The 72089-nt window shown below is 36.8% G+C and overlaps 1 protein-coding gene, 1 non-coding gene and 1 pseudogene across 2 annotated transcripts; 1 reads left to right on the top strand and 2 right to left on the bottom strand.

The window, feature by feature from the left end:
- Positions 1-1238: 1238 nt before the first annotated feature.
- LOC147790200 (uncharacterized) lies at positions 1239-2342 on the bottom strand. Its single transcript, XM_087128624.1, has one exon. It carries the CDS (start codon positions 2292-2294, stop codon positions 1239-1241), a length of 1056 nt encoding a protein of 351 aa, XP_086984750.1. The 5' UTR covers positions 2295-2342.
- A 44346-nt stretch (positions 2343-46688) lies between these two features.
- On the bottom strand, positions 46689-49084 carry LOC147790199 (uncharacterized; annotated as a pseudogene).
- A 1149-nt stretch (positions 49085-50233) lies between these two features.
- On the top strand, positions 50234-50339 carry LOC111784761 (small nucleolar RNA R71). The gene has a single exon (XR_002813584.2). It is a non-coding gene; the product is annotated as a small nucleolar RNA R71 (small nucleolar RNA).
- Positions 50340-72089: the final 21750 nt, after the last annotated feature.

The raw sequence follows: 72089 nt of genomic DNA, 5'->3' as shown, positions 1-72089 counted from the left end.
TAAGTGATCCGCTACATGGTTATTAGCTCCTTTCGTGTCCACGATTTCTATCTCGAACTCTTGTAACAGTAGAATCCATCTAATAATCTTGGCTTGGCATTCGGTTTCATCATTAGGTGCTTGATTGCTGCGTGGTCAGTGTACACTTTCACCTTCGCTCCAAATAAATAAGCTCTGAACTTTTCAACAGTGAATACTATGGCCAACAATTCTTTTTTAGTGGTTGTATAATTCACTTGAGCCTAATTCAACGTTTTGCTTGCATAATAGATAGGATGAAGTACCTTCCTCTTTTTCTGTCCTAATATTGCCCCCACAGCATGGCCACTAGCATCACACATCAACTCAAATGGTGAATTCCAATCGGGTGTTGACATTATAGGAGTTGTGGTCAGCGCTGTCTTTAATGCTTGGAAGGAAGTCATGCATTGTTTGTCAAAAACGAATTTTCTATTTGACTCCAACAAACTACACAATGGTTTTGCAATCTTGGAGAAATCTTTAATAAACCTCCTATAAAACCATGCATGGCCGAAAAAGCTTCTTATACCTTTAACTGACGTAGGTGGATTCAATCTTTCAATAGCTTCTATCTTGGCTCTATCAACTTCTATTCCTCTTCTTGAGATCTTGTGGCCTAACAGTATTCCCTCATTGACCGTAAAATGACATTTTTCCCAATTCAGTACAAGATTCTTCTCTTCACATCTTTGTAGAACCTTCCCTAAATTGCACAAACAAGTCACAAAAGATTCTCCATAAACCGAAAAAGCATCCATGAATATCTCCATAAATGTTTCTACCATATCTGTACAAATGGCCATCATGCAACGTTGAAATGTCGCTGGAGCATTACATAGTCCAAAGGGCATTCGTCTAAAGGAAAAAATTCCATATGGGCATGTGAATGTAGTTTTCTCTTGATATTCTAGACTGATTGTAATTTTATTGTATCCCGAATAACCATCCAAGAAGCAATAATGTGACTTTCCAGCAAGCCTATCAAGCATTTGATCAATGAATGGTAAGGGAACATGACCCTTACATGTCGTTTTGTTTAGCCTTCTATAATCCATGCAAATTCTCCATCCATTCACTATTCTAGTGGGGATCAACTCATTGTTCTCATTTGCCATTACTGTTATCCCTTCTTTCTTCGAAACACATTGAGTAGAACTGAACCAGCTGCAGTTTGCATTTGAGAATCTCCTTTCTAACAACCTCCTTCATCATGGGATTTAATCCTCTTTGTTGCTTAATGGACTTAACTTTTCCTTCCTCCAATTGTATTTTGTGCATGCATAGTAATGGCTAATTTCTTTTATATCCGCCAATGTCCAACCTATCGCCCCCTTGTGCTTCTTCAATGTTTCTAGGAGCATATCCTCTTGAGTCGAGGATAGTGTCGCTGATATGATGATGGGTAGTGTCTTCTTGTCACCTAAATAAGCATACTTAAGGTTAGGTGGTAGTGGTTTCAAGTCCAGTTGCGGCGCTTCCTCAATAGATGGTCTCATCGGTGAACTCTTTCTTCCCTCACATTCTAGTGACTCAAAAGTTCTGCTGAATTGACCTAAAACTGCTAACTGTTCTGTTCTGTCGTTCCAGCTGCTGTCTTCTTCCTGCCCGCTTTCCCCATCATCCCATTCCTCGGTCGCTGGTTGTTCTGTTAATTCATACACTGCTGAGCATTCTTTTGTCACTGCTGGATATTTCATGCTGCCATTGATGTTAAATTCAACTTTTTGGTCACCCATTCTTAACGTGATGGTTCCTTTGTAGACATCGACTAATGTTCTTCCGGTCTTTAAAAATGGCCTCCCCAAAATAATTGGAACATCATGATCGGCTTCATAATCTAAAATGATAAAATCTGCAAGAAATATGAATTTGTCAACTTGAATTAAGATGTCCTCAATCTTTCCTTCGGGATAAGTGAAAGATCGATCTGCTAGTTGAAGAGTGACTATAGTTGGTCTAGCTTCACCAATACCTAACTTTTTGTAAATAGACAGCGGCATTAGATTAATGCTTGATCCCAAATCACATAATGCTCGACCTAGCTTCTTCCCTCCTATTGATATTGGAATTGTGAACGAACCGGGGTCTTTCTCCTTTAGCGGGATCTTGTTTTTCAATATTGCACTACACTCTTCATTCAATGGTACCACCTTGAATTCTTCAAACTTTCTTCTATTGGTGAGCACATCCTTCAAGAATTTCACATAATTTGGCATTTGCTTCAAAGCTTCAACTAATGGTATATTTATGTGAATTTCCTTAACTATGTCCATGAACTTCTCAAAGTGGGCTTCTTCCTTCTTTCTTTTTATTCTTTGTGGAAAAGGAGGTGTTGGTGTGTATATTCTACTTTCTTGTCCACTGTTGACTGATGTTTGTGTTTTAGGAGGCTTCACAATTTCTGCATAATTTCTGCTGTGTTCTTTCTGTACAGCAGCTTCTGCATCATTTTGTTGTTCTCTTCTTGCACAATGACTTTCTCCTTTCTCTGTTGTGTATCAGCAGTTTCTTGAGTGCGACTCTCACTGTGTTCTTTAATTTTTTCTCCTCTGCTAGGTATTTCTTTCCCACTTCTAAACTTTATTGCTTGACATTGTTTCATTCCCTCTCTTTTTGGCATTTCGGTGTCTGCTGGCAGCTTACCAAGAGGTCTATTTCGTAACTCATTTGCTAATTGACCTACTTGAACTTCCAAATTTCGCAATGATGCTTATTGACTTTGTATCACAACATCATTTTTAGCCATATATTCCTTTATTAGGCTCTCAAGCGATGTTCCCAGTATGTGTTGGGCTTGGCTAGTTCCTTCCCCTTGGGTGGTGGCTTGTTGAGAACCATATGTCAATTGATTTTGTAATCCAAAATTCGGAGGGTAATTTGCTTTAGGGGGCATTTGTTGGTTGTACGAGCCTTGTTCCTTCCATGAGAAATTTGGATGATTTCTCCACCCCGGATTATAAGTATTTGAGAAGGGGTTATTTTTCGGGTTGCCTTGACTAACTTGATTCCCGACATAGAAAATTGAGGCCGGATTGCTTGGACATTGATCAAAGGTGTGTTCCTCTCCACAATATACACAAGATTCGGATGTTGTCTGGTTAATTACAGCAGCTGTATGGACTGGTGCTTTGATCATGGAGTTTTGCCCCAACGCTAGATTTTGTAAAATATTAGTTACCAAAGCTAGTTGAGCATTGATAGAGGACAAAGCATCAACTTCAAGTACTCCTCGAGTCTTCCTTCCTGAGTTGCTTCTCACATCGGCCCATTGACAATTGTTAGATGCTATTCTCTCTAAAACTCACATGCTTTCCATACAAACTGAATTAAACAAAGGAATCCGCATCTTCATCATGTAAAATTGATGGAATAAGTAAAGAGAATAAGGAAATAGAGAGTTATCCCGATTTGTTGCCGTTCGTCAATGAAAGTTCCCTTCTCTTGAGCTCTCACGTCCACCTCTTTGCCCTAATCAATCCTTGTTGGTCTCCTTTTCCTTCTGCTGTCAACCGCTGCTGGATTAGGTTTTTCTTCTTCTTCTCTAGTTTCACAGCAGTTCACTGTAGCAGAAGCTGCTGCTATGTAATTCGATTTTCTCCTCAAAATGTGGCTCTTCTCCTCTTGGTCTTCCTTTTCCTTTTATATTGAGCATGGGTTCCCCTTTAGGGCTGAAAAAAAATAAGTAGTACACATAGGATGTTCCTCATTGGGTAGTCAATGACCCACTTGGACTGTTGACGTGGATTTATCATTTCCATGTCATCCCCCATTTGTTTCCAAATTCGCTACTCCCACATGGTTTAGCATAAATGTCTGAAATTTTACCACATAACTCAATTAGATATACAATTAAGATCGATTTATGCAAAATCATATTTTTTTTCACATTGGACCGCAATAAACGATTTCATGCTCACTAAGTAGAATAAATGGGGCTATAAATGAGAAAATGGTGAATAAGAGTGCAATATTAACTCCAAAAAGACTTGATATGACTCTACTTTTAGATAGTTATCACTTTGTCCTCATTCACATGTATCCTAGTAAAATTTCTAAAAGGTCTCCCAACATATAATTGCTCCGAGTAAAGCATGCTTAACCATGTGGTCATATGATTGAGCTACCATAAAGGAAGGTGCTCCTTGGTTGTATAGGTAGCGACTTTCAAGTCATTTAAACAATTCTTAGTCATCTTATCCTCACGGTTGCTCTTATAAGGATGTGATCTTAGGTGATTCATGTACCCATAATTTACTCAGAAGTCACACTTATTCACATAGAATTTTTTTTTTTTCATAAATTACTTTTTAAACCAAATTTAATAAATTCAAAGTAAAAAAGAAAAAAAATAAAAAATAAAATGGAATTTGAGATAAATTGACAAGAATATTACTTTAAAATCTTTTTTAATTATTATATGGATAAATATATTTTTGTTCTAATAATTGTAATATTATATATATTACATAAATTTAGTAGTTACTCAATTGATTTTTTGTCTAAGTTTTTATTTTTTATTTTATTTTAATCAAACTAATATGTTTTTCTTGACAAAATCCATCGAATCTCGACTCTCAGCCTATTGGAGCAAAGATCTTAAACAAGGTAAGGGGTTTGACCCATATCGAATCTCGACTCTCAACAGTGACCATCTCGACTCTCATTACTTGTGGATTCATAGACTAGTCGGAGCAAAGAATCCAAGCCCTATATTCTCCACCTTCAAATATCTTAAACATGGTAAGGGTTTGACCCATTTGTCGAATGACATCTCTTTCATCATCATGAGGACCTCCAATAAGATGGAATACATACTTTATGATGAAGTTTTAAAATCATGTAAGATTAAAGCGTATTGGACATTCAAAGTTATCTATATTATACGTTTAGTCCACGACAAACTTTCAACTTTATATCTATTTGGTCTGTAAACCTAAGACTATGTCCAATAGGTCTCTAAATTTTCATTTTTTTAAGTTCAACATTTTAGGAGTAAGAAATTGAACTACCGAACTTTGTGATCTTAATTCATACCGTATCTACTAAATTATGCTTAGGGTAGTTCATACCTTATTTGCAAACGGTCAAAATGTATGGGTCAAACTACTATAATACGCCAGTTTCTCATTAGTGGAAGCATTTGCGGGTCAAACTAAACTGAGTTTATTATGCGAGTGTCGCCCATCGGACCACTTGAGAGTCGTAATAAACAAATTCCATTATGCGATTGCTGTAAGACCGTGACACTAATCATGTCAATTTGAACAAGCTTATAAAATGAATTATTTTGATTGGGTGGCTATAAATTCAATTGATAATTCCATAGTAAATAGATTAGAAAATAAAAATAATGATATTCTTCGAGACTGCGCCCACATTGAAATCGGACCCATTTTCATCGAAATAATATAGACAAGTAACGTAACATTAAAAGCTAATGAGATGCTTAAATTTTATAACCAATAAAAAAAGAAAGAAAGTTAATTTGGTTTTGTATTCTTGTCATATTTGAGTTTGATTTAAGTTCGAAAAAATGATGGGAGATTTCGATAAATGAGGGCAAATAATTCCGATCAAAGTGGAAGAAATTAATAAATAAGCATTTTATGCATTGAAATACCTTAACAAATCTTAATAATATAATTCATTAAAACTAATACACCGTATCAAATTTCTATCGATTTATTATAATATCATAATCAAAATCCTCCAATTCATGGATATATCGATTTTTTATATTCATTTAGCCGGCCATGCGTAGCAAATATCATAAAATTTGGTTTTATAGTTGAACATACAAATACCATGTTCAACCACTAACCACAAACATAGAGTATCGTTGCATTTGGTTCTATCTCTATCATCCTTGTATATATCAAAGTAATGCGACCAGCCAGACCACTGGAAGGTGTAGTAAAACTGTGTTGAGCCCCAAAAGTTTGGACGAAAACTAAAAGCGTAACCGCTCAAAGGTGGGAGATGGTGGACTCCCAAGTCATCATCACTAGATTTGCAGTGAATAGTGAGCTGATCATGACTTCTTAGAACATTTGTTATGTTTACTGCAACTAAGGTGGGTTTCGGAAGATTTTTCCATCGATGTTAGTAAATAGGGTAGCAAAGAACAATGACAATAGGAGAGACAATGAAAGTGTTGAAAATAAATTCATTTTGTAATATGAGAATATTTGTGCTGGATTTGTTCCACTTTTATATCAGTATAATTAGGTTCCATGGTCAATTACACCCACTAAAACTAAAGAAACATATTATTGTTATATTGGAAATGGGTAACCACCACCATGTTAAGCTTGTATATTTTTTTTATTTATTATTAGTAATATTTTAGTTATTTTCAAAACCACCAATGGGAGCTATTGTTAATCATCTGTTGTTAGCAGTAACACCGGTTCTAAAGTGTAATGCAATGGTCCTTTAAATTTAAAGTTGATGAACAAGGATGACGTTTCAATATTTTATATTCTTGTTGTGAATGAAGGCACTTATGGACATGTTTGGTAACGAGTTCTCCTTCATTGTTTACAATAAAAATAGAACCATGTTTGATAACGGGGTTTTTAATTGAAAAATATACATTTCCAACTCGTTAGGGGTCTTATGGAAACTCCACGAGAGAGTAGCATGAATGAGTTAAACAATACTAAGTAAGTAATCAATTCATGGGCGTTTAAAAAACTCAATTAATTTTTTTATTAATTATTCTATAATCTCTTAAAATAATTTTTTGAAGTATTTAGAGGGTGATTTTTCAAAATATATATTGAGATTGAATTAAAAAAAATGTAATTCAATGTTTTAAAATAAATAAATAGATTTTTTTAATAAATTAACATTTTATTTTTATTGAAAATAAAATTTAAACAAATGACCGGATCTTACCAACCTAACACAAATATTCATTTGTGTGGGTTGATTCCATTATTTAATAAGGGTTGCTTAGGTTAAAAAATTTACAGTCAATAATGGAACTGGATCTAAAAAATGTCCCAACAAAACCTGATGCAAGTCATGAACACTCCATAGTGTGCAATTACGATATCATACTATGAGAGTTACACTCATCACAATAATGTCAAAAAATATTAACCCCGATTTAGTTTTTTTTATCGTGTGGTTCTTATTAAGATTTCAACTTTAAGCATAGAATGACGATGATTCGATACAATTAGCAGAAGACATTGGGGATGCTCTAATCCTCAGCGTGGATAGTCCGATTGAATCTCTGATTTTGGATTCAGGTGCGTCTTTTCATTCGTCTCAAAATAAAGAGTTGTTTCGAAATTTTAAGTCTGGAAGTTTCGAGATCTGTATCTTGCCAACAACAAAGATTTGAAGATCAAAGTAAAAGGGGATGTCTGCATAAAAACTCCGACAGGAAATTAGTGTTCATTAAAGGATGTTAGATATATTCCTAGTCTCAAGAAGAACTTGATCTCTATTGGTCAGTTGGATAGCACAGGTTATGCAACAAAGTTTGGTAAGAGTTCGTGGAAGATTGTGAAGGGTGCTATGATGGTAGCACGTGGCACAATAGACTTGAAAATAGCCAGAAGGAGTTTTTGGAAAATCTGAAATCTGTTGATATGAGTCCTTGTGAGAACTGCGTTATGAGCAAACAAAAACGAGTTAGCTTCACAAAGACTGCCAGAGAATGAAGAAAAGCACCTGGACAACGAAGCCAGTGGGAGTTGAGGTTGAGTTACAGAACAATTCACAGAGTGATGTTGCTATAGATACTCAAGAAACTCCTGAGACTGTTGCTGAGAAATTAGAGGTGAAGCAAGTGGAAGCTGAGGTTGAGTTGCTGAAAGATTCACATAGTGATGTTGTAGCGGATACTCAAGAAAATTTTGAGACTCTTGCTGAGGAACCAGTGGTGAAGCAAGTTGGAGTTGAGGGTTTAGTGACTTGAGCCCTTACAATTTATATGAGATATGAGAGGAAATATGTTTCATCCTGACATATTTCACCTGCGATTTATTTTTTATTTTTTACAAATAGTTTAACGACTATTCAGTCATTGATGATGATATTTACAGAGGTGGTTGAGTATCCAAAGAATGGATCATTAAGATCATAAATCGTGTCTTCCTCTTCTTCTTCTACAATAGAAGGAGAAGATGTCGAACCGACTGATGCGGCCTCTTGAAGATGCTTTTGAAAATCAGCTTCCGAAGTTGTCTGAGCTAATGCAACGAGTAGCTTTGACTTTGAATTAAGGAATTCGGAGGTCCTCTTCTTGTATAAATCCTGAAGGTGGCCATTCTCTGATAGCCAGACCTTTACCGCTTTGATATCTGCATGGGTATAAGTATATTTATCCCACCATTTGATTTTAATAGTTTTGAAGACCTGTTTTATTTGGTCTTCCGTTTCTTTTATATTTGGTTAATGGAAATGGGGTTTTGAATATATTTTGAATAAAGTAGTGGAAGTATTCCTCTATTGGAACGGGGAATATATCTTTGGCTGATCCAAAGATTTTCCACCCTTTGATGAACCAAAATGGATAATGAATTTTATAAGCATTCTGGCAAAATTAGATAAACCAAGAGTGCTCATAATTTTGATACCAAATGACATTGAACCATGCCATCTGATAGTCTATGTATGAGTAGGAGTGAGGAACAAACGGTTTTGAAAAAGTCTTTTCCGTGTACGGATATTGATTCCAGTACGTCGGATTCATGACTTTGAAAATTTTTAATTTTGAGTATGCGATTTTTGAAGGATCATCGCGACTCGAAATATGAGTAATTTCGACAAATTTTGTGTCGACTAAAATGAATTCATAAAACCGTCTGGTCTTATGAAGATCTTTTGGGATATAGAAGAATCCCGATGGATAGGCTTTCTTGACGACCTCTCTGATTTTTGGGTCGTCGTATTCTGGTTCTACCAGGGCTTCTGGTATAGACACCGATTTTTTAAAATAGGTCCTGATTTCAGGAACTGGAGAAAATCGAACGGGAACAACCGTGTCCGAGTAGGTTGAGGGGATAGAAGATCCCTTTGAAGTGGAAGAGACAGTAGGTCTCGATGGAATAGCGGCAGATGGCTGTGTTGAAGAGGCAGAAGGCCTCGTCGGAGTGATAACCTCCGCTTTTTTTTTAGAAAGCTTTGCTCTAGACCTGGTCACCAATGTGAAACCAGCATCCATTGCGTAGCTATCAGACGTCATTGGAGTAGGTGTGTTTGAAGAAGTAATGGGCTTCTTCCCTTTTTCTGTTGCTTTCTCACCGGTCATCACTGGGAGAGGGAGGTTGGCTAGGGAGAGTTTTTCTTCGAGAGTAAGAACTCTCTTGAGAGGTAATCTGCCAAGGGGTTTTCGACCCCTTTTATAGGCAAAATTTGGAAGTCGAAGCAAGATAAAATGGCTTGCCATCTAGCAAAAATTTGTTTAGACACAAGATTCTTGACATCTTTTTCTAAAACAAATATAGAGGCCCTTGAATCTGTTTTGATAACAAAGCTTTTGTTAATTAAATAGCTTTGAAATTTCTGTAGACAAAGTACTATTGAAAGTATTTCTTTCTTCACTATTGAGTAATTTTTTTTAAGTAGAATTCCATATTCCCGAATGGAAACGGAAAATGGATTCTTTCTTGTCAAGAGACTGTTTCAGGATTCCTCCATATCCAATATCGGATGCGTCGGTCTCCACTATTAAACTAGCCCTTAGGTTTATGAGCGATAAACACGGAATTGACATGACAAGGGATTTGATTTTTTGGACTGTTTTGGAAAGTTCTTCAGTCGAGGGCTTTCGATTCTTTTTGAACCTTTCAAAAAGTGACGTGCAAATGGCTATGATATTTTGAACGAAATCAGACACATAATTGAGACATCCCAAAAATCTTTGTAGTTGGGTTTTATCCGTAATTTGGTCCGAAAAGTTTGAGGCAAACTCAATGGATCTTTGAATGGATTTAATGAGACCCAAAGGAATTTCAAATCCAAGAAAACGGATCTTTGTTTGAAAAAGTTTAATTTTTTTTTTAGACACAACTACACCGCTCCTTTTGATTGTCGTAAAAAAATGTTTGAAGATGCTTGAAGTGTTGATCGATGTTTTGAGAAAAAATCAGAACATCGTCAACATAAACAATTGAAAAGTCTTGAAAAGGATTTAAAATATCATTCATAATCTTTTGAAATTCAGATGGAGCATTTTTTAGCCCAAATGGCATAACGTTCCATTAGTATTGTCCGAAAGGGACATTGAAAGCCGTTTTGTACATGTCTTTTTCTGAAATCTGGATTTGCCAAAATCCTGATTTCATATCAAATTTTGAAAATACTTTTGCATTTGAAATTCTTTGCATTAAATCTGATTTATTTGGAATTGGATATCTAATCCATTCCAAAACCTTATTTAAGGGTTTGTAGTTTATTACTAGTCGTGGGACTCCGCGTTCCTTCTCTTCGTGGTTGTTGACATAAAAAGCCGCACATGACTAGGGGCTCTTTGACGGCCTAATAAGACCCTTCTGCAAAAGATCATTTATTTCTGCTCTTCAGAATGTTAGTAATTCCTTATTCATTTGAATAGGTCGGGCCTTCATAGGAATATTTTTCTCCTCGAAGTTTTTGACATAAGGAAGATTAACTATGTATTGCTTCCTATTCCAAAAGGCATTAGGGATAGTTGAACAAATCTCCCCTTCTATTTAAGTTTGTAAAGTTTTGATTTTAGACCAGACAGTCTTACTTTGAATCTGTTATTCTATTCTTTTGAATGAAATTTCTTCTTTCAAAAAAGAAATTTGTTTTTGTTTATAATTTAATACATTTATTGATTGAATAATTGTATTTTTTTTTTTAAGGTAATTTATTTCACTCATCTTTTGGAGGAAGGAAATTAAATTTTATCTTCTTTCCTAGGGCTTTTGACTCTAACCCCTTTTCAGTTATTTTAGAATGGTATAATTGAATAATGAAAGGAGTACCTACCATTAGTTCTTGTCCTAAGTCCTTTACTAAAAGGAAGGAATTTACGAAGCAAATTCCGTGATTACAAACATGGACTTTAGATAATTTGTAATTATTTTTGAGTCTATTGTTATTTGCGCCTCTTATAAGGCCCTCAGTAGTTTTTTCAAAATACTTTGTAGGTATTAGGCCTTCTTGAATGCAATTTTGATCGGCTGCAATATCTATGAAAGCCTTTAGTGTGATTTTGAAATCATAATTTTTTAAGGTAACGAGAGCGTACAATTTTTGATATTGAGAAATGGTGATGGCTCCAACGAAGGAACTTTGAAAGTCATCCTCGTCCAGGTTTGGTTGCGCCGTTTTCCTTCGTTCGGGCAGCCGTTCCTAAAGATTGAGAACTTTTTGGTGAAGCATATAGGATTCTGACCTGGTTTCAGATCTTAATGCTTGTACTTCTTGTTTGAGATTATTAATCTCTCTTTGTAGGTCTTGAGTAGTGAGTTCTCTCGATTTTTCAAACCTTTGGAGAACTGATTGAAGTTTGTAGGGATTTCTTTCTTCCCTTTCAGGTGGCTTAGAGATTGTCATGGCATCTCTGAGTCGTTGAGCGATTTTCTGTTGAATTTCTGGATCTTGAACTTTTTCTACTACTTCGAGTAGAATTTCTTGATCCTTTGTAAGGACATTTATGCATCCTTCGCACGTCCTCTTTCCTTCTTGTCCTGATTCATATTTTGTGCTAGAATATGAATCGGATTCTTCTTGGAGTTCGAGGCTTTCTCCCTCGCTTGATCTATATCCAACTCATTGATCTTTCCTCTTATCGGACACTTGTTAGCATAGTGTCCTTCTCGACATTTGAAGCAAGTTTGCTTTTTCTTTCCTCTATGGGTTTTTGTAGGAGTATACTTTCTTCTTGAATATGTTGGCTTTTGAGATTGTACTGGTTTGTTCCGATACTTTTCTCTGGGCCTGTACGAATTATAAGGCTTTGGATGCGTCTTAACCTTCTTCCTTCTGGAGGTTGAGGGGGCCTCTATCCACTTGAATCCATAGTGATCGCAAAATCTTCCAAGCTCTTTTCTATTTGATATCGAAGAATTGAGCTTGTTTTGAATCTTTGACTCATTGCAAAGTCTGAGTCCTTCTTCTATGATGAAGGATGCTATTGACCCGTATGACAAAGTCTGCCATGGAATTGTTCCATTATACTTTGTCTTAAGACCGTCTTTGATCCTTCTCGAGAAGTGTTTTGGTAGTCCATTGAAAAAATTCTCTTTCCAGAATTCCAACGAACTGTCTGTTCTAATAAGAACTTTGCTCAAATACATGTGTTTGTACCACCTAAAATCTCCTAAGGTGGGGCACTTCAGGTTCATGAGTATTTCGGCGGATCTCTCCTGCTATTTCAAGGGGTCGCCAACAAAGAATTCTATAAGGGTATAAATGAGGGTGTTGATAGCATCCTCTACCCTTTCATGTTGTACTTCCGTCCTAGTTGATGGACCTTACTCTTTGATGATTTGAGTAGTTGGCCTAATGACATAGCGGCTTAATATCTGTTGGCGAGTTGCTTCATCGAGATATTTGTCCCACCAGTCCTTGAGTTGCCCGGTAAATCCGGTCACTAAAACTTGAGCTACTTGATGGTCGGATTTGTAATGACCCGAAATTTTCTACTTAATTTAAGGTCGCTACTATATACATACCATAAACATTGAATGTGGAAGACTTCATTTAAATTCAATAAAACGTAACCTTTATCTTAAAAACACAGCCATGGACTTACGTGTTTCGAAAACATCTTTAAAATGACACAACAAAAGACCCGAAATAAAATAAAGAAGCGTTTAAATTTAAAACATCCTATTCTATCCTAAGTCTAAGAAAATAAATACCACTATCCTATGCATGTGCCATGATCTCGAGTTGCGATGCCGTCGTCAGCCGTACAGGAATGCCTTGCCTTAACCTGAAAAATGTAGTAGCACATGGCTTGAGTATTTAAAGAAATACTCAGTAAGTGACCCCACTATTGGGGTTAAATGCAACAATCACATGCAATGAAATGATGGGACCTATCTTTCGTTTCGTTTCGTTTCGTTTTCCTTATGGTGTAATCTTAACAGGTAATCGTGGACGTGTACCATATACTCTACACGCAGCCCAGACGTGCGAGTATGGGCTCACCAGCTAGTTTGCACACCGCTGGGCCACTGTCCCTAGCCGGTGGGCATCTCTGGGGGCCCACCGGGACCCGTTAAAACTAGAACCGTCACGGCAGCGCTATGCAAAGCATAACGATCGTTGTCCTGCCATTGGATGTACGCGTCCGTACCCTCGTGATGGGATAGGGGTATCCCCCCAAATGCATGAGCACACAATATGCATGAGGTCCCACTAGTCCTACAGTTATCATTAATGAACATAACCACCTGTCACGTTTTCATGCTTACATGTCATTCTCATTCTCATTTCTTTACATATCATACATATTCCTAACGGGGTTATGTTTCATGCAATTTACTGTATTTCATGTCATACAATTCATGCAGTTACATTCAAATATTCATACAAACAAGCCATAATCGTTCAAGGACCACACATCGTTACATGCATTACACATCACATCAGACTAAAAGCATACATTCACGTTCACATAATTTCGTACTTAAGCACAATAATCTAGCATACAATGCATCATATCATAAACAAGTCATAACGTAAACACTTCATAGTCATATCGTTCTCTAACTTACCATAGCCTTAATGTTCTTATACCTATCACAGACATATCATTATGTGACGTACCTTAGTCATATCGTCACAAGAACGTACCCTAATGCTATCGTTCTATCAATCTATCACAAACCTATCCCTTTCTACCCATAACCTAACCGTATTCTTTCATCAATCTCTCCTATCCATAGCACTTCGGTATGTAACCTAACTCTAACGTTTCATGAACGTATCTTACTCCTATCGTTATATTTCATTTTATGCATCCTTCTCGTATCCTATCTCAAACATCTCCTAGAGCACATCGTACCATAATTATTTTCATACAATCCACATATTATATAACATAACATAACATATAGAAAGCATATCGATCCACAGACAATTCACACATATCAATATATATGACACGTGCAGAACAACAGGGCACGTGTCAACATAAAAAATAACCATGCCGATAGTAAGATCACTTACCTGTTTAGCTTAAGTCATTGTCACGAATATATCCTTAATGAAAGTTCGATTCCGTCGTTATCCTTAATGAAAGTTCATTTAACTCCAAGTCAACCTATGTGAGCCCATGACATCAGTTCCGAGTTTGAATTTCTACAAAATTGTTTCTCTAATTTATATTGATCCATGTGTTATACTTCATGCAAACGTTAGAGTCTTTGCTTGAGTTAGGTCTTGAAATATTTATATACGTTTGTTATAGTATTATTTTCATATAAACCATTTAATACCTATTAAAATTTTCCAGATATTCTATTTTCTCTTATAGTGTTTAATACTCTTTAACATTTTTCAGATAATTTCAATTATATTCACAATCTTCCCTCCCTGTCTCTTACTGTATTTCCCTTCTTTTAATTATCCGTGTGTTTGAGGATGACTTTTAATATCATTAAATAATATAAAAGGAAAGCTACTAAAATACAAAATCCTTTTAATATCATTAAATAAAATAAAAGAAAAACTATTGACCTCTACAAATGCAAAATCTTTTTCTAGCAGAATATCTCACTGCCAAAACTAAATCTGAACCTTTTTTTTTTTGTGTTTGTTTTGGGCGGAGAAAGAAATTCCGTTAAATCTGTTTAACCCTTCTTCTTTAGTTTTGTTTGCTACCTTTTTAATTAGGTTAGCAATTATTTTGGCCAATTTAATCCATTCTATTTTTTTTTATTGATCCTGACCATCTTTGTAACAAGGTAAATTGGTAAATAAAACTAAATAATTGGATAAAAAATAAGAAATCTCAAATCTCTCTCCTATGTAAATCTTGATCATCTCTCCAAACCCATCTCCTATATTTTTGTTTTCTCAAATTTGACATTTTTCATTTCTATTTCATTTTTGTAGGAACTATCCGGTGGGTTGAGGAAAGATTGTGGAGAAAGTGACTAGTAGAGATGAGGGAATAATTATTTTTATTTACTTATTTATTAATTTATTATTATTATTATTATTATTTTACATAATAATAATTTTTTTGTTCTTTATAATAATTTTTATTTATTTGTTTATTTTTGGCTGTTACATTATATCCCTCTAAAAAAAATTTCGTCCTCGAAAGTGTTTTAATCTTGGAATAACTCGGGTTCTTATTCTAAGAGTTCTTTGTTAAGTCTTCAAGTACCACTAAGCAAAAATTCTTAACAAGTATACTTTAATTCGTATGAGTCATAACATTTATTTGCGTGCATAAAACTTTCATAAGCCTATCACTTTGTATTAATAAAATCTTTGAATCCTTATAAAGTGTCTTGTCAGATAGTTAGGTATTTTAAATCTTAATTCATACTCCAAAAGGGTCTTTTGGTCATTTACCCCAAAATCTTGGTTTAATTCTTCAACATATTCCAATGGTCTTGTAACTTTGTGTAATCCCTTTACACCATGATATAAGGCTCCTCATCAATTTTCATGTCATTTAGAGGTCACTTTGGTCATAAACTAGTGGTACGTAATTATAGGGGCATTTTAGTCATTTTACACCTACACTTGGTTTAGCCCGTTATCATAACCTAATGGTCACCAAATTTCGTACATAGCCTTATCATGTCATATTGGGTCTTCTTCTAAAATTTCATGGACAACATAATTCATCTAAAGGTTTGTGGCTCTGGCACTTCATTGAAATAAATGTTCATTTATACAATAAGGTTGGAAAACTTTGATTCCATCTACTACATCAAAGTTTTACTAGTTTCTGCTTTACATTGTTCTCCAAATCAAATTTTCTACACTTAGCTAAAGGTTCACTAATCGACCTGTTTGTCCCTGCGTTCTCAAAATCTCTCTCTTTTTTTTTTTTTTTTTTTTTTCTCTCCCTATCATTAAAGAAATACAAAGAAAAATTCTGGGTTAGAAACATTCTCGAGAATTTCTCTTAAGATTTGAACCCATAGCTGATGGTAGAACTAGGATAGATATTTTCTGTTTCCTACTCACACGCGCTCATATCTTTGCTTCTCGATCTATATCTAATTTTAATCTTCCTCCCCAATAAGATATTACGGTGCTAGTGTAGACCGAAATTTCATTACAGTCCAATACTGACCGGTAATAGATACCGGGGCTTTGTAATATTTGACTGATCACAATTCTGTATAGTCCATTTACTAGAGTTCCCAGAATTCATTGGAAATGTTTCCAATTAAAATTGTTCGTTCTCTATATTTTTAATAATTAAAAAGAAAGAAAGAATTGTTTTCCTTTCCTCGTTATTGTTGGTGTCCACTTGATTTGGTTCATCATTAATATCTCATCTCTGTAGATGAATTTCATATACAAATTTGCCTATTTTCCCATACAAAATCAAGAAATTGGTAATACTTCTCTCTTGGCTACCTACCCCAATTCTAGTAAATTTTTGGAGTCAAAATCATGACATGAAACTAGTTAAGAATTCCACCCTGTTCCAATGCAAATAGAATGCACTAGTAAATCACATGGATCTAGGAACGACTTCCTGTATTTGATTTGTTGTCAAGCTAGAGTTTGAGGATTTGGTAACTTTCATAGGAAACATTGTCAAATAGGCTTTTCTCTTGGTATACCTTATCTACTACGGTCCAAAACTAATGTTCCTATAACCATAATGGAAAGACATCACAACCCTTTCAATGCCTTTGTAATACCAAGAATGGGCTTAACAAAATTCTCTTATAAAAATTGGTATTGTATAAGCATGGTGGATATCCTCAGATGCCATAAAACTTGGGATACATGAAAATCAAACTTAAAATGATAGTCTTGAAACTTTAACTATAGTAATACCTTTTAACCAGGTTGACATTGCTAGGAAAAATTGTTCGGTAATTTCCTACAACAATTTGTTTATGTTGAGCTTCCTGAGTGCATTCGTGTACCCTAAGAAGAATTACCACAAAACTTCTAGTTGATTTAGAGACAATGACCCACTCTAATCCTCTTGTATCCCCCACCCAAGTTCATCTTAAATCATGGTTCTTTAAATTTAAGGTATCTTGACAATCTCATATCTCCTACCGTAGCCCCTCTCCATATACCTCTAAAATTTTGACCATGATCGTAACGCCTCATTCAAACTGTGGCTCGATACTTTTAAATCACCTCACAACTTCCCTAATTGGGTGTATTATTATTTATTTATTTTTAATTTTCAGCTCGTATTAAGGCAGGAAAGTTTTTTTACATCTCAGCTTCCATTAAAGACACTTATGTCATTCACCAATCAATTTAAATATATATGTTTTAAACTTTTATGGTCTTAACTCAATTTTTTTTTTTTTTTTTTTTTTACTGATTTCATCTTTACATATTTCAAAGTTATAAAATTTTCTGTCAGACATTACCACTTTTAATATCTATAGTATACTATAGGATATTGACATCTATCAAGCTTCTTAGGTCATTTTATTTCATCTAAAACTACTTACATCTCTATGGTCATAAGACTGTATAGTTTATCTATGTTCAAGATGCACTAACATTTAGTAGCTTACTAAAATTAAAGCTAGCAACAATCTCAGTAAATCTAAACATCATCAATACAACAATTATATTCACAATCTTCCCTCCCTGTCTCTTACTGTATTTCCCTTCTTTTAATTATCCTCTGTGTTTGAGGATGATTTTTAATATCATTAAATAATATAAAAGGAAAGCTACTCAAATGCAAAATCCTTTTAATATCATTAAATAAAATAAAAGGAAAACTATTGACCTCTTCAAATGCAAAATCTTTTTCTAGCAAAATACCTCTCACGGCCAAAACTAAATCTGAACCTTTTTTTTTTTGTGTTTGTTTTTGCTATTCTGATACGTTAAATCTATTTAACCCTTCTTCTTTAGTTTTGTTTCTTACCTTTTCAATTAGGTTAGCAATTATTTTGGCCAATTTAATCGATTCTATTTTTTTTTTTCTGCTATTGATCCTGACCATCTTTGTAACAAGGTAAATTGGTAAATAAAACTAAATAATTGGATAAAAAATAAGAGATTTGAGATATAACTTACAGAGAAATCTCAAATCTCTCTCCCATGTAAATCTTGATCATCTCTGCCAACTCATCTCCTATAAATTTGACGCAGGTATTTCTGTTTTCTCAAATCTAACATTTCAAAGCTGACATTTTTCTTTCATTTTTGGAGGAACTATCAAGTGGGTTGAGAAAAGATGGTTGGGAAAGTGACTAGCAGAGATGAGGGAATAATTATTTTTATTTACTTATTTATTAATTTATTATTATTATTATTATTATTTTACCTAATAATAATTTTTTGTACTTTATAACAATTTTTATTTATTTATTTATTTTTGGCTGTTACAGGATTTATGGCCCTGTAATTTATACGCGCCTGTGGCCATCATCATTTCATTGACAACATTCATTATCAGATAGTCGGACAATCCATTGATATTCCATTCATAGATTGCTAGACCATCGTAATGAGCTTGAGTTTGTAGAGTCTTTTCTTCAAATTGAATATTCGGAAAAGACGGTTGAGGATACCAGTTTTTCTTATTACTACTATTATTTTGACTTCTCCTAGAGATTCTTTCAATTCGATTTTAGAGAGGCTCTTCTAGCTCATCTAAAATCTCGTCTTCAAATTCTTGAATTTTGTCGTCATTGTTAAGGACATTGACAGATGAATCCTGATGTGTTATCCTAGGATTTAGGATTCTATCCAACTTTTCTTCTATTTTGGCCATCGCGGCCTCTTCTTTTGAAATCCTCTTTGTAAATACGTCGAGGTTTGCCGGTCTGAGTATTGGGATTGACTCATCGACTTTCGGTACAGAGTTGCCTGCTTGTTCTTGCAGAGTACCAAAATTTTTTGAGATTTTTCCCTCGATACTCTCAAGATGGGTAAAGATCATGGATAAAATCTTGTTTGAATAATTATTTTGATGCTGGATATTCTTAATATCCTTTGGGGTGGGATTGCCTTTTTCTAGTCCTTCTGGGATAGTTTTGAAAGGACTAGCTTTGACCTTTTCTCCGTAATAATTGTCAAATTCGACTTCTTCCAACGGAGGATGTTTTGAATATACTTCGCCTCTTCTAGTAGTCTTCCAGCTTCTTTGAGTCGAAGTGCATATTTGCAAAATATTTTATACAAACCATTCGAAGAATGATATGTTTTCTTTTATGGTTTCCATATGAGAATACCATTGAGCTCTTAATTCACTTCGCTCAGCTTCTTTGTAGGTTTGGAAGAAAGCTTTTCTCTTTGAAGAGTTGGCAGCTGACATAAAATCTGCCTTCAATAATTCTTTGTCTATCTGGAAATCAGCCGTAATGACATTTAGCTGACTTTCATAGACGGATTGAGTATCCATATCCGTATGGGTTGGAGATCTTGAGCCATCTTCATAGTGGATTGATGCCCTTTTTTTATCATAACTGACCTCTTTTACCTTTAAGGGGTCATACATTGATCTTGAAACTCCCGACGTACTTGGTCTAGAACTCAAGAATTCTTTTACTTTTGATTCTGACGAGGGTTCTTCGCTGAATTTTATTTCAACACTTCCATTGTCATGTTCGATGATTTGTAATGGGTTTTGAAATTCCTTTTTCCTCGGAAGATTAGCATCTTCTATTTTCCAGAGAGTATTTCTGGTTATTTGATCCCAAGAAAGAGTTTTTGGAACAGTCACCGAGGACTTTCCAATATTTGCCTCTATGAGCATGGTTGATCCTTTTGGCGAGGATCTTAATGCTCTTGGAGAAATATTTATATTCATGAGTTTGTAATAAACTCTAAATATGACGACGGAAGAATGAGTTTCAGCCTTGATGTTCAATTTTTTTGATTGTAAGTCCAGCATGAGGGCTGATAATATGTGCGGGTCGTAGAGTGACAAAGTAAAATTTGGATAACAATTGAAATAGACTGGTCCATTCTTTAGATTGGATTGAACCATTCCCAATAAAGAATTTGAGAAATTTTCATGTCTCTTATCTCGTAAGGAGATAAGGACTGGGATATCTAACCCAAGTCTGAACAATGGTTTTACAGCGACTTGGACAAGACCGACGTGAAGATAGTTAAACTCTTCACGGTGTTGGAGTATAAGAGATTTTGAAAAAATATTAAGAGATTCCCGATTGCTATGAATTGGGATGTTTTTCTCTGAGAATTTGATGCATGATCTTTTAGTAAAATTGAAGGTTGAGATTTGGTAGATAGTTTTAGGATCTACATTTGGAATAGTCCAATTTTGGATTTGATCTTCGATCCTGGCAATCTGATATTCTTGATTGACTGTATTTGAGATTGTGAGATTTTCTCCCCTTCTATGTTCATTTGAACTTTCTTATCATTAGTAGAACATTTGAAATGGTTTGATTTTCTGAGTTTTCTCATAAATTCATTCATAAGAAGATAGATAAGATAAGAGATAGAGTAGAATATTTTTTCTCTGAATTCTTCAATTGATATTCAAGAGAGAGCTATCGGCTGATCGATGCTCTCCTTACATTGATGAAGTCGTTTTATAGACTTCAGATTTGAACATAAATTTGAAAAACACCAACTAAGAGATAAGATCAAATCTAACCGGACAGGACCCCTGCAAGATCTGCTTTCCTAAAAGTAAGAAAAGACATAAAGAAAACTAATAATTTAAAAGACTAATAATTTACAAACACTGATAATTCACATGTGAGCCTTCACTGTGTGGCTGACAAGTTGTCAATCTGTTTTTTTGTCTCTGATAAAGGTGTCAGGTTGTAGATAAGATTTTCTTCAGAATTTTTCATATGACTAAGCACCTAAGCTTGCCAACGGACTTACTGCGCTTCCCGCGTCTTACCACCTGGAACACAAGGGCTATTTGCTCAGCTATCACATACTCCAAATTCTTCTGAATCTCTCTTATCATCCTCCTTGTTTACACCGTCGTTCATAAAGATCAAGTAACTCCTCTTCCCTCACAAAAATTGAGAGGCTGGCTCTGATACCATTCCTATGCTTAATGACTTGAGCACTTACAATTTACATGAGCTCTGTCATCCTAGCTTAATTTACATATTCAAAGTACAATTCTTAATGTACATACAAATAATTAGATGAAAGTGGAAATCCATATTCATCAATAATGTGATGAAAATGGAAAAAGTGAAAATAATAAAAGTGGGAAAATTGAAAATGATAAAGCAAAAGATAGAAAACAAACAAACATGATGAGATATGTGAGGACCTGACATATTTCACCTACGATTTTTTTTTTAATGTTGTAGCGGATACTCGATTCTAGGCATGAAAACTATCTCGATAGACCAATGTAGTCTTTCCAACATGCTTTGTGATGTAAAATTCACAAGAATAAGTGCAAGTATACACTATCACAAGTAGCAAGTAATAAGTAAATTATCTATTCCACAGGGAACCTATCTTTTTGGTTAATTTTATCGCTGGAAATTAAGTGAGTTTTTGAGTAACATTCAAATGGGTGTTGGAGATTTTAACTATTTAAACAGAACTAAAACAGAGTGCCACTAATGTCGAAAAACAGAAAATGATGAGAAAATCAACTATAATGAGGAAGGTTCGTCTTAGAGAGATTAAATAGATAAGTTGTTGAGTTTTGTGGTAGATTTTAGTTCCTTTTAATAGATTCTCAAGCCCACTTCCGAGGGTCATGAATGGTGATTATTTCCATAATCGTTGTAATTTCTATTAACAAGGCTCTAGGAGAAGAATTATTCATAACCCTTCTATTACCCTTCAAGTCTCCTTGCTATGGAACTAGAGTATTAAAGAGGATTTCATTGCTCCCTCTCTTCTCCAGAATAAGAGAACAACTATGTATGTAAAGTAGCTAATTAAACATACATGTAAATCATTAACAACAACTCTTTAATAAACTAAAATCATACCGTCAACATACTTAAACTATCCATTCAAATATGGCTTCAGTGTCTATCCATTCACTGTGAAAGGTCTTCTTTCGTCTCCATGTTTTATCGTTATTGCCCCATAGGGAGTGACTTCTTCAACTATAAACGGACCAGACCATCTTGATTTTAATTTTCCAGGGAATAACTTCAGCCTTAAGTGAATAGCAACACTCTTTGTCCTTTGTAGAATTCTTTGGGCCTAAGTTTGTTGTCATGCCACATTTTTGTTTTTTCTTTGTACATCTTAGCATTTTCGTAGGCTACGTACCTGAATTTTTCCAATTCATTTAGTTGCATTCGCCTCAAGTGTAACAACCAAGGAAAGAAAGAAAAAAAAATGAGAAAACGAGAAAATGAAAAAAAAAAAAAAACTTAGTCGCCGGAAAACCCGCGAGTTTTTCGGCGACCGCCGAGTTTCGCGAAATCCATGCGAAACGATGGCCACAGCATGCCCAGCCTTCAGCCCACGACTCCCAGCACCATCAGGATACCTACAAAGGGAGAAAAGACAGAAAACTACAAGAGAGAGAGAGATTTCGGAAAAAAAAAAAAAAAAAAGTCGATGAGTGTCCAGTTTCTCCGACGAACCCTCAAACCACCCTCAAATCGACACCAAACAACCTGCTACCGCCACGAGAAGGATCCCTAACAAAAGCACGATAACTCAAGGTGCATTTTGTGCTTTTTCGTAAACGCCGTCGTCGGTAACTAAGGTCGGAAAATTAAGTATTTCCTAATCGTTCTTAGATCTGTGGTTTTAGGAACCTTTAGGCTGCAAAACTCCCAGAAAAGAAAGAAGGACGACAAATAAAGAGGAAGGGGAAGAAAGAGGACCGAAATTGGAAACGAAAACGTCGCGGGAAGGAGAGAGAAAACTCACCGGAAAATCGGCTGGAGTCGGGTAAGGAAGACGAGGTCCACGGATCCGGGTCAACCCAAACCCAAAACCCGAGAGAGTCAGCCCATTCTTTCCCTCGACCTCTGCCTTCGGCCCAGCCCAACTACAACGGCCCAAACCTCAAACCAGCCTAGAAGCTACAGTTCAATTGAACCAACCCGAGACCAGACCATCGGTCCAATTGAGCCGGCCTGCAACCCCAAAAAAAAAACTTTTGGCCCAGCCCAATAAGCCGAGGTCGAACGATAGTCTTGGCCCAGTAGCCTCCGCAGCCCGCGACCTGGACCACGACCCGAACTAGACTGCGACCCGATGCTACCGCACGACGTGGCTCGCTCTACTGCTGCCACGCGTCACATAGCGGCGGAGGCAGTCCCTCGGCTCGGCTCAGCGCGGCGTAAACAGCTCGAGCTCCCTCAGGCGACGCTCCAGCGGCTGTTTGGCTCGGTTTACTTGTTTTCAGCCCAATTTCCATTGTTTCGACCCTCCCGGATCTGTTTTCGGCCCCGATTAAGGTATCCGAGGCCATTTTAGAGCCGTATTTCACATATATTGAATAATAGGGAAATTAATTGTGAAATACTAACAGAAAGTGGTGAACGGTGTGATAGAAAACAAACCCCGGCGACGTAGGAAGCAACTCTTATGGAACGGGAGCTTACGTTTAGCTATTTAGGGAGTACTTCGGCCAAGGCCAACCAATTAAGTGGCCTTACTATAGGATAGGCTAAAAAATTGTATGAGTTATGATGATGTGTGGATTACGATGCTTGATGATATGTGCAGTATATACATATTTTGATGAATGATGTACTTGATATGTTTGACGCACTTTATTGCAATATGAGGAGTATGATGATTGCATGATGTTTACCTTAATATGATGATGGTTTCCATATTGAGCATGCTAGATGATGATGAGTGTCATATTGCATCATGTCGTTAGATAGACATAGGACACAACCCTAAGAGCGTGAAAATGATATTAATATAAATATCCACGAGCATGTGTTACCTTGAGTAACAAAGAGATGAGACTAGAGGGTTGTGTCAGAAGAGACATTACGATGGATTCAGAGGGACCTCATGCATATTGTATGTTCATAAGCATAGGACTACTTCCCCTAGAGATGATGAGTGCGATCGCGCATCTTATGATGAGCGCGAATGCGTACAGGTGCGAATCCACACAGATGAGGGTGTTCATGAGGCGCATGACACTATGGGGTTCCGCTGACCTCTGGACGTTGCTATATATTAGCTTGACCAGAGGGTCCAGGGGGTGTGCGAGCGCCCTGGGGATTCACACTCGCATGTGTGAGTAGTGTGTAGGGAAGTACTACACATCCAATTTGTCCGAGACTGGAGGCCACCCCTAAGATGATTAGAGATAGGTCCCTAATTCATGATTGCATGTGTTTGCATTAGCATGACCCCTATAGTGGGGTCACTTACTGAGTATTTTTTCGAAATACTCAGGCCGTGTGCCATATTGTTTTCCAGGTAAAGGCAAGACTCCCATGTACGGTTAACGGTGGCATCGTGATCAGAGACTGTGGCGCGTGCATAGGATAGTTGCATATTTAAAATTCCTAGTCTTGGTTAGGATAGAGTGTTTGCATTTCATTCATTTATATTATTTTATTTGTAATCGTTTTTTTTTTATCTTTTTGAACATGATGTTTGAAACACGTAAGTCTGGCAGTGTTTTCCAATGTTTTGAAGTTTTACATTTTTCCGCTAATAAAGATGAGCATTCTTAGATTTTTATTCTGCATTAGAGATGAGCATGAGACGTTAGTAGCGACTCTAGATATGTGGAAATTTAAGGTCATTACAGTTGGTATCAGAGCTCTAGGTTTTAGATTCTGTAGACTAGCCTACGATGTAGGCTTGGCACACTCCACGGTCCTAACGTCGATGCCCCGTCACCGTCAGGTACGCCTTGCATAAGATAAGAAAAGAGAAACGTTTTAAAACTTGCATTTTTTTTTTTATGTGGACATTACTGTAATGGTTGTGATATTTCACGTATTTATTATTTAAGAGTATGATGTCATGTGTTGCATGCTGAGTAATTTTGTTGGTGGTATGATATGACGTTTAGCATGATGAATGTTTACTTCTTTGGCGTTACGATGTATTGTATAGTGTGTGTATTGTTATTTATATATATGCATAGTATTAAGGCCTTAGACTTATGCAACCTTATATTGGTTTATAGAACCATGCCTAGAGGACGAGGACGAGGAAGAGAAAGGGGAAGAGGAAGAGGAAGACGAGGATGGGGGCGACCCTGTCGAAGAGAAGTAGGACGAGGTGTGGCAGTAGAGGGCCCACCTAAAGAAAGATCAGAGATTGGGTCAGTAACAGTTACACCGCCCCTAGTCTTACCACCAGTTGAGCTACCTCCTCTAGCTCCACTGCAAGCTGAGCCTCCACCACCAGTAGAACCTCCACCCTAGCCTACCCTACCACTCCAAGTCGCACCTGAAGCTGCACCCCCAGCGGGTGGAGTAGATGCTAATACTAGGTTAATGTGTGACTCCATCCAAGCCCTAATTCAAACCTTGGTAACCACTCAGCAAGCTAATCTACAACAGGCCTAGGAACGAGCCCAAGTACAGGCCCAAGCACAGGCGTTGGCACTGGCACAGGTACAGGCACAGGTACAGGCACAGGCACAGGCACAGGCACAAGCCAATGCTCAGGCCAATGCCCCAGTAAACCCTCCACAACCTGTTAGATGTTCAAACTGGATAAGGGATTTCAAGAGATACGACCCTCGACCATTCACTGGTTTCTTAGTAGACCCCATAGAAGCCCAAATGTGGATTGCAGCAGTGGAAACCACCTTTGAGACTATGGAGTGCCCAGAGAACCAAAAGGTCGCTTGTGCAACCTTTGTCCTACAAAAGGACGCAGAGATATGGTGGAGAGATAACAAAACCCTTCTTAACCCAGAAGGGGGACCGATGAACTAGGAACGATTTAAGGAGGCCTTCCTTAAGGAATATTATCCTAAGTCAGAGTGACTTAAAAGACAGTAGTAGTTCGCCCACCTGGTACAGGGCGGACTCACAGTGGAGAAGTACAACCGAGAGTTTAAGAGAGTCAATAGATTTTCACCGTCCATGGTGGACACTGAGGAAAAGATGACAGAGAAGATTGTATTGGGTTTGGAACTAAGAATCCACTGCATTGGAGGTGTTCAACCTAAAGACCTATGAGGAAGCCTTGAGAACTGCCAAGGCTTTAGAGAAACCAAAGGATGAGAAACGACGTGAAGAGCCAGTCATAATTGGGCAGAAGCGTCCTCATGAATCAGGAGGCTCTGACCATCCACCACCAGCACGTAGGCACCGTTCCAATAACAGACCCGCTCCTAGATAGGCTAAGCGACGCCCTCCCCGACGTACTGACAGGAACCTTAGGAATCAAGATGGGGCCAGAGGGAGGAGAGAGGAAGGGTGCACTATCTGTGGAAGACTACACAGTGGGAGGTGCATGGCTGGCAGCTGAGCGTGTTATAGATGTGGTCAAGAGGGGCACATCGCTGTGAACTGCACGGCCGGAAATGCTGCAGCACAAGCAAACCCGCCCAGAGTAGTAGAGCAAACGGATCAACCAGCACCACCGCGAGCTCAAGCTAGGGCCTACGCGTCAACCAACAAGGACACTGGGAGGTCCGACGCCGTGGTGACAGGTACACTATCCATTTTAGGTCATTTCACTTTTACCTTATTTGATTCTGGTTCCACGCATTCCTTTATTTCCATGCCTTTTGTTGTACAAGCAGGGTTCGAATTAGAACCCTTATTGCATGAAATGTCTGTAAGCACCCCTGCGGGGGTGGACTTAGTATCTAGGGATAGAGTAAAGGATGGCCAAGTAATCATAGGGAACCAAACTTTAAGCCTTGACCTTATGGTGGTAAACATGACAGATTTTGACGTCATACTAGGCATGGATTGGCTAGCTGAAAACTGAGCTAGTATAGATTGTCACAAAAATGAAGTAAAATTTTCACCACCGACAGGACCTACATTTAAATTTAAAAGCACAAGTACCGGGATTACCCCCAAGGTAGTATCGATGATGAAAGCAAAGAGGTTAGTCCAACAAGGTGGATGGGCTATATTAGCATGTGCTGTAAACGTAAGAGGAAAGGAAAGGACCCTAGTAAATGTGCCAATAGTAAACGAGTTCCCGGATGTATTTCTGGACGACTTACCTGGAATACCCCCTTCCCGAGCGGTCAACTTCGTTATCGTACTCGAGATGGGAACTGGGCCTATTTCCAAAGCACCCTATCGCATGGCGCCAGTAGAGTTGAAGGGACTCAAGGCGCAATTGCAAGACTTACTAGATAAAGGATTCATTCGACCTAGCGTGTCCCCCTGGGGTGCGCCAGTGTTGTTTGTTAAGAAGAAAGATGGATCGATGCGTCTGTGCATCGATTATAGAGAGCTAAACAAGAGAACCATAAAAAACAAATATCCTCTGCCTAGAATAGAAGACTTGTTTGATCAACTCAGAGAGGCAACTGTATTCTCTAAGATAGATCTTCGGTCCGGTTACCACCAAATTAGGATTAATGAAAAAGACGTACCAAAAACAGCGTTTAGGACAAGGTACGGTCACTACGAGTTCGTAGTGATGTCATTTGGCCTCACCAATTCCCGAGCTGTGTTTATGGAGTTAATGAATCGGGTATTCAAGGAATGCCTAGACATGTTTGTGATTGTGTTCATTAACGACATCCTCATATACTCGAAAACTGACCTAGAGCACGAGGAACACCTCCAAAAAGTCCTAACTACCCTAAGAGAGCACAAGTTGTACGCCAAGTTCTCCAAATGTGAATTTTGGTTGCGACAAGTCTCTTTCCTAGGACACGTGGTGTCAAAGGACGGAATATCTGTAGATCCCACCAAGGTCGAAGCCATCACAAAGTGGGAATGCCCAACTACGGTAACGGAAGTAAGGAGTTTCCTAGGATTGGTGGGATACTACCGAAGGTTCGTGCAGGACTTCGCTAAAATATCCTCGCCTTTAACAAAGTTTACAAAAAAAGGTGTACCATTTAGATGGGATGATGATTGTGAGGCAAGCTTTCAGAACCTAAAAGAGAGATTGGTAACCGCCCCGGTACTCATAGTACCCGAGAGCTCAGAAGGATATGTGATCTATAGTGATGCCCCCATGAAAGAACTGGGATGTGTTGGGTTTTATGTCCTAAAACTCATAGTTTGTAAACAAAAACATATTCTATTTTTTAATAAAGATATTATTGTTGTTTATTCAGTAAAGATTGTTATTGAATAAAGTGAACTTTACGATCATTAATCTAAATCCAATAAACTAAGAACACTCTGGCTATAGTATGATTACTTGAACTATATGTAGAGACATAAGAGTGGATCAAGTTCAAGTATATATAGTCAAAATGATCTATAGTATAAGGATAAGGCTGAGTACCTTATTCTAGAGACACTATGGATGCGACCCACTTTTGTATATGATATAAACAATGTGATCACTAAATTGTACATGTGGAGACATGTGAGTGGGGGCGTCCTATGCAATATGTATTGCATATGATCGGACCATGAAGAAAACCACTCTCACTTTATAATGTCGTTTACTGTTGAGACTGATTTTCTTTTCATTCGATAACCTAGGTAACTCGGTTTTAATCCTGAGCTAACCATGAACTCCTGTTTATTCGGAATTATCCTTAGATTTGCAAGGGTGAGAGTGGCTCTAGTTCGCCGACTCAATAGGCCTCCCATTTCAGGGGTAAGACTGGGTGAATGGCTGGGGACGTGGGGTGCAAGATGGAATTCATTCCTACCCACTTTTAGGGATAGAAGAAAGGTAGTTCCCTTAAGCACTGACTCCAGGTCTTGAACAAGGGGTCCCACCCTCTCATTAGCCTAAGAGGGATTCGGTTTACTAGTTGGACCACAAACCAATTGTTCATTAGAGGATCAGTGAGACATAAGGAACAAGAAGTAACTTTAGGGGTAAAATGGTAAATTGACCCAGCTCTAGTTACGAACAACCTGTGAAGGATCGACTTACTAATCATGGTTATATCAAATGGACCGAAATATATCTATAGTGAGGGGAGTGCAACTACTAGGCTATAGTGGAGTGTCCTAGTAGTTAACGAATGTTGGTTAACAAGGTTAATGAGTTTAGCCAGTTAATCTTGGATCGTTGGAGCCCATGATCTATAGGTCCATTAGGTTCCTTTGCTAGTTCATATCGGACTAAACCATAGAACAGTGTGACGAGTGAGTTCGAAGTGTTCGAATTCAAATTAGGGAATATGCGCTACATATATACGATATATTTAACTGCATTTTTGTTTTATTTACGAATTAAACAAAATGAGAAAATTTGAGATATTTAAATAAGATTTAAATATCTTAATCAATTATGTGTCGGAATTGATTGGGATTGGCATTTGAATTAATATTAAATATTAATTAAATAGTTTAATTAATCATTTAATGTTACTTTAATTTGAAATTCATTATTCAAATTAATTGTTGAATTAAAATGAAGAAAGTCAAAATGTTGACTTCATTTAATGGAAAAATCCATGTTAGTGGAATTTTGAGGTGTCAAAATTTGGTTAACTCAAACATGCATGCTTGCCACATAATCCCAAACATTTGAGTGGAATGTTAAGTGTCAAAATTTGGTGATCTCAAATTTGCATGAACATGCAAACATGACTCTTTAAATAGAGTGATCATGGTACATGGAAGGTCTTCTTCTTCTTGGTGAAAAACCTTGAGAAAAACCTCTCACAAACACTCTCTTCATATATACAAAATCCCTCCCAAGTTTAGTCACTCACCGGATTCCACAATCCCGTTCTAAGGTCGGAGGATAGTGGAGAAGACGCTAGTGGTGGTTCGAAACCGGTTCGTAAGGAAAAAGAAGTTTGAAGTACAAAAGGTTAGTATTCAAACTCATTAAGTTTTAATACTTATAAACATGCTAGTATCCAAATTGCTTCCGCATGTGTTATATTACCACCATCAGGATGTGTGCTAATGCAACACGGCAAGGTTGTCGCATACGCATCTCGTCAACTTAAGTTATATGAAAAGAACTACCCTACCCACGACCTAGAGTTGGACGCTGTAGTGTTCGCACTGAAAATCTGGCGACATTACCTGTATGGAGAGAAAACCCAAATTTTTACCGACCACAAAAGTTTGAAATACTTCTTCACCCAGAAAGAGTTAAATATGAGGCAGAGAAGGTGGTTAGAATTGGTGAAGGATTATGACGTAGATATCTAGTACCACCCTGGAAAAGCAAATGTGGTCGCAGATGCCTTGAGTAGGAAGACGGTCCACTCGTTGGCCCTTATTACGAGGGAAGTAAGGGTACAAAAAGAGTTCGAGCGAGCCAACATAGCTATAGCGACCGAGGGAGTCATAGCACAGCTGGCCTGACTCACGGTACAACCTACGCTTAGGAAGAGAATTATTACCTCCCAACGAGAGGATCCTAACTTATAGAAAGTCCTAGGACAGCTTGACGAAAGTCCGGTAGATGGATTCTCGAAGTCATCAGATGAAGGACTATTGTAACAGCGACGCTTATGTGTTTCGGCAATAGAAGATTTAAGGAAGGAGATACTGATGGAAGCTCACAACTCACCATTTGCCATGTATCCAGGAGGTACTAAGATGTACCAAGATTTAAAACAACACTTTTGGTGGAAGACCATGAAGAGGGATGTGGGCGGGTTTGTGAGCAAGTGCTTAGTTTGTCAACAAGTGAAAGCTCCAAGACAAAAGGCGGCGGGGTTGTTGCAGCCCCTAAGCATACCGGAGTGGAAGTGGGAAAACATAGCGATGGACTTCATAGTAGGTTTACCCAAAACGCCCAAAGGCTATACAGTGATCTGGGTAGTTGTCGATAGGTTAACCATTGGGCACAACTGTATGTATAAGAAATAGTAAGACTACATGGAGTCCCAGTGTCTTATAGTGTCGGATCGGGATCCACGCTTTACGTCAGCGTTTTGGCGCGGACTTCAAAAAGCACTAGGTACCTACCTCAACTTTAGTACAGCCTTTCACCCCCAAACAGATGGACAAACGGAGCGTTTAAACAAAATTCTAAAGGACATGCTACGCGCTTGCGTACTAGATTTTAAGGAAAGTTGGGATTCCAAACTCCACCTGATGAAATTCTCGTATAACAAAAGTTTCCAAGCAACTATTGGAATGGCACCGTTTGAGGCCCTGTACGGGAAATGGTGTAGATCCCCACTACGTTGGGACGAGGTAGGAGAGAGAGAATTAGTAGGACCCTGATAGTGTTAATATAACACATGCGGAAGCAATTTGGATCTTAGGCACTTTAAGAACATTAATTATAGTATATAACTAGCATGTTCATAAGTATTAAAACTTAATTAGTTTAGATACTAACCTTTTGTAGTTCAAACTCCTTTTTCCTCACGAACCGGTTTCGAACAACCACTAGTGTCTTCTCCACTATCCTCCGGCCTTAGAACGGGATTGTGGAATCCGGTGAGTGACTAAACATGGAAGGGATTTTGTATATGTGAAGAGATGTTTGTGAGAGGTCTTTCTCAAGGTTTTCCACCAAGAAGAAGAAGACCTTCCATGTACAATGATCACTCTATTTAAAGAGTGATGTTTGCATGTTCATACAAATTTGAGATCACCAAATTTTGACACTTAAAATTCCGCTCAAATGTTTGGGATTATGTGGCAAGCATGCATGTTTGAGTTAACCAAATTTTGACACTCAAAATTCCACTCAAACTTGTGGGGTTTATTTGGCAAACATGCAAGTTTGGTTAAACCAAATTTTGACACCTCAAAATTCCACTAACATGGATTTTTCCATTAAATGAAGTCAACATTTTGACTTTCTTCATTTCAATTCAACAATTAATTTGAATAATGAATTTCAAATTAAAGTAATATTAAATGATTAATTAAACTATTTAATTAATATTTAATATTAATTCAAATGTCAATCCCAATCAATTCCGACACATAATTCATTAAGATATTTAAATCTTATTTAAATATCTTCGATTCTCTCCTTTTGTTTAATTCGTAAATAAAACAAAAAGGCGGTTAAATATATTGTATATATGTAGCGCATATTCCCTAATTTGAATTCGAACACTTCGAACTCGCTTGTCACATTGTTCTATGGTTTAGTCCGATATGAGCTAGCAGAGGGACCTAATGGATCTATAGATCATGGACTCCAACGATCCAAGATTAACCGGCTAAACTCATTAACCTTGTTAACCAACATTCGTTAACTACTAGGACACTCCACTATAGCCTAGTAGTTGCACTCCCCTCACTATAGATATATTTCTGTCCATTTGATATAACCCTGATTAGTAAGTCGATCCTTCACAGGTTGTTCGTAACTAGAGCTGGGTCAATTTACCGTTTTACCCCTAAAGTTACTTCTTGTTCCTTATGTCTCACTGATCCTCTAATGAACAATTGGTTTGTGGTCCAACCAGTAAACCGAATCCCTCTCAGGCCAATGAGAGAGTGGGGCCCCTTGTTCAAGACCTTGAGTCAGTGCTTAAGGGAACTACCTTTCTTCTATCCCTAAAAGTGTGTAGGAGTGAATTCCATCTTGCACCCCACGTCCCCAGCTATTCACCCAGTCTTACCCCTGAAATGGGAGGCCTATTGAGTCGGCGAACTAGAGCCACTCTCACCCATGCAAATCTAAGAATAATTCCGAATAAACAGGAGTTCATGGTTAGCTCAGGATTAAAACCGAGTTACCCAGGTTATCGAATGAAAAGAAAATCAGTCTCAACAGTAAACGACATTATAAAGTGAGAGTGGTTTTCTTCATGGTCCGATCTTATGCAATACTCATTGCATAAGACGCCCCCACTCACATGTCTCCACATGTACAATTTAGTGATCACATTGTTTATATCATATACAAAAGTGGGTCGCATCCATAGTGTCTCCAGAATAAGGTACTCAGCCTTATCCTTATACTATAGATCATTTTGACTATATATACTTGAACTTGATCCACTCTTATGTCTCTACATATAGTTCAAGTAATCATACTATAGCCAGAGTGTTCTTAGTTTATTGGATTTAGATTAATGATCGTAAAGTTCACTTTATTCAATAACAATCTTTACTGAATAAACAACAATAGTATCTTTATTAAAAAATAGAACATGTTTTTGTTTACAAACTATGAGTTTTAGGACATAAAACCCAACAAACTCCCACTTGGAATAAAACTCTAGTGGGGTTTTATAACGTTGAGTAGAGAGAAATACAATAAACTAGGGCATCACATACTCATGTCATTTCTCCCACTTGCCATAGACTACATAACTCGTAGTCCTAGACTCACTAGGTGCCCTTCAAACACTTTAGCCGTGAGGGGCTTTGTAAATGGATCAGCAATGTTGTGCTCCGAAGCTATCTGTGTGACGATCACATCTTCTCGTTGCACAATCTCCCTTATGAGATGATATTTGTGCTCAATATGTTTTCCTCGCTTATGGCTTCTTGGTTCTTTTGAATTTGCAACTGCTCCACTGTTATCACAATAAAGAGTGACGGGAAGATGCATATTTGGAACGACTTCCGAATCAGTTAAGAACTTCCTAAGCCATACAGATTCTTCGCTGCTTCACAAGCAGCAACATACTTAGCCTCCATGGTGGAATCAGAAATGCAACCTTACTTTATGCTTCTCCATATTATTGCTCCTCCGTTCAGAGTGAAGACAGATCCTGATGTCGATTTCCTCGAATCTACATCGGTCTGAAAATCTGAGTCAGTGTATCCTGTAAGGATCAGATCCTTAGCACCGTACATTAGCATATAGTCCCTCGTTCTCCTAAGATACTTGAGAATATTCTTAACAGCAGTCCAATGAGCACGTCCCGGATTGGACTGATATCTGCTGACAATTCCCACAGCATAGCATATGTCGGGTCGGGTACATAGCATGGCATACATCAGACTGCCGACCGCTGATGCATAGGGAATGTGTCTCATATTCTCAACTTCTTGAGGTGTCTTAGGACTTTGTTCCTTCGACAAATGAACTCCATGCCTGAAAGGTAATAATCCTTTCTCGGAGTCCTGCATCTTATATCGAATCAACATTTTATCGATGTACGATGCTTGAGACAATGCTAGTGTTTTGTTCTTGCGATTTCGAACAATTTGGATTCCAAGAACAAACTGAGCCTCTCCCAAATCTTTCATTTGGAATTGTGTCGCTAGCCAATGTTTAATGTCATTCAGAAATCCCACATCATTTCCAATGAGTAGGATATCGTCAACGTACAACACCAGGAAAGCTACTGTAGAGTTGACTATCCTTTTATAAACACAAGGTTCATCAACAATCTGTTTAAAGCCATAAGATTTGATCGCAGTATCAAACTTTATATTCCAGGATCGAGATGCTTGCTTCAACCCATAAATGGATCTTTTAAGCTTGCAAACCCTTTGCTCGTGATCCTATTCAGTGAACCCCTCTAGTTGAGCCATATAGATACTCTCTTCAAGATTGCCGTTTAGAAAGGCTGTCTTAACATCCATTTGCCAAATTTCATAATCATAAAATGTGGCAATAGACAAGAGTATTCTAATCGATTTAAGCATAGCAACAGGAGAGAAGGTTTCTTCATAGTCCACCCCCTCTCTTTGGGTATAACCCTTTGCTACTAGTCGAGCTTTAAAGGTCTGTACCTTACTGGTTTGGTCTCGTTTCCTCTAATAGATCCATTTGCAACCAATAGGTTTTACCCCATCTGGTTGATCTACAAGTTCCCAGACTGAATTGAAGTACATTGACTCCATTTCAAGATTCATGGCTTTAATCCACTGATCTCTATCTTCATCATTCATTGCCTGTTTATAGGTTAATGGATCCTCAACGCCATCATCAGGTATGATGACTTGAGTTTCTGCCAAACCTAAGTAACGATCGGGTTGAGTTATAACCCTCCCACTACGTCGAGGCATTCTCAACTCTTGAGAAGGATGTGATTGACCAGAAGTGTCAGCTCCATCAACAACTCTTGTTGAAGAACTAGCTTGATCAACAACTCTTGTTGTTTTATCAGTAGCTTCTTTAGAAATCTCACTTAATACTAGTTTGCTACGAGGTTAATGATTTCTTACGTGGTCTTCCTCTAAGAATGTAGCGTTTGTTGATACAAACACTCTATTTTCTTGAGGGTCATAAAACAAACCACCTTTCGTCTCTTTGGGGTATCCTACGAATAGACATAATTTTGAACGACGTTCTAATTTCTTGGGGTTTTGCAACAACACATGTGTTGGACATCCCAAAATTCTGTAGTGACGTAAACTACCTTTATGCCCTTTCCATAACTCATAAGGTGTTTCTGAAACACTCTTAGTAGGAACAATGTTCAAAATGTATGTAGCAGTCTCCACTACATATCCCCAAAACGGATCGGGTAATTGAGCGAAACTCATCATACACCGAACCATGTCTAATAGAGTTCTATTTCTCCTTTCTGATACACCATTTTGTTGAGGCATACCAGGGGCTGAGAGTTGAGACCTTATTCCATGTTCTATCATATAGTCCTGAAATCTTAAGTCCATGTACTCTCCTCCTCGATCTGATCGAAGTGTTTTAATAGTTTTACCTAAGAGATTCTCAACCTCAGTCTTATACTCTCTGAATTTTTCAAGAGCTTCGAACTTGTGATGCATTAGGTAAAGATAGCCATACCTTGAATAATCATCAATAAAACTGATGAAATATTCATACCCTCCTCGTGCTTTGACATTCATTGGACCATAGAGATCTGTATGCACGAGTTCTAAGGTTTCTTTGGCTCTATAACCTTTTTCGGAAAAAGATCATTTAGTCATTTTACCCTCAAGACAAGACTCACATGGAGGTAAAGAGTTGTCTTCTAACTCATTTAGAAGTCCTCTTTTGACCAATTTTTCAATCCTATTGAGATTAATGTGGCCTAGTCTTAAGTGCCAAAGATAGGTATTAGAAGAAATCTTTTGTCGTTTATTTAGAGTTTCAGCTGTTTTAAACATCTCGGTATTTAAAATAGCTTTTGTTTCGCTTGGTTTTAACATATATAAGTTGTTTTCTAGTTTTACAGAACAAATATGAATACCTCTTTTGAAAATGAACACTTCATTGATTTCAAAAGATACTTTATACAATTGTTCTAATAAACAAGAGATAGATATTAGATTCCTTTTCATTTCAGGAACAAAAAGTACATTATCTAATATAATGAATCTATATCCAAAAAACAACTTTAAATTTCCTACTAATCTTGCTGAGACAACCTCTCCTGTTCCAACCCTGAGTGTTATCTCGCCATCCGCAAGCATTCTCCAGGAGCTAGTTTCCTGGTAAAAATAACAAATATGATTAGTCGCCCCTGAATCTAGTATCCAAGTTGAGTTGTCATACTCTACTAAACATATTTCTACAATGAGTAAATCATATTTACCTTGTTGTGTCTTTTCGGCTTTCTTCTCTGCAAGGTATTTTGGGCAGTTTCTCTTCCAGTGCTCGTTTTCGTTGCAATGGAAAAATTTTCCTTTATCTGCTTTTTGAACCTTGTATTTGCGGTTAGTAGGAATCTTATTTTTCCCTTTACCCTTCTTCTTCATCAAAACACTTTTAGAAGTTGAAGGTCTAGACTTATTTTTGGAGGACGATCCTCGTAGTAATTTCTTGGAGATAGCAACATTTGCTTCTCCTGTTTGTCCCTTGTTCATTAAGAGGGACCGATAAGTCTGTAGCTCATTGAGAATAGCAGTCAAGTTATATTCTATTTTGTTCATAACCACATTGGTGCGGAACTGGAAGAAGCTCTTTGGAAGAGACATCATGATAAAACTGACTTGACTCTTCTCATCAATGATAGCTTCATTTTCTTCTGCCGCATTGAAATGGACCATCATGTCCAGGACATGTTCTCTAACTGAGGTCCCTTCTTTCATACGGCAGTTGTAAATGTATTTTATGGCTTCATGTCTAAGGGAGAAGGACGGTTGTCCAAACATCCCTTTTAGAGATTCCATAATCTCTTTAGCAGTACCCATAACATCGTGTTTCTTAGCCAAAACATCAGATATGCTGGCTAGAATGTACACTCGGGCTTTATCATTTTCCTTTATCCATTTATCATACGCATCCCGAACTGTTCGGTTTGCATTTGAGCTGGGGTTTGGAGGACACTCCTCAGTTAAAACAAACTTTAAATCATCAATGACCAGTATTGTGTTTAGGATTGATTTCCAAGTTGTGTAGTTGTCGCCGTTTAACTTCTTAGAAGCGAGTAATTGTACTATTGAGTTTGTCATGCTGTGATATAAAGAAAATTCTATTAGTGATTTGACTTAATCCTGTTTAATCCAATCAGTTTTAGCAAATGTAATAATGTACCCAAATCATTATTAATTTGCAACGATACTTTAGTGAGTTAGAGCAACTGCTACCTAGGGGCAGTCAATTACTCATTCACTAAACCAAGACATTCTTGACTTAAACACTATTCCCAGAATAACTCTTGTTCCTATAGTGTTCTTTATCGCTGTTTTGGTCAAGAATATACCAACTCTTAGTATTTCTTAGTAAGTGTGACCCGCCATTTTCAGACCTCATAGATCGGTCCCAACAATGCTATCGAATGAAAAAGCCAAAGTTGGGAATGGACCTAAGAAATCCTATCCCATTTCTGGAGTTTGCGTTGTTTCGACTCCCATGTTACAACCCTCCGAATGGGTAGTTGCTCTAGGGCAACATGCAGGTGGAACATGGGAACCTCACGGTGCAACCTAGTGTTGGAGGCCATAGGACGTATTTGACATACTTCCTTCTCCCACTTACTATAAATACTTTCTCTATTCACCATGTTATTGACTCATGCAAATACCTTCCGCATGGAGGATGCTCCCAGGGGGACACGAGGCCGAGCATGAATCTCACTGTGTGAATTTTATAGAGAGCGTGAAAAGAAAACGATGTATCTTATACACCTTTTTCCTCCCACTAAGTATTTTAGATGGTTGGGTATACTCATTACTTAAGTATATTCCGGCTAATTAAATATAACTTAAGTCTAGGTGATTTTTCTAAATCTTACTTAAGCATGCTCATAAAACTGGGCTAACTAAGCTCAAGTACTGGTCCGATCTCCAGGTAGTAGGTGTTCCATAAACCGTCAACTTAAGTACCTCCAGCCTTAGACAAGATCGTGCCAGGTGAGCTTTCTCGTAACCGCAATTTCGTAAGACATCGACCTATTTTAACTATTAAAATTTATCGTGCTAGGGTCTTAACCCTAAGTGAGCAAGCACTTATCTTTATTATAGATTTTAACGTTTATCTCGTTTTATGACGTTGAAAATAACCTATAACATGCATCTAACATGCTTTATATAACAATTATATAATCAACCATTCCATCCAATAATATAACAATTTATATCTATCACTCATGGAACCCTAAACATGCATACTATACATTATAACACTTATAACATACTTGGAATGCATGAAACATGCTTAGCCTATGGTGGGATTTTAAATCTATATGACATACTTTATGCATATACATTTTCTATTTAATTAAAACATACATTCATAATGCATAATTAATTAAACACACTAAAGTGGGTTGGTTTTGGCATTTTAAAGCAAGCATTTAACTAAATTATTACACTAATAATTAAAAATAACTTGAGCCGCTCCCGAGGATCACGAACTGGGCGATCCAACCCTTAATAACGTTGAATCGGACCCCAACGGCAGAAAAAACACCCGAACCGCCTCTTCCACCTTCTTCGGTTCAGCTTGCTATCTCTTCCATTTTCGATCAATTACAACCTAAAATGGACTCTAATGACTCCATAAAAATTACAGACATTTCTTCATTCATTAAAGCCCATACACATTAGGCGTATTACAATAAATGTATCACATGGAAGCATAAAAAAAATGCCAAAACCAAAACTATCCACTTTAGCAACCACAAATTTCATTCATGAAATGGTACCCACCATGATCAAATTAATGTAAATAAAGTGCCTAAAACTTGCTCTGATACCAATTGATAGTGTTAATATAACACATGCGGAAGCAATTTAGATCTTAGGCACTTTAAGAACATTAATTATAGTATATAACTAGCATGTTCATAAGTATTAAAACTTAATTAGTTTAGATACTAACCTTTTGTAGTTCAAACTCCTTTTTCCTCACGAACCGGTTTCGAACCACCACTAGTGTCTTCTCCACTATCCTCCGGCCTTAGAACGGGATTGTGGAATCCGGTGAGTGACTAAACATGGAAGGGATTTTGTATATGTGAAGAGATGTTTGTGAGAGGTCTTTCTCAAGGTTTTCCACCAAGAAGAAGAAGACCTTCCATGTACAATGATCACTCTATTTAAAGAGTGATGTTTGCATGTTCATACAAATTTGAGATCACCAAATTTTGACACTTAAAATTCCGCTCAAATGTTTGGGATTATGTGGCAAGCATGCATGTTTGAGTTAACCAAATTTTGACACTCAAAATTCCACTCAAACTTGTGGGGTTTATTTGGCAAACATGCAAGTTTGGTTAAACCAAATTTTGACACCTCAAAATTCCACTAACATGGATTTTTCCATTAAATGAAGTCAACATTTTTACTTTCTTCATTTCAATTCAACAATTAATTAGAATAATGAATTTCAAATTAAAGTAATATTAAATGATTAATTAAACTATTTAATTAATATTTAATATTAATTCAAATGCCAATCCCAATCAATTCCGACACATAATTCATTAAGATATTTAAATCTTATTTAAATATCTTCGATTCTCTTCTTTTGTTTAATTCGTAAATAAAACAAAAATGCGGTTAAATATATCGTATATATGTAGCGCATATTCCCTAATTTGAATTCGAACACTTCGAACTCACTTGTCACACTGTTCTATGGTTTAGTCCGATATGAGCTAGCAGAGGGACCTAATGGACCTATAGATCATGGGCTCCAACGATCCAAGATTAACCGGCTAAACTCATTAACCTTGTTAACCAACATTCGTTAACTACTAGGACACTCCACTATAGCCTAGTAGTTGCACTCCCCTCATTATAGATATATTTCTGTCCATTTGATATAACCCTGATTAGTAAGTCGATCCTTCACAGGTTGTTCGTAACTAGAGCTGGGTCAATTTACCGTTTTACCCCTAAAGTTACTTCTTGTTCCTTATGTCTCACTGATCCTCTAATGAACAATTGGTTTGTGGTCCAACCAGTAAACCGAATCCCTCTCAGGCCAATGAGAGAGTGGGGCCCCTTGTTCAAGACCTGGAGTCAGTGCTTAAGGGAACTACCTTCCTTCTATCCTAAAAGTGTGTAGGAGTGAATTCCATCTTGCACCCCACGTCCCCAGCCATTCACCCAGTCTTACCCCTGAAATGGGAGGCCTATTGAGTCGGCGAACTAGAGCCACTCTCACCCATGCAAATCTAAGGATAATTCCGAATAAACAGGAGTTCATGGTTAGCTCAGGATTAAAACCGAGTTACCTAGGTTATCGAATGAAAAGAAAATCAGTCTCAATAGTAAACGACATTATAAAGTGAGAGTGGTTTTCTTCATGGTCCGATCTTATGCAATACTCATTGCATAGGACGCCCCCACTCACATGTCTCCACATGTACAATTTAGTGATCACATTGTTTATATCATATACAAAAGTGGGCCGCATCCATAGTGTCCCCAGAACAAGGTACTCAACCTTATCCTTATACTATAGATCATTTTGACTATATACTTGAACTTGATCCACTCTTATGTCTATACATATAGTTTAAGTAATCATACTATAGCCAGAGTGTTCTTAGTTTATTGGATTCAGATTAATGATCGTAAATTTCACTTTATTCAATAACAATCTTTACTGAATAAACAACAATAATAACTTTATTGAAAATAGAATATGTTTTTGTTTACAAACTGAGTTTTAGGACATAAAACCCAACAGACCTGAGTTGGTTCGATTCACCATTGATGCTGTCCAGAAAATTCAAGCGAGGATGCGTACCGCTCAAAGTAGACAGAAAAGCTACGCCGATGTAAGGCGTAAAAGCCTGTTGTTCAATGTAGGGGACCCCGTATTCCTCAAGGTGGCACCTATGAAAGGGGTGTTAAGATTCGGACATAAGGGCAAGTTAAGTCCTAAATTAATTGGACCATTCGAGATCCTAGAGCGAGTTGGTCCAGTAGCGTATAAGTTAGCCCTACCTCCAGCCCTCTCAAGAGTACATGATGTATTTCACGTGTCGATGCTGAGGAAGTACATTACGAACCCTATCCACGTAATAGACTACGAACCACTCTAACTCAATGAAGATCTGAGTTACGAGGAAAAACCAGTAAGAATCTTAGCTAGAGAAGTAAAAACCTTATGCAACAGGAGCATTGCGTTCGTTAATGTACTGTGGCGGAATCGCCACAGTGAGGAAGCCACGTGGGTGCGTGAGGACGAAATAAGAGAGAAATACCCCGAGTTGGTACAAGAGTTTGAGACTTTCAAGGATGAAAGTTCTTTTTAGGGGTAGATAATGTAACGACCCGGGAAAGGAAAAAAAATGAGAAAACGAAAAAAAAAAAAAAAAAACTCAATCGCCGAAAAACCCTCGAGTTTTCCGACGACCGCCGAGTTTCGTAGAACCCACATGAAACGATGGCCACAACATGCCTAGCCTTCAGCCCACGACTCCCAGAACCATCAAGATACCTCCAAAGGGAGAAAAGACAGAAAACTACTAGAGAGAGAGAGAGATTTCGGAAAAGAAAAGTCGGCGAGTGTCTAGTTACTTCGATGAACCCTCAAACCACCCTTAAACCGACACCAAACGACCTGTTACCGCCACGAGAAGAATCCCTAACGAAAGCACGATAACTCAAGGTGCGTTTTGTGCTTTTTTGTAAACGCCGTCGTCGGTAACCGAGGTCGGAAAATTGGGTATTTTCTAATCGTTCTTAGATCTGTGGTTTTAGGAACCTTTAGGCCGCAAAACTCCCAGAAAAGAAAGAAGGACGACAAATAAAGTGCAAGAGGAAGAAAGATGACCGAAATCGGCAACAGAAACGCCGCGGGAAGGAGAGAGAAAACTCGCCAAAAAATCGGCCAGTGTCGGGTAAGGAAGACGTGATCCACAGATCCGGGTCAACCCGAACCCAAAACCCAAGTGATAAGATAAGGAAATCAATACAAGGGGAATAAGATTCGGATTACCTTGTTGATCGAATATCTCAAGGCAAGAACACTTGATTGAGATTCGAATCACTCCACAAGCAAGATCGATCATGTCTAGCTTGAATGACTCTTGTTGATCAAATATCTGAAACAGTTGTTTGAGATTCGAATCACTCCACAAGCAAGATTGATCATGTCGAGCTTGAATGATTCTACATGCAATCTAAACTACATAGAATTGCAAAGAAACTTAGCCATTGGCTAAAGAAAAGCACAAATGCTTCTTTTACTATATTTTCCAAGTCTTCCTTACAAATACAACATACATGGCTTTATATAGCCTCAAAATGAAACTACTAAAGGTATTCCAAGAGTTGTAACATTCCTACTTTATGGCCATAATTAGCCATTATGTAAATGTAACCGAAATTAAATAACAAGTCTTAAAATACAATAACTCTAAATTACTCTAAATTGTAACCCACCCAAAATTTACAACAATAAACTTCAATCTTCTTCAATGTAGCATGAATTGAAACATCTTTTGATAATTTTGACAACCTTTTCTTCACATCTTCATTGAAGTATATTGTATGATTGATGTCTCTTGGTTCATATCATTCTCCACTTCTTCAAGAGGATTCATCCTCGAATCTATTTGTGTAACTTTGCTGCAAAAAATAAGTTATGTAAATACGACGGACCTCACAACACTCTCTCAAGAGTATATGCTCAAGGAATTTTAGGCTACTCTATTTGCACTCATTTACTCAAATGAAGCTTTCATTCTCACCTCTCAAATTTTTTAGTAGAGCCCAGATTGGATTTTTTTATTTTGGATCGATTAAAAACTAAAAAGATAAAAAAAAAAAAAAAAAAAAAACAAATTGAAAAGAAACGCAAAGGAAACATATATCCGATCTTGAGCCTGAAGCTCTGATACCAAATGATAAGATAAGATAAGGAAATCAATACAAGGGGAATAAGATTCGGATTACCTTATTGATCGAATATCTCAAGGCAAGAACACTTGATTGAGATTCGAATCACTCCACAAGCAAGATCGATCATGTCTAGCTTGAATGACTCTTGTTGATCAAATATCTGAAACAGTTGTTTGAGATTCGAATCACTCCACAAGCAAGATTGATCATGTCGAGCTTGAATGATTCTACATGCAATCTAAACTACATAGAATTGCAAAGAAACTTAGCCATTGGCTAAAGAAAAGCACAAATGCTTCTTTTACTATATTTTCCAAGTCTTCCTTACAAATACAACATACATGACTTTATATAGCCTCAAAATGAAACTACTAAAGATATTCCAAGAGTTGTAACATTCCTACTTTATGGCCATAATTAGCCATTATGTAAATGTAACCGAAATTAAATAACAAGTCTTAAAATACAATAACTCTGAATTACTCTAAATTGTAACCCACCCAAAATTTACAACAATAAACTTCATTCTTCTTCAATGTAGCATGAATTGAAACATCTTTTGATAATTTTGACAACCTTTTCTTCCCATCTTCATTGAAGTATATTGTATGATTGATGTCTCTTGGTTCATATCACCAAGAGAGTCAGCCCATTCTTTCCCTCGACCTCTGCCTTCGGCCCAGCCCAACTACAGCGACCCAAACCTCAGACCAGCCCAGAAGCTACGGTTCAGTTGAACCAACCCGAGACCAGACCCACGGTCCAATCGAGCTGGCCTGCAACCCAAAAAAAAAAACTTTTGGCCCACCCCAATAAGCTGAGGCCCAACGATAGTCTTGGCCTAGTAGCCTCCGCAGCCCGCGACTCAGACCACGACCCGAACCAAACTGCGACCCGCGCTTCGACCCGAGCTACCGCACGACGTGGCTCGCTCTACTGCTTCCACGTGTCACATAGTGGCGCAGGCAGTCCCTCAGTTCGGCTCGACACAGTGCAAACGACTCAGGCTCCCTCCAGCGGCTCACAGCGGCTGTTCGGATCGGCTTACCTATTTTCAGCCCGGTTTCCATTGTTTCGACCCTCCCAAATATGTTTTCGACCCTAATTAATGTATCTGAGGCCGTTTTAGAGCAGTATTTCACATTTATTGAATTATAGGGAAATTAATTGTGAAATACTAATAGAAAGTGGTGAACGGTGTGCTAGGAAACAAATCCCAGCGATGTAGGAAGCAGTTCTCACGGAACGGGAGCTTACGTTTAGCTATTTAGGGAGTACTTCGGCCAAGGCCAACCAAGTAAGTGGCCTTACTTTAGGATAGGCTAAAAAATTGTATGAGTTATGATGATGTGTGGATTACGATGCTTGATGACATGTGCATTATATACATATTTTGATGAATGATATACTTGGTATGTTTGACGCACTTTGTGGAAATATGATGAGTATGATGATTGCATGATGTTTACCTTAATATGATGATGGTTTCCATATTGAGCATGCTAGATGATGATGAGTGCCATATTGCATCATGTCGTTAGATCGACATAAGACACAACACTAAGAGCATGAAAATAATATTAATACAAATATCCACGAGCATGTGTTACCTAGAGTAACAAAGAGATGAGACTAGAGGGTTGTGTCAGAAGAAACATTACGATGGATTTAGAGGGACCTCATGCATATTGTATGTTCATAAGCATAGGGCTACTTCCCCTAGAGATGATGAGTGCGGACGCGCACCTTATGATGAGCGCGAATGCGCATAGGTGCGAATGCACACAGATGAGGGCGTTCATGAGGCACATGACACTATGGGGTTCCACTGACCTCCGAACGTCGCTATAGATTAGCTTGACCAGAGGGTCCAGGGGGTGTGCGAGCGCCCTGGGAATTCACACTCTCACGTGTGAGTCGTGTGTAGGGAAGTACTACACATTCAATTTGTCCGAGATTGGAGGCCACCCCTAAGATGATTAGAGATAGGTCCCTAATTCAAGATTGCATGTGTTTGCATTAGCATTGCCCCTATAGTGGGGTCACTTACTGAGTATTTCTTTGAAATACTCAGGCCGTGTGCCATATTGTTTTTCAGGTAAAGGCAAGGCTCCCATGTACGGTTAATGGTGGCATCGTGATCAGAGACTGTGGCGCGTGCATGGGATAGTTGCATATTTAAAATTCCTAGTGTTGGTTAGGATAGGGCGTTTGCATTTCATTCATTTATATTATTAATTTGTAATCATTTTTTTTTTATCTTTTTGAACTTCAGCATGATGTTTGAAACACGTAAGTCCGGCAGTGTTTTCCAATGTTTTGAAGTTTTAAATTTTTCCGCTAGTAAAGATGAGCATTCTTAGATTTTTATTCTGCATTAGAGATGAGCATGAGACGTTAGTGGCGACTCTAGATATGTGGAAATTTAGGGTCGTTACATCAAGTCTCCATTTGTTGTATAGTCAAAATTAATTTCTTTAATGCCCAAAATGCTTTATGTTCCAATTCCAGGGGTAGATGACATGCCTTCCCAAAAACTAGCTTGTAAGGAGACATTCCTAAAGGGGTTTTGAAGGCCGTCCTGTATGCCCATAATGCATCATCAAGTTTCACCGACCAATCTTTCCTGTTGAGTTGTACCACCTTTTCCAAAATACTTTTAATTTCTCTATTGGAGACCTCTACTTGCCCATTGGTTTGTGGGTGATAAGGTGTCGCCACTCTATGTTTTACATTGTATCTCTCTAAAAGACTATTCATCAATCTGTTCACAAAGTGCTTTCCCTCATCGCTGATTAATGCTATTGGTACACCAAACCTAGTATGTTTCTTTTTAAAAACTTGAGTACCGTCTTCCCATCGTTGGATGGACAAGCTATTGCTTCCACCCACTTGGACACATAGTCGACAGCCACTAGAATATATAAGTTCCCATAAGATGGCGGAAATGGTCCCATAAAGTCAATGCCCTATACATCAAAATGTTCCACTTCTAGAATTGAATTCAAGGGTAGCTCATTTTTTTTACTGATATTTCCCGTCCTTTGACATTGATCACAACCCTTGCAAAATTCTTTTGCATCTTTGAAAATTGTTGGCCAATAGAAACTCGATTGAAATACCTTGGCAGCTATCCTTTGCCCTCCAAAATGACCTCCATATGGAGATGCATGACATTGTTCAAGAATTGTTGGTATTTCACTGTCTGGAATGCATCTTTTCATTATGCCGTCTCCACATTGTTTAAAAAGAAAAGGTTCATCCCAAATGTAACTTTTGGATTCATGGAAAACCTCTTCCTTTGTTGATAAAATTTCTCTTTGGGTATGATGGCACAAGCCAAAAAATTTGCTATGTCTGCATACCATGGAGTTGCTGTCATTCTGCTACTGCTGTAGCTGCGGCTATTGCTGTTTATCCCAAGCAGCTGTTCATCCGAAAATGCCTCATCAATTTCTTTGCTATTGACCTTTTCTTCCATGTTCTCCATTCCATTCTAGATAAGTGATCCGCTATATGGTTATTAGCTCCTTTCGTGTCCACGATTTCTATCTCGAACTCTTGTAACAGTAGAATCCATCTAATTAATCTTGGCTTGGCATTCGGTTTCATCATTAGGTGCTTGATTGCTGCGTGGTCAGTGTACACTTTCACCTTCGCTCCAAATAAATAAGCTCTGAACTTTTCAACAGCGAATACTACGGCCAACAATTCTTTTTCAGTGGTTGTATAATTCACTTGAGCCTCATTCAACGTTTTGCTGGCATAATAGATAGGATGAAGTACCTTCCCCTTTTCTGTCCTAACATTGCCCCCACAGCATGGCCACTAGCATCACACATCCACTCAAATGGTGAATTCCAATCGGGTGTTGACATTATAGGAGCTGTGGTCAACGCTGTCTTTAATGCTTGGAAGGCAGTCATGCATTGTTTTTCAAAAACGAATTTTCTATTTGACTCCAACAAACTACACAATGGTTTTGCAATCTTGGAGAAATCTTTAATAAACCTCCTATAAAACCCTGCATGGCCCAAAAAGCTTCTTATACCTTTAACTGACGTAGGTGGATTCAATCTTTCAATAGCTTCCATCTTGGCTCTATCAACTTCTATTCCTCTTCTTGAGATCTTGTGGCCTAACACTATCCCCTCATTGACCATAAAATGACATTTTTCCCAATTTAGTACAAGATTCTGCTCTTCACATCTTTGTAAAACCTTCCCTAAATTGCACAAACAAGTCTCAAAAGATTCTCCATAAACCGAAAAATCATCCATGAATATCTCCATAAATGTTTCTACCATATCTGTAAAAATGGCCATCATGCAACGTTGAAATGTCGCTGGAGCATTATATAGTCCAAAGGGCATTCATCTAAAGGCAAAAATTCCATATGGGCATGTGAATGTAGTTTTCTCTTGATCTTCTGGACTGATTGTAATTTGATTGTATCCCGAATAACCATCCAAGAAGCAATAATGTGACTTTCCAGCAAGCCTATCAAGCATTTGATCAATGAATGGTAAGGGAAAATGATCCTTACGTGTCGCTTTGTTTAGCCTTCTATAATCCATGCAAATTCTCCATCCATTCACTATTCTAGTGGAGATCAACTCATTGTTCTCATTTGCCATTATTGTTATCCCTCCTTTCTTCGGAACACATTGAATAGGACTGACTCAACTGCTGTTTGCAATTGGATAAATTATTCCAGCATCTAGCCATTTGAGAATCTCCTTTCTAACAACCTCCTTCATCATGGGATTTAATCGTCTTTGTTGCTCAATGGACTTAACTTTTCCTTCCTCCAATTGTATTTTGTGCATGCATAGTGAAGGGCTAATTCCTTTTATATCCGCCAATGTCCAACCTATCGCCCCCTTGTGCTTCTTCAATGTTTCTAGGAGCATATTCTCTTGAGTCGAGGATAGTGTCGCTGAGATGATGATGGGTAGTGTCTTCTTGTCACCTAAATAAGCATACTTAAGGTTAGGTGGTAGTGGTTTCAAGTCCAGCTGCGGCGCTTCCTCAATAGATGGTCTCATCGGTGAACTCTTTCTTCCCTCACATTCTAGTGACTCAAAAGTTCTGCTGAATTCACCTAAAACTGCTAACTGTTCTATTCTGTCATTCCAGCTGTTGTCTTCTTCCTGCCCGCTTTCCCCATCATCCCATTCCTCAGTCGCTGGTTGGTCTGTCAATTCATACACTGCTGAGCATTCTTCTGTCACTGCTGGATATTTGATGCTGTCATTGATGTTAAATTCAACTTTTTGGTCACCCATTCTTAACGTGATGGTTCCTTTGTAGACATCGACTAATGTTCTTCCGGTCTTTAAAAATGGCCTCCCCAAAATAATTGGAACATCATGATCGGCTTCATAATCTAAAATGATAAAATCTGCAGGAAATATGAATTTTTCAAATTGAGTTAAGATGTCCTCAATCTTTCCTTCGGGATAAGTGAAAGATCGATCTGCTAGTTGAAGAGTGACTGTAGTTGGTCTAGCTTCATCAATTCCTAACTTTTTGTAAATAGACAGCGACATTAGATTAATGCTTGATCCCAAATCACATAATGCTCGACCTAGCTTCTTCCCTCCTATTGATATTGGAATTGTGAATGAACCGGAGTCTTTCTTCTTTAGCGGGATCTTGTTTTTCAATATTGCACTACACTCTTCATTCAATGGTACCACCTTGAATTCTTCAAACTTTCTTCTATTGGTGAGCACATCCTTCAAGAATTTCACATAATTTGGCATTTGCTTAAAAGCTTCAACTAATGGTATATTTATGTGAATTTCCTTAAATATGTCCATGAACTTCTCAAAGTGGGCTTCTCCCTTCTTTCTTTTTATTCTTTGTGGAAAAGGAGATGTTGGTGTGTATATTTTGCTGACTGATGTTTGTGTTTTAGGAGGCTTCACAATTTCTGCATAATTTCTGCTCTGTTCTTTCTGTACAGCAGCTTCTGCATCATTTTTGTTGTGCTCTTCTTGCACAACGGCTTTCTCCTTTCTCTGTTGTGTATCAGCAGTTTCTTGAGAGTGACTATCACCGTGTTCTTTAATTTTTTCTCCTCTGCTGGGTATTTCTTTCCCACTTCTCAACTCTATTGCTTGACATTGTTCCATTCCCTCTCTTTTTGGCATTTCGATGACTGCTGGCAGCTTACCAAGAGGTCTATTTCTAACTCATTTGCTAATTGACCTACTTGAACTTCCAAATTTCGCAATGATGCTTGTTGACTTTGTATCACAACATCATTTTTAGCCATATATTCCTTTATTAGGCTCTAAAGCGATGTTCCCGGTATGTGTTGAGCTTGGCTAGTTCCTTCCCCTTGGGTGGTGGTGGCTTGTTGAGAACCATATGTCAATTGATTTTGTAATCCAAAACCCGGAGGGTAATTTGCTTTAAGGGGCATTTGTTGGTTGTACGAGCCTTGTCCCTTCCATGAGAAATTTGGATGATTTCTCCACCCCGGATTATAAGTATTTGAGAAGGGGCTATTTTTTGGGTTGCCTTGACTAACTTGATTCCCGACATAGAAAATTGAGGCCAGATTGCTTGGACATTGATTAAAGGTGTGTTCCTCTCCACAACATACACAAGATTCGGCTGCTGTCTGGTTAATTACAGCAGCTGTATGGACTGGTGCTTTGATCATGGAGTCTTTCCCCAACGCTAGATTTTGTAAAATATTAGTCACCGAAACTAGTTGAGCATTGATAGAGGACAAAGCATCAACTTCAAGTACTCCTCGAGTCTTCCTTCCTGGGTTGCTTCTCACATCGGCCCATTGACAATTATTAGATGCTATTCTCTCTAAAATCTCATATGCTTCATTGTATGTCTTTGACAAAATAGCTCCATTGGCGGAAGCATCAACTACTTGTTTAGTAGCAATACTTAATCCATTGTAGAAAGTCTCCATTTGTATACAATGAGGTAGTCCATGGTGAGGACACTTTCTAAGCATCTCCTTAAATCTCTCCTAAGCTTCACTTCGTGTCTCATCTTCAAACTGTTGAAAAGCAACAATCTCATTTCTGAACCGTGCATTTCTCGTGGGTGGAAAATACTTGATCAAAAATTTCTCTTCTAGACTATTCCACGAATCAATTGTTCCCGGTGCTAAGGTATTCAACCATGATTTAGCACCATCCCTCAATGAATATGGGAATAAGCTCAGTCTAATAACATCTTTATCCACTCCTTGAAATCGAAATGAGTCACTAACTCCCAAAAATGACTTTAGGTGTACGTGAGGATCTTCCGACGGTAGTCCATGAAATTGCCCAATGGTTTGCAGCATTTGAAACATCACAGGTTCACAAACGTGGTTGCTTGTATTTCGGGTATAATGATGCACGGATTTATCTCTTCCATAGCTGGGTTTGCATATGCTCGGATCGCTCTTTCTCTGTCATCTACTAAATGAATGGCATTGGCAGTAATTCTCTCTTGATTAGCCATCATCACTGGATTTTCAAACTCCCGATTTAGTTGGGCCATTTGCTGTATATTCTATTTTGTCATTTTCTTTTTCTCCCTCAACCTTCGTCTAAATGTTCTCTCTCTCGCCTCCCCTATTAAGTTTAGCTTTCCATACAAACTGAATTAAGAAAAGGAATCTGCATCATCATCATGTAAAATTGATGGAATAAGGAAAGATAATAAGGAAATAGAGAGTTATCCCGGTTTGTTGCCGTTCGTCAATGGAAGTTCCCTTCTCTTGAGCTCTCACGTCCACTTCTTTGCCCAAATCAATCCTTGTTGGTCTCCTTTTCCTTCTACTATCAACAGCTGCTGGATTAGTGTTTTCTTCTTCTTCTCTGGTTTCACAGCAGTTCACTGCAGCAGAAGCTGCTGCTGTGTAATTCGATTTTCTTCTTCTTCTCTTCTTTTTCCTTTTATATTGAGCATGGGTTCCCCTTTAGGGTTGAAAAAAAATAAGTAGTACACATAGGATGTTCCTCATTGGGTAGTCAATGACCCACTTGGACTGCTGACGTGGATTTATCATTTCCATGTCATCCCCCATTTGTTGCCAAATTCGCTACTCCCACATGGTTTAGCATAAATGTCTGTAATTTTACCACATAACTCAATTAGATATACAATTAAGATCGATTTATGCCAAATCATATTTTTTTTCACATTGGACCGCAATAAACGATTTCATACTCACTAAGGAGAATAAATGGGGCTATAAATGAGAAAATGGTGAATAAGAGTGCAATATTAACTCCAAAAAGACTTGATATGACTCTACTTTTAGATAGTTATCCCTTTGTCCTCATTCACATGCATCCTAGTAAAATTTCTAAAAGGTCTCCCAACATATAATTGCTCCGAGTAAAGCATGCTTAACCATGTGGTCATGTGATTGAGATACCATAAAGGAAGGTGCTCCTTGGTTGTATAGGTAGTGAATTTCAAGTCTTTTAAACATTTCTTAGTCATCTTATCCTCACGGTCGCTCTTATAAGGATGTGATCTTAGGTGATTCATGTACCCATAATTTACTCAGAGGTCACACTTATTCACATGGTATTGTTTTTTCATAAATTACTTTTTCAACCAAATTTAATAAATTCAAAGTAAAAAAGAAAAAAAAATCAAATGGAATTTGAGATAAATTGACAAGAATATTACTTTAAAATCATTTTTAATTATTATATGGATAAATATATTTTTGTTCTACTAATTGTAATATTATATATATTACATAAATTTAGTAGTTAGTCCATTGATTTTTTGTCTGAGCTTTTTTTTTTATTTTAATCAAACTAATGTGTTTTTCTTGACAAAAAAAAAAAAAAAAAAAAAAAAAAAACGGTTAGTTAATATGGAAGGAATGTTGGAAAGAGAAAAATAAAATTTAACAAATGTGAAATAGAAGTTTTAGTCGTAAAAAGTATACCTAGTTGAAGAACAATCATTCTATTTTGCGTACAAATCTACTAATTTTGCTACGGCATAGCAATATAGCATAACGTGAGACATCCGATCCCTTCAAAAACTTTTTTTCAGAACATGCCCAATAGTAGATTCATAGACAAAGAGGGGCTCTGTGGTGGACCTCTTGACAACTGCAATGGAGATTCATCGTCTCCATCTTTTAAGGTAGGTGACGTTTCTATCGTTCTAATTATGATCATCTTATATTGCATGAGACATCCATTCGAAATGGAGCAAAACAAGGAAAGAAAATCTATGGATTCGGATGTCTATTTCCCACCTAAGGAAAGAATTTCTTCCCAAGATCTAATTGAGGCCACTATTACTTTTCACGAGATATGTGCTTATGGCGAGACTGCATACAAGGCAGTGATGCATTCTGGACAGGCCATTACTGTCAAGAAGTTAACATGAAATAGGGAAGGGAGTAACATCGATAATAGGAAAGAGCCTGTAAAGTATTTTCAGAGTTTGTAGTATATGAGGTAATGGCATCTTACCCAACTATTGCTTAGATTTTGCACTTATTCTAGGATTTATTCTAGGATTCAATAAAGCATCCTCTGTATAGTTTTTGAAAGGAGCTATATTGTTCTTGATTCTCAATCTTGTAAGTTTCTAAAGTATAATTTCTAGAGGCAAAAGTTATAACATGCATTCGTAAATATATGCATACATCGTAAATAACAAACATGGGTTGTTCTAGAAGGTCATACATTCATAATGAATTCCTTAGAGGATTCTATAAGGATCTTGACTTTTGTGTCTTGAGGTGTTTCCTTGGTCCTAACTTGCTTTAGGTTCCAAGCTTGCTCTAATCAACTTGAACCATTGAACATAACTCATTGTCCTTACCAATAGGCCTTAAAAGAAGTAGCAAGTCATTTGGAGCACATATAGACCTTGAATTTAAATAAGTAGTCCTAAGGGTATGTTGGTCATTTTATCTGTAATTCTTGGTTTTGCAAATCAACGTGTAAGACCCAATGAATGTAAGACCCAATGAATGCAAGAAAAGAAATCAAGAGGATTGATCAAGGACAACAGTCTTAATAATGACCAAGGGATGAAGAATTGTTACGAAAATTATGGATTTTTCTTTTTAGAAAAATAGTAATAATATATTCTGAACGGACAAACTACCTAATGACCCCTGAAAAAATGGATAATTACGAAACTGCCATTATGACAAGAATCAGATGATCAACAGTGACCATCTGCACAAAATCCATCGAATCTCGACTCTCAGCCTATTGGAGCAAAGATCTTAAACAAGGTAAGGGGTTTGACCCATATCGAATCTCGACTCTCAACAATGACCATCCCGACTCTCATTACTTGTGGATTCATAGACTAGTCGGAGAAAAGAATCCAAGCCCTATATTCTCCACCTTCAAATATCTTAAACAAGGTAAGGGTTTGACCCATTTGTAGAATGACATCTCGTTCATCCAATAAAATGGAATACATACTTTATGATGAAGTTTTAAAATCAGGTAAGACTAAAAGTGTATTGGACATTCAAAATTATCTATATTGTACGTTTAGTCCACGACAAACTTTCAACTTTATATCTATTTGGTCCGTAAACCTAAGACTATGTCCAATAGGTCTCTAAATTTTCATTTTTTTAAGTTCAACATTTTAGGAGTAAGAAATTGAACTACCGAACTTTGTGATCTTAATTCATACCGTATCTACTAAATTATGCTTAGGGTAGTTCATACCTTATTTGGAAACAGTCAAAATGTATGGGTCAAACTACTATAATACGACAGTTTCTCATTAGTGGAAGCATTTGCGGGTCAAACTAAACTGAGTTTATTATGCGAGTGTCGCCCATCGGACCACTTGAGAGTCATAATAAACAAATTCCATTATGCGATTGATGTAAGATCGTGACACTAATCATGTCAATTTGAACAAGTTTATAAAAAGAATTATTTGGATTTGGTGGCTATAAATTCAATTGATAATTCCATAGTAAATAGATTGGCAACTAAAAATAATGATATTCTTCGAGACTGCGCCTACATTGAAATCGGACCAATTTTCATCGAAATAATATAGACAAGTAACGTAACATTAAAAGCTAATGAGATGTTTAAATTTTATAACCAATAAAAAAAGAAAGAAAGTTAATTTGGTTTTGTATTCTTGTCATATTTGAGTTTTTTTTATGTTCGAAAAAATCATGGGAGATTTCGATAAATGAGGGCAAATAATTCCTATCAAAGTGGAAGAAATTAATAAATAAGTATTTTATACACCGTATCAAATTTATATCAATTTATTATAATATCATAATCAAAACCCTCAAATTCATGGATATATCGATTTTTTATATTCATTTAGCCGTCCATGTGTAGCAAATATCATACAATTTGGTTTTATAGTTGAACATACAAATACCATGTTCAACCACTAACCACAAACATAGAGTATCGTTGCATTGGGTTCTATCTCTATCATCCTTGTATATATCAAAGTAATGAGACCAGCCAGACCACTGGAAGGTGCAGTAAAACTGTGTTGAGCCCCAAAAGTTTGGTCGAAAACTAAAAGCGTAACCGCTCAAAGGTGGGAGATGATGGACTCCCAAGTCATCATCACCATATTTGCATTGAATAGTGAGCTGATCATGACTTCTTAAAACATTTGTTATGTTTACTGTAATCGGTGGGTTTCGGAAGATTTTCCCATCGTAGTTAGTAAATAGGGTAGGAAAGAACAATGACAATAGGAGAGACAGTGAAAGTGTTGAAAATGAATTCATTTTGTAAATATGAGAATATTTGTGCTGGATTTGTTCCACTTTTATATGAGTAAAATTAAGTTCCATTGTCAATTACACCCACTAAAACTAAAGAAACATATTATTGTTATATTGGAAATGGGTAACCACCACCATGTAAAGCTTGTATATTTTTTTTATTTATTATTGGTAATATTTTAGTTATTTTCAACACCACCCATGGGAGCTATTGGTAACCATCTATTGTTAAACTCAATTAATTTATTTTATTAATTATTCTATAATCTCTTAAAATAATTGTTTGAAGTATTTGAGGGTGATTTTTCAAAACATATATTGAGATTGAATTAAGTAAATGTAATTCAATGTTTTAAAATAAATAAATAGATTTTTTTAATATATTAACATTTTATTTTTATTGAAAATAAAATTTAAACAAATGACTGGGCTTACGGAACCTAACACAAATATTAATTGGTGTGGGTTGATTCCAATATTTAATAAGGGTTGCTTAGGTTAAAAAATTTACAGTCAAATAATGGAACTGAATCTAAAAAATGTCTCAACAAAACCTAATGCAACCCATGAACACTCCATAGTGTGCAATTACGATATCATACTATGAGAGTTACACTCATCACAATAATGTCAAAAAAATTAACCCCGATTAAGTTTTTTTCACCGTGTGGTTCTTATTAAGATTTCAACTTTAAGCAGAGAATGACGATGATTCGATACATTTAGAAGACATTGGGGATGCTCTAATCCTCAGCGTGGATAGTCCAATTGAATCTTGGATTTTTTATTTAGGTGCGTCTTTTCATTCGTCTCCAAATAAAGAGTTGTTTCAAAATTTCAAGTCTGGAAGTTTCGAGATGTGTATCTTGCCAACATTAAAGATTTGAAGATCGAAGTAAAATGGGATGTTTGCATAAAAACTCCGGCAGGAAATTAGTGGACATTAAAGGATGTAAGATATATTCCTAGTCTCAAGAAGAACCTGATCTCTATTGGTCAGTTGGATAGCACAGGTTATGCAACAAATTGGATAAACCATGAGTGCTCATAATTTTGATACCAAATGACATTGAACCATGCCATCTGATAGTCTATGTATGAGTAGGAGTGAGGAACAAACAGTTTTGAAAAAGTCTTTTTCGTGTACGGATCTTGATTCCAGTACGTCGGATTTATGACTTTGAAAATTTTTAACTTTGAGTACGCGATTTTGAAGGATCATCGCGACTCGGAATATGAGTAATTTTGACGGATTTTGTGTCGACTAAAATGAATTCATAAAATCGTCTGGTCTTATGAAGATCTTCCGGGATATAGAAGAATATCGATGGATAGGCTTTCTTGACAACCTCTCGGATTTTTGGGTCGTCGTATTCTGGTTCTACCAGGGCTTCTGGTATATGACACAGATTTTTGAAAATAGGTCCTGATTTCAGGAACTGGAGAAAATCGAACGGGAACAACCGCGTCCGAGTAGGTTGAGGGGATAGAAGGTCCCTTTGAAGTGGAAAAGACAGTAGGTCTCGATGGAGTAGCGGCAGATGGCCGTGTTGAAGAGACAGAAGGCCTCGTCGGAGTGATAACCTCCGCTTGTTTTTTAGAAAGCTTTGCTCTAGACCTGGTCACCAATGTGAAACCAGCATCCATTGCGTAGCTATCGGACGTCATTGGAGTAGGTGTGTTTGAAGAAGCAATGGGCTTCTTCCCTTTTTCTATTGCTTTCTCACCGGTCAACACTGGGAGAAGGAGGTTGGCTAGGGAGAGTTTTTCTTCGAGATTAAGAACTCTCTTGAGAGGTAATCTGCCAAGGGGTTTTCGACCCCTTTTATAGGCAAAATTTGGAAGTTGAAGCAAGATAAAATGGATTGCTATTTAGCAAAAATTTGTTTAGACACAAGATTCTTGACTTCTTTTTCTAAAACAAATTTAGATGCCCTTGAATCTGTTTTGATAACAAAGCTTTTGTTAATTAAATGGCTTTGAAATTTTTGTAAACAAAGTACTATTGAAAGTATTTCTTTTTTCACTTATGAGTAATTTTTTTTAGTAGAATTCCATATTGTCAAGAGACTATTTCACGATTCCTCCTATCCAATATCGGATGCGTTGGTCTCCACTATTAAACTAGCCCTTAGGTTTATCAGCGATAAACACAGAATTGACTTGACAAGGGATTTGATTTTTTGGACAGTTTTGGTGTGTTCTTCACTCCAGGGCTTTGGATTCTTTTCGAGCCTTTCAAAAGTGGCTTAGAAATGGGTCTGATATTTTGAAGGAAATAAGACACATAATTAAGACATCCCAAAAATCGTTGTAGTTGGGTTTTATCCATAATTTGGTCCGAAAAGTTTGAGGCAAACTCAATGGATCTTTGAATGAGTTTAATTAGACCCAAATAATTTCAAATCCAAAAAAACGGATCTTTGTTTGAAAAAATTTAATTTTTGGTTTAGACACAACTAAACCGCTTCTATTGACTGTCGTAAAAAATGTTTGAAGATGCTTGAAGTGTTGATTGATGTTTTGAGAAAAAATCAGAACATCGTCAACATAAACAATTGAAAAGTCTTGAAAAGGATTGAAAATATCATTCATAATCTTTTGAAATTCGGATGGAGCGTTTTTTAGCCCAAATGGCATAACGTTCCATTCGTATTGTCCGAAAGGGACATTGAAAGCCGTTTTGTACATGTCTTTTTCTGAAATCTGGATTTGCCAAAATCCTGATTTCATATAAAATTTTAAAAATACTTTTGCATTTGAAATTCTTTGCATTAAATCTGATTTATTTGGAATGGAATATCTAATCCATTCCAAAACCTTATTTAAGGGTTTGTAGTTTATTACCAGTCGTGGGACTCCACGTTCCTTCTCTGCCTGGTTGTTGACATAAAAAGTCGCACATGACCAGGGGCTCTTTGACGGCCTAATAAGACCCTTCTACAAAAGATCATTGATTTCTGCTCTGCAGAATGTTAGTAATTCCTTATTCATTTGAATAGGTCAGGCCTTCGTAGGAATATTTTTCTCCTAGAAGTTTTTGACATAAGGAAGATGAACTATGTGTTGCTTCCTATTCCAAAAGGCATTAGGTTTAGTTGAACAAATCTCCATTGCTATTTGAGTTTGTAAAGTTTTGAGTTTAGACTGGACGGTCTTACTTTGAATCTGTCCTTCTTTTCTTTTGAATGAAATTTCTTCCTTCAAAAAAGAAATTTGTTTTTCTTTATAATTTAATACATTTATTGATTGAATAATTGTATTCTTTTGGAAGTTATTTATTTCACTAATCCTTATGGGAGGAAGGAAATTAAATTTTATCTTCTTTCCTAGGGCTTTTGACTCTAACCCCTTTTCAGTTATTTTAGAAGGGTATGATTGAGTAATGAAAGGAGTACCTAGGATTAGTTCTTGTCCTAAGTCCTTTACTAAAAGGAAGGAATTTACGAAGCAAATTCCGTGATTACAAACATGGACTTTAGATAATGTGTAATTATTTTTTAGTCTATTGTTATTTGCACCTCTAAGGCCTTCAGTAGTTTTTTCAAAATACTTTGTAGGTATTAGGCCTTCTTGAATGCAATTTTGATCGGCTCTAGTATCTATGAGAGCCTTTAGTGTGATTTTAAAATCATAAATTTTTAAGGTAACGAGAGCGTAAAATTTATAGTATTGAGGAGTGGTGATTGCTCCAACGAAGGAACTTTGAATGTCATCCTCGTCTAGGTTTGGTTGCGCCATTTCCTTTCGTTCGGGCAGCCATTCCTGAAGATTGAGAACTTCTTGGCGACGCATATAGGATTCTGACCTGGTTCCAGATCTTAATACCTGTACTTCTTGTTTGAGATTATTAATCTCTCTTTGTAGGTCTTGAGTAGTGAGTTCTCTCGGTTTTTCAAACCTTTGGAGAACTGATTGAAGTCTGTAGGGATTTCTTTCTTCCCTTACAGGTGGATTAGAGATTGTCATGGCATCTCTGAGTCGTTGAGCGATTTTCTGTTGAATTTCTGGATCTTGAACTTTTTCTACTACTTCGAGTAGAATTTCTTGATCCTTTGTAAGGACATTTTTGCATCCTTCGCACGTCCTCTTTCCTTCTTGTCCTGATTCATATTCTGTGCTAGAATATGAATCGTATTCTTCTTGGAGTTCGAGGATTTCTCCCTCGCTTGATTGTTCTGAGTCGGTTAGAGCCAGTCGTAGTAGCTGATTTTTCAGCTCTTGATCTATATCCAACTCATTGATCTTTCCTCTTATCGGACACTTGTTAGCATAGTGTCCTTCTTCTCGACATTTGAAGCCAGTTTTCTTTTTCTTTCCTCTATGGGTTTTTGTAGGAGTATACTTTCTTCTTGAATATGTTGGCTTTTGAGATTGTACTGGTTTGTTTCGATACTTTTCTCTGGGCCTGTACGAATTATAAGGCTTTGGATACGTCTTAACCTTCTTCCTTCTGGAGGTTCAGGGGGCCTCTATCCCCTTGCATCCATATTGATCGCAAAATCTTCCAAGCTCTTTTCTATTTGATATCGAAGAATTGAGCTTGTTTTGAATCTTTGACTCATTGCAAAGTCTGAGTCCTTCTATGATGAAGGATGTTATTGACCCGTATGACAAAGTCTGCCATGGAATTGTTCCATTATACTTTGTCTTAAGACCGTCTTTGATCCTTCTTGAGAAGTGTTTTGGTAGTCCATTGACAAAATTCTCTTTCCAGAATTCCAACGAATTGTCTGTTCTAATAAGAACTTTGCTCAAATACATGTGTTTGTACCACCTGAAATCTCCTAAGGTGGGGCACTTCAGGTTCATGAGTATTTCGGCGGATCTCTCCTGCTATTTCAAGGGGTCGCCAACGAAGAATTCAATAAGGGTATAAATGAGGGTGTTGACAGCATCCTCTACCCTTTCATGTTGTACTTCGGTCCTAGTTGATAGACCTTACTCTTTGATGATTTGAGTAGTTGGCCTAATGACATAGCGGCTTAATATCTGTTGGCGAGTTGCTTCATCGAGATATTTGTCCCACCAGTCCTTGAATTGCCCGGGAAATCCGGTCACTAAAACTTGAGCTATTTGATGGTTGGATTTTTGGCCCTATAATTTATACGCGCCTGCGGCCAGCATCATTTCATTGACAACATTCATTATCAGATAGTCAGACAATCCATCGATATTCCATTCATAGATTGCTAGACCATCGTAATGAGCTTAAGTTTGTAGAGTCTTTTCTTCGAATTGAATATCTGGAAAAGACGGTTGAGGATACCAGTTTTTCTGATTACTGGTATTATTTTGACATCTCCTAGAGATTCTTTCAATTCGATTGTCGAGAGGCTCTTCTACCTCATCTAAAATCTCGTCTTCGAATTCTTGAATTTCGTCGTCATTGTTAACGACATTGATAGATGAATCCTGATGTGTTATCCCTCGATTTAGGATTCTATCCAAATTTTCTTCTATTTTGGCCATTGCGGCCTCTTCTTTTGAAATCCTCTTTGTAAATACGTCGAGGTTTGTTGGTCTGAGTATTGGGATTGACTCATTGACTTTCGGTACAGAGCTGCCTGCTTGTTCTTGCAGAGTACCAAAATTTTTTGAGATTTTTCCCTCGATACTCTCAAGCTGGGTGGAGATCGTGGATAAAATCTTGTTTGAATAATTCTTTTGATGCTGGATATTCTTCATATCCTTTAGGGTCGGATTACCCTTTTCTAGTCCTCCTGGGATAGTTTTGAAAGGACTAGCTTTGACCTTTACTCCGTAATAATTGTCAAATTCGACTTCTTCCAACGAAGGATGTTTTGAATATACTTCGCCTCTTCTGGTAGTCTTCCAGCTTCTTTGAGTCGAAGTGCATATTTGCAAAATATTTTCTTCAAACCATTCGAAGAATGATATGTTTTCTTCTATGGTTTCCTTATGAGAATACCATTGAGCTCTTAATTCACTTCGCTCAGCTTCTTTGTAGGTTTGGAAGAAAGCTCTTCTCTTTGAAGAGTTGGCAGCTGACATAAAATCTGCCTTCAATAATTCTTTGTCTATCTGAAAATCAGCCGTAATGACATTTAGTTAACTTTCATAGACGGATTGAGTATCCATATCCTTATGGGTTGGAGATCTTGAGCCATTTTCATAGTGGATTGATGCCCTTTTTTTATCATAACTGACATCTTTTACCTTTAAGGGGTCATACATTGATCTTGAAACTCCCGACGTACTTGGTCTAGAAATCAAGAATTCTATTACTTTTGATTCTGACGAGGGTTCTTCGCTGAATTTTATTTCAACGCTTCTATCGTCATGTTCGATGATTTGTAATGGGTTTTGAGATTTCTTTTTCCTCGGAAGATTAGCATCTTCTATTTTCCAAAGAGTATTTCTGGTTATTTGATCTCAAGAAAGAGTTTTTGTTACAGTCACCGAGGACTTTCCAATATTTGCCTCTATGAGCATGGTTGATTCTTTTGGCGAGGATCTTAATGCTTTTGGAGAAATATTTGTATTCACAAGTTTGTAATAAACCCTGAATATGACGACTGAAGAATGAGTTTCAGCCTTGATGTTCAAATTTTTTTATTGTAAGTCCAGCATGAGGGTTGATAATATGTGCGGGTCGTGGAGCGACAAAGTAAAATTTGGATAACAATTGAAATAGTCTGGTTCATTCTCTAGATTGGATTGAACCATTCCCATAAAGAATTTGAGAAATCTTTGAGTAAAATTGAAGGTTGAGATTTGGTATATAGTTTTAGGATCTACCTTTGGAATAATCCAATTTTGGAGTTGATCTTCGATCCTGGTAATCTGATATTCTTGATTGACAGTATTTGAGATTGTGAGATTTTCTCCCCTTCTATGTTCATTTGAACTTTCTTCTACCTTGGTAGAACATTTGAAATGGTTTGATGTTCTAAGCTTTCTCAGAAATTTGTTCATAAGAAGATAGATAAGATAAGAGATAGAGTAGATTAATTTTTCTCTCAATTCTTCAATTGATATTCAAGAGAGAGCTATCGGCCGATTGATGCTCTCCTTACATTGATGTAGTCGTTTTATAGACTTCGAATTTGAACGTGAATTTGAAAAACACCAACTAAGAGATAAGATCAAATCTAACCGGACAAGACCCTGCAAGATCTGCTTTCCTAAAAGTAAGAAAAGGCATAAAGCAAACTAATAATTTAAAAGACTAATAATTTACAAACAATGATAATTCACATGTAAGCCTTCACGGTGTGGCTGACAAGTTGTCAATCTTTGTTTTGTCTCTGATAAAGGTGTCAGTGTGTAGATAAGATTTTCTTCAGAATTTTTCATATGACTAAGCACCCAAGCTTGCCATCGGACTTACTGCGCTTCCCGCATCTTACCACCTAGAACACAAGGGCTATTCGCTCAGCTATCACATACTCCAAATTCTTCTGAATCTCTCTTATCATCCTCCTGGTTTACACTGTCGTTCTTAAAGATCGAGTAACTCCTCTTCCCTCACAAAAATTGAGAGGCTGGCTCTGATACCATTGCTATGCTTAATGACTTGAGCCCTTACAATTTACATGAGATCTGTCTTCCTAGCTTAATTTACATATTCCAAATACAATTCTTAATGTACATACAAATAATTAGATGAAAGTGGAAATCCATATTCATCAATAATGTGATGAAAATGTAAAAAGTGAAAATAATTAAAGTGGGAAAAGTGAAAATGATAAAGAAAAAGATAGAAGACAAACAAACATGATGAGATATGTGAGGAAATATGTTTCATCATGACATATTTCACTTATGATTTTTTTTTTTTTAATGTTGTAGCGGATACTCGATTCTAGGCATGAAAACTATCTCGATAGATCAATGTAGTCTTTCCAACATGTTTTGTCCACATTCACATTCATCCTAGGAAAATTTCTAAAAGGTCTCCCAACATATAATTGCTCCAAGTAAAGCATGCTTAACCATGTGGTCCTATGATTGAGCTACCATAAAGGAAGGTGCTTCTTGGTTGTATAGGTAGTGACTTTCAAGTCTTTTAAACATAAAAAAAAGTAAAATAAAATGGAATTTGAGATAAATTGACAAGAATATTACTTTAACCTCTTTTTTAATTATTATATGGATAAATATATTTTTGTTCTAATAATTGTAATATTATATATATTTCATAAATTTAGTAGTTACTCAATTGATTTTTTGGCTGAGCTTTTTTTTTAATTATTATTTTAATCAAACTAACATGTTTTTCTTGACAAACAAAATATTAGTTAATATGTAAAGGAACGTCAAAGAGAAAAAAAAAAATTTAACAAATGGGAAATAGAAGTTTTTGTCGTAAAAAGTATACCTAGTTGAAGAACAATCATTATATTTTGAGTACAAGATCTACTAATTTTGCAACCGCATAGCAAATATAACATAACGTGAGACATTCGATCCCTTCAAAAACTTTTTTTCAGAACATGCCCACTAGTAGATTCATTGAAAAAGATGGGCTCTGTGGTGGACCTCTTGACAACTGCAATGGAGATTCATCGTCTCCATCTTTTAAGGTAGGTGGAGTTTCTATCGTTCTAATTATGATCATCTTATATTGCATGTGACATCCATTCGAAATGGAGCAAAACAAGGAAAGAAAATCTATGGATTCGGATGTCTATTTCCCACCTAAGGAAAGAATTTATTCCTAAGATCTAATTGAGGCCACTATTACTTTTCATGAGATATGTGCTTATGGCAGGACTGTATACAAGGCAGTGATGCATTCTGGACAGGCCATTACTGTCAAGAAGTTAACTCAAACAGGGAAGGGAGTAATATCGATAATAGGAAAGAACTTGTAAAGTATTTTTAGAGTTTGTAGTATATGAGGTAATGGTTATGTTACCCAACTATTGCTTAGATTTTGCATTTGTTGAAGGATTCAATAAAGTATTCTCTGTATAGTTTTTGAAAGGAGCTATATTGTTCTTGATTCTCATTCTTGTAAGTTTCTAAGGTTCATAATTCCTTGAGGCATAAGTTATAACATGCATTCGTAAACATATGAATACATTGTAATAACAAACATGGGTTGTTCTAGAAGGTCATATATTCAGAATGAATTCCTTAGAGGATTCTAGAAGGGTCTTGACTTTTGTGTATTGAGGTGTTTCCTTTAGGTGTTTTTTTGGTCCTAACTTGCTTTATGTTCCAAGCTTGCTCTAATCAACTTGAACCAGTGAACATAACTCCTTGTCCTTATGAATAGGCCTTAAAAGAAGTAGCAAGTCATTTGGAGCACATATAGACCTTGAATTTAAATAACTAGTCCTAGGGGCATTTTGGTCATTTTATCTCTAATTCTTAGTTTGGCTAATTAAAGTGTTCCAACAACTTTCAAACATCATCACATCTTCAGACATCACATAATAAGGTCTACCACTTAATTTAATAGCATTTGGAGGTCTTTTACGTCATGAACCATAGTTAGATATCCTTAGGGGTAATATAGTTTTGCACCATTTTCTTTGTTTACCTACTTCTCCTTCCTTATCCAATGTAACACCCCAAAAAATAAAGAAAAGCCATCAATGTAAGACCGAATGAATGCAAGAAAAAAAATCAAGAGGATTGATTAAGGACAACAGTCTTAATAATGACCAAGAATGGATGAAGAATTGTTAGGAAAATTATGGATTGTTTTTTTTTTAGAAAAATAGTAATAATATATTCTGAACGTGACAACCTACTTAATGACCCCTGAAGATATGGATAATTACGAAACTGCCATTATGACAAGAATCAAATGATCAACTGTGACCATCTGCACAAAATCCATCGAATCTTGACTCTCAGCCTATTGGAGCAAAGATCTTAAATAAGGTAAGGGGTTTGACCCATATCGAATCTCGACTCTCAACAGTGACCATCTCGACTCTCATTACTTGTGGATTCATAGACTAGTCAGAGCAAAGAATCCAAGCCCTATATTCTCCACCTTCAAATATCTTAAACAAGGTAAGGGTTTGACCCATTTGTAGAATGACATCTCTTTCATCATCATTAGGACCTCCAATAAGATGGGATACATAATTTATGATGAAGTTTTAAAATAAGGTAAGACTAAAAGTGTATTGGACATTCAAAATTATCTATATTGTACGTTTAGTCCACGACAAACTTTCAACTTTATATCTATTTGGTCCGTAAACCTAAGACTATGTCCAATAGGTCTCTAAATTTTCATTTTTTTAAGTTCAACATTTTAGGAGTAAGAAATTGAACTACCGAACTTTGTGATCTTAAATTCATACCGTATCTACTAAATTATGCTTAGGGTAGTTCATACCTTATGTGGAAACGGTCAAAATGTATGGGTCAAACTACTATAATACGACAGTTTCTCATTAGTGGAAGCATTTGCGGGTCAAACTAAACTGAGTTTATTATGCGAGTGTCGCCCATCGGGCCACTTAAGAGTCGTAATAAACAAATTTCATTATGCGATTGAGACCGTGACACTAATCATGTCAATTTGAACAAACTTATAAAATGAATTGTTTTGATTGGGTGGCTATAAATTCAATTGATAATTCCATAGTAAATAGATTAGCAAATAAAAATAATGATATTCTTCGAGACTGCGCCCACATTGAAATTGGACCCATTTTAATCGAAATAATATAGACAAGTAACGTCACATTAAAAGCTAATGAGATGTTTAAATTTTATAACCAATAAAAAAAAGAAAGAAAGTTAATTTGGTTTTGTATTCTTGTCATATTTGAGTTCGATTTATGTTCGAAAAAATGATGGGAGATTTCGATAAATGAGGGCAAATAATTCCAATCAAAGTAGAAAAAATTAATAAATAAGTATTTTATGCATTGAAATACCTTAACAAATCTTAATAATATAATTCATTAGAACTAATACACCGTATCAAATTTATATCGATTTATTATAATATCATAATCAAAACCCTCAAATTCATGGATATATCGATTTTTTATATTCATTTAGCCGTCCATGTGTAGCAAATATCATACAATTTGGTTTTATAGTTGAACATACAAATACCATGTTCAACCACTAACCACAAACATAGAGTATCGTTGCATTGGGTTCTATCTCTATCATCCTTGTATATATCAAAGTAATGAGACCAGCCAGACCACTGGAAGGTGCAGTAAAACTGTGTTGAGCCCCAAAAGTTTGGTCGAAAACTAAAAGCGTAACCGCTCAAAGGTGGGAGATGATGGACTCCCAAGTCATCATCACCAGATTTGCAGTGAATAGTGAGCTGATCATGACTTCTTAGAATATTTGTTATGTTTACTGTAATCGATGGGTTTCGGAAGATTTTTCCATCGATGTTAGTAAATAGGGTAGCAAAGAACAATGACAATAGGAGAGACAGTGAAAGTGTTGAAAATGAATTCATTTTGTAAATATGAGAATATTTGTGCTGGATTTGTTCCACTTTTATTTGAGTAAAATTAGGTTCCATTGTCAATTACACCCCACTAAAACTAAAGAAACATATTATTGTTATATTGGAATGGGTAACCACCACATTGTTAAGCTTGTATATTTTTTTTATTTATTATTAGTAATATTTTAGTTATTTTCAAAACCACCAATGGGAGCTATTGTTAACCATCTGTTGTTGTTAGTAGCAGTAACACCCGTTCTAAAGTGTAATGCAATGGTTCTTTAAATTTAAAGTTGATGAACAACGATGACGTTTCAATATTTTATATTCTTGTTGTAAATGAAATGAAGGCAATTATGGACATGTTTGGTAATGAGTTCTCCTTCATTGTTTACAATAAAAATAGAACCATGTTTGATAATGAGTTTTTTAATTGAAATATATACATTTGAAACTCGTTAGGGGTCTTATGGAAACTCCACCAAAGAGTAGCATGAATGAGTTAAACAATACTGAGTAAGTAATCAATTTATGGGTGTTTTAAAAACTCAATTAATTAATTATTCTATAATCTCTTAAAATAATTTTTTGAAATATTTAGAGGGTGATTTTTCAAAATATATATTGAGATTCAATTAAAAAAAATGTAATTCAATGTTTTAAAATAAATAAATAGATTTTTTTAATATATTAACATTTTATTTTTATTGAAAATAAAATTTAAACAAATGACCCGGCCTTACCCAACCTAACACAAATATCCATTGGTGTGGGTTGATTCCATTATTTAATAAGGGTTGCTTAGGTTAAAAAATTTACAGTCAAATAATGGAACTGAATCTAAAAAATGTCTCAACAAAACCTAATGCAACCGATGAACACTCCATAGTGTGCAATTACAATATCATACTATGAGAGTTACACTCATCACAATAATGTCAAAAAATATTAACCCCGATTTAGTTTTTTTCACCGTGTCGTTCTTATTAAGATTTGAACTTTAAGCAGAGAATGACGATGATTCGATACATTTAGCAGAAGACATTGGGGATGCTCTAATCCTCAGCGTGGATAGTCCGATTGAATCATTGATTTTGGATTCAGGTGCGTCTTTTCATTCGTCTCAAAATAAAGAGTTGTTTCGAAATTTCAAGTCTGGAAATTTCGAGATGTGTATCTTGCCAACAACAAAGATTTGAAGATCGAAGTAAAAGGGAATGTCTGCATAAAAACTTTGGCAGGAAATTAATGGACATTAAAGGATGTTAGATATATTCCTAGTCTCAAGAAGAACCTGATCTCTATTGGTCAGTTGGATAGCACAGGTTATGCAACAAAGTTTGGTAAGAGTTCGTGGAAGATTGTGAAGGGTTCTATGGTGGTAGCACGTGGCACAAAATCTGGAACTTTATACACCATTGCAAGGTATATGAACAGAGCTGCTGTTGCTGAAGTGTTTCAAATTGAAGTATATGGCACAACAGACTTAGACATATGAGCGTCAAAGGAATGAAGATGCCGGAAGGAGTTTTTGGAAGGTCTGAAATCTGTTGATATGAGTCCTTGTGAGAACTGCGTTATGAGGAAACAGAAACGAGTTAGCTTCACAAAGACTGCCAGAGAATTGAAGAAAAGTGCTGGGACAACGAAGCTAGTGGGAGTTGAGGTTGAGTTGCAAAACAATTCACAGAGTGATGTTGTAGTAGATATTCGAGAAACTCCTGAGATTGTTGCTGAGAAACTAGAGGTGAAGCAAGTGGGAGTTGAGGTTGAGTTGCTGAAAGATTCACATAGTGATGTTGTTGAGGATACTCAAGAGACTTCTAAGGAACCAATGGTGAAGCAAGTTTGAGTTGAGGGTTTAGTGACTTGAGCCCTTACCATTTGCATGAGCTCTGTCATCCTAGCTTAATTTACATATTCAAAATACAATTCGTAAGGAACCAATTGTGAAATTATTCAAAATACAATTCGTAATGTACATACAAATAATTAGATGAAAATGGAAATCCATATTCATCCATAATGTGATGGAAATGGAAAAATTGAAAATAATAAAAGTTGAAAAAATGAAAATAATAAAACAAAAGATAGAAGACAAACAAACATGATGAGATATGTGAGGAAATGGATGGTGTTAATATTAACACATGCGGAAGCAATTTGGATCTTAGGCACTTTTAGAACATCAATTAGAGTAAATAACTAGCATGTTCATAAGTATTAAAACTTAATGAATTTAAATACTAACCTTTTGTAGTTCAAACTTCTTTTTCCTCACGAACTGGTTTCGAACCACCACTAGTATCTTCTCACTATCCTCTGGCCTTAGAACGGGATTGTGGAATCTGGTGAGTGACTAAACTTGCGAGGGATTTTGTATATATGAAGAGAGTGTTTGTGAGAGGTTCTTCTCAAGGTTTTACACCAAGAAGAACAAGACCTTCCATGTACCATGATCACTCTATTTAAAGAGTCATGTTTGCATGTTCATGCAAATTTGAGATCACCAAATTTTGACACTTAAAATTTCACTCAAATGTTTGAGATTACGAGGCAAGCATGCAAGTTTGAGTTAACCAAATTTTGACACTCAAAATTCTACTCAAACTTGTGGGGTTTATTTGGCAAGTATGCAAGTTTGGTTAAACCAAATTTTGACACCTCAAAATTCCACTAACATGGATTTTTCCATTAAATGAAGTCAACATTTTGACTTTCTTCATTTAAATTCAACAATTAATTTGAATAATGAATTTCAAATTAAAGTAACATTAAATGATTAATTAAACTATTTAATTAATATTTAATATTAATTCAAATGCCAATCCCAATTAATTCTGACACATAATTCATTAAGATATTTAAATCTTATTTAAATATCTCAGATTCTCTCATTTTGTTTAATTCGTAAATAAAACAAAAATGCGGTTAAATATATCGTATATATGTAGTGCATATTCCCTAATTTGAATTTGAACACTTCAAACTCACTCGTCACACTGTTCTATGGTTTAGTCCGATATGAGCTAGCAGAGGGACCTAATGGACCTATAGATCATGGGCTCCAACGATCCAAGATTAACCGGCTAAATTCATTAACCTTGTTAACCAACATTCGTTAACTACTAGGACACTCCACTATAGCCTAGTAGTTGCACTCCCCTCAATCTAGATATATTTCTATCCATTTGATATAACCATGATTAGTAAGTCGATCCTTTACAGGTTGTTCGTAACTAGAGCTGGGTCAATTTACTGTTTTACCCCTAAAGTTACTTCTTGTTCCTTATGTCTCACTGATTCTCTAATGAACAATTGGTTTGTGGTCCAACCAGTAAACCGAATCCCTCTCAGGCCAATGAGAGGGTGGGGCCCCTTGTTCAAGACTTGGAGTCAGTGCTTAAGGGAACTACCTTTCTTCTATCCCTAAAAGTGGGTAGGAGTGAATTCCATCTTGCACCCCACATCCCCAGCCATTCACCCAGTCTTACCCCTGAAATGGGAGGCTTATTGAGTCGGCGAACTAGAGCCACTCTCACCCGTGCAAATCTAAGGATAATTCCGAATAAATAGGAGTTCATGGTTAGCTCAGGATTAAAACCGAGTTACCTAGGTTATCGAATGAAAAGAAAATCAGTCTCAACAGTAAACGGCATTATAAAGTGAGAATGGTGGTGGTTGAGAATCCAAGAATGGATCATTGAAAACATAAATCGTGTCTTCCTCTTCTTCTTCTACAATAGAAGTCGAAGATGTCGAACCGACTGATGCGGCCTCTTGAAGAAGCTTTTGAAAATCAGCTTTCGAAGTTGTCTGGGCTAATGCAGCGAGTAGCTTCGACTTTGAATTAAGGAATTCGGAGGTCCTCTTCTTGGATAAATCCTGAAGGTGGCAATTCTATGATAGCCAGACCTTTACCACTTTGATAAGCGTGGTTATAAGTATATTTATCCCACCATTTGATTTTAATAGTTTTGAAGATCTGTTTTATTTTGTCTTCCGCTTCTTTTATTTGAAAATTCTAAGTTAAAATCCAAGAAATTTGAAAGTATATGCAAAAGCACATGGTTAATGGAAATGGGGTTTTGAATATATTTTTTATAAAGTAGTGGAAGGATTCCTGTATTGGAACGGGGAATATATCTTTGGCTGATCCAAAGGTTTTCCCCCATTTGATGAACCAAAATGGATAATGAATTTTATGAGCATTCTGGCAAAATTGGATAAACAATGAGTGCTCATAATTTTGATACCAAATGACATTGAACCATGCCATCTGATAGTCTATGTATGAGTAGGAGTGAGGAACAAACGGTTTTGAAAAAGTCTTTTCCGTGTATGGATCTTGATTCCAGTACGTCAGATTCATGACTTTGAAAACTTTTAACTTTGAGTACGCGATTTTTGAAGGATCACCGCGACTCGGAATATGAGTAATTTCGACGAATTTTGTGTCGACTAAAATGAATTCATAAAATCGTCTGGTCTTATGAAGATCTTCCGGGATATAGAAGAATCTCGATGGATAGGCTTTCTTGACGACCTCGCTGATTTTTGGGTCGTCGTATTCTGGTTCTACCAGGGCTTCTGGTATAGACACAGATTTTTGAAAATAGGTCCTGATTTCAGGAACTGGAGAAAATCGAACAATTACAACCGCGTCTGAGTAGGTAGAGGGGACAGACGGTCCCTTTGGAGTGGAAGAGACAGTAGGTCTTGATGGAGTAGCGGCAGATGGCCGTGTTGAAGAGGCAGAAGACCTCGTCGGAGTTATAACCTCCGCTTGTTTTTTAGAAAGCTTTGCTCTAGACCTGGTCACCAATGTGAAACCAGCATCCATTGCGTAGCTATCCGACGTCATTGGAGTAGGTGTGTTTGAAGAAGCAATGGGCTTCTTCCCTTTTTCTGTTGCTTTCTTACCGGTCATCACTGGAGAATGAGGTTGATTAGGGTTAGTTTTTCTTCGAGAGTAAGAATTCTCTTGAGAGGTAATCTGCCAAGGGGTTTTCGACCGCTTTTATAGGCAAAATTTGGAAGTCGAAGCAAGATTAAATGACTTGCCATCTACCAAAACTTTGTTTAGACACAAGATTCTTGACATCTTTTTGTAAAACAAATTTAGATGCCCTTGATTCTATTTTGATAACAAAGCTATTGTAATTAAATCGTTTTGAAATTTTTGTACACAAAGTACTATTGAAAGTATTTCTTTCTTCACTATTGAGTAATTTTTTTTAGTAGAATTCCATATTTCGGAATGGAAACGGACAATGGATTCTTTCTTGTCAAGAGACTGTTTCAGGATTCTTCCATATCCAATATCGGATGCGTCGTTCTCCACTATTAAACTAGCTCTTAGGTTTATCAGCGATAAACATGGAATTGAATTGACAAGGGATTTGATTTTTTGGACTGTTTTGGTGTGTTCTTCGGTCTAGGGCTTTGGATTGTTTTTGAGCTTTTCAAAAAGTGGCTTGCAAATGGGTCTGATATTTTGAACGAAATATAATTGAGACATCCCAAAAATCTTTGTAGTTGGGTTTTATCCATAATTTGGTCCGAAAAGTTTGAGGCAAACACAATGGATCTTTGAATGGGTTTAATGAGACCCAAATGAATTTCAAAACAAGGAAAACAGATCTTTGTTTGAAAA

Source organism: Cucurbita pepo, chromosome 11 (genome assembly GCF_057944985.1).
Source record: "Cucurbita pepo subsp. pepo isolate OVF chromosome 11, ASM5794498v1, whole genome shotgun sequence".
Lineage (NCBI taxonomy): Eukaryota > Viridiplantae > Streptophyta > Magnoliopsida > Cucurbitales > Cucurbitaceae > Cucurbita > Cucurbita pepo.
The sequence above is the reverse complement of the archived record's forward strand: the minus strand, read 5'-3'. Positions and strand labels throughout refer to the sequence as shown.

What these genes read in the sequence shown, in the direction of transcription:
- LOC147790200 (XM_087128624.1), bottom strand. Translation starts at nt 2,294, where the DNA reads ATGGACATAGTTAAGGAAATTCACATAAATATACCATTAGTTGAAGCT.